This window comes from Rhyacophila brunnea, unplaced genomic scaffold (genome assembly GCF_057557595.1).
Source record: "Rhyacophila brunnea isolate RB1 unplaced genomic scaffold, BYU_Rbru_1.0 scaffold_3, whole genome shotgun sequence".
Lineage (NCBI taxonomy): Eukaryota > Metazoa > Arthropoda > Insecta > Trichoptera > Rhyacophilidae > Rhyacophila > Rhyacophila brunnea.
The window spans coordinates 36,705,049-36,765,996 of NW_028232965.1; the positions used below are offsets into that span (position 1 = coordinate 36,705,049).

The window sequence follows — 60,948 nt, forward strand, 5'->3', positions numbered from 1 at the left end:
TTATTTAATGTTTTATTAAATGACAATAAAAGCAATTTTAAATAGAGTATTTTTTCCAACCTACCTATCTGACGACCCTAACCATAACTTTAAATTATTGTTATTACCGAATTATGATTTTAAATACGCAAAAAATCCTAGGTGAAGGATTGTATCTAACATATACAATTTATTTCACCAAAACCATGACGACGTAAATTATAATAAGTATCACATACAACTAAATGCATGTAAGAGGTTCCGATGTAAACTATTGTATGTGCTTTATACAATATTTCGAACAAATTCTTTTCTGCTCTATAATGTTGTAACTGCATTTTCTGATTAACCACAGAAAATATTAGATATCCTTTAATGCAAAACAAATCTATTGATAATTTACAATTGACATCCTAAATTTGGTGCAAAACTTTCAAAAGGTCGACTTACACCAAGCTTTTGTATCTTTAAACCGCTCTCCTGTAAAGTTGTGATTTTGAAGTTACAATACTCTACGTAGGAGGTGTCGATATATGACAATGGATTTATAGGTTTTAGGAAATAAATATAAAAAAGATTATTTTTTTTACATAAAATTTAATTGAGAAAATGATAAGGAATTGAAGAAAACATAAATAAAAACACATTAAAACATAAAAATTTAAATTTAAAGTGGAGCTTAGTGTGGTATTTTTCAAAACACTCTGGAAGATGGAGAGCTACCTTGCATTTTTTACATTACCAGCGTGTTTTTGAATCTTTCTTCCTTGCACGACAAACGTGGCATTGCCTTGTGGGATACTTTTTTCCCCCAGGGCCAACAGCAATATTTCCTGGAAAATGAGCCCATTGCAATGCCTGAAGCCGCAAAGGACAATCACTAACTGAGGGCCTACCTTTTCTGCCATAGTCAGGGAGAGTAACTCTTTGCAGTATCTGTTCTGCCACGTTGACCCTAAACTCATTGTAGGTCAATCGGGCCGGAGATACTTTTTCAAAAATCTGATATGAATTAAATAAGGCCCCATATCACATAGATAAAAAAATATCTTCTTATACCCCCTTTATATACCTACGCATAATCGGGAAGGAGGCCAGGCATTGATCTTGACGATCTACTCCCCCCATGCCATTATTGTAGTCAATAACGGCCTGGGGTTTGGTAACTGCCTGCTGGCTACGGTGAATCATTTTGCCTGTTGCAGTCATAGAGATGCCCTCATGAATAGTGGATAAGATTGTGACAGGTTTTTTATCAATCCATGACTGAACAGGCACGACGTTTCACCTCTCGCCATTTTCTTCTTTCCTTTCATACTCGTAGGCATATTCTTGCGGTTGGTCCTAACCAGTTACCCAGGAAGAGAGTGTGCCCATCAGTCTCATAGCCTGACAATAGATGATGCACAATCGCTTCACTAGACGGCAAGTCCAGATCTCCCTCCTTCGTCCCAGTATATATACTGAAATCGAAACAATACCCTGACTGAGACTCACAAAGTTTATAAAACCGGGCACGTTTATTCCTATTGAACTGAACATAGCATAAACGTTCCCGGAACTTCATCAAGCTTTCATCGATAGAAAGCTTGTAGTTTGGTTTATAAACATCGCGAAATCTCTTGCGCAGATGAGTTATTATAGGGCGAATCTTTTTGGACCTATCTCCTGGAGAAGCATCTTTGTCGTCCGCAAAGTGCACATTCTTGGAGATAGTTTCAAATCTCACCCGTGGCATAACAGATATGAAAAAAGGTGTCTCAATAACCTGTCTTTTGGACCAGTAACTTTTGATAGTTGACTTTCGCACTGCGCCCATCAGAATGCATAGGCAGAAGTAGGCCTGCAACTCCTCAGAAGTGACGTCTTTCCATTCTTCACTGGGCGTAGACATAGATGATCTCTCCGTGGCGTATCTGAAGATAAAGAATAAAGAAATATTGAGTACCTACAGAACAGTGCCAGATATGGGAAATATTATTTTGCATTGAAATATGATCTGACTAGGTATATTGCAAAAGAAATACCCAAAATTGTATCAACATGTTTCATTTATTTTCAATTGTAAACTACAAATATATAAATTGATAAAACATGTACGTACCGGTTAGTTTCGGAAGGGATTTGAGAAAAAAACAGCTCCGTGAAAAATTCTCAGTATGCCGCATACTCCGACTTGTCGGCCTCAAAGGCATTGATAGTCGTTCGGCATAGTTCTGGCTGCCCCGTGAAAGGAATGCTGCAGACGTCTGCGGTCTCTTCCCAATTCCATGCATCACATGAATTCAACCGCAGGCGTTTGTTGGGGAACATATTTTGATCATCCGATGTAATTACGGACGGCGTGGTTATTTCTTCCTCGGGCCCTTCTTCATCTGACGAAATATGAAGATTTTCATCGCAAATATCAATGTCTGGCTCACTATCACTGTCACAAAGACTGTCATTATCAGATTGGTTCAATATATCGCGGATCTCATCGATAGATAATGATTTACCGCCACTTTTACGCAACAATTTATCGATACCCGAACCACTCGCCATCTTGATTATTTCTAAACATGACGCGATACGAATCGACTTACAAACAATATTATTCCGAAAATATATATCGGTCACTGTATTACCGACAGTCCTTATTTCTGGATACATTATCTATTGAACGATTTTGGTTTAAATCTTTTCGATAGATGGTAGTATATGGTTAAATATTATCATTTCGTCTGTCGCAGCGGGGTCAAATTGGCGCCGCTTGTCCAGAAGTACTTTGTCAACAGCGGCGTCAAATTGACGCCGCTAGGGCGCGATGGGTTAAGATCATTATTCATAATGTCTCTAACTGTTCGCTCTATTATATCTAAAGCAGTTACTGGAGCCATTGGTACTTCATCCCATATAATTAAGTCAGCATCACTAATGATTTTACGATTTTTTGAAGATAGTCTGCATTAACTTGCAAATTAAAAGCGGTATGGCAGGTCACTCCTCCTGGAAGCATAAGAGCTGCTATACCTGTTCAAGCAATAGATAATACATTTTTACCTTTACCCTGCGTGTTTATTAGCACCTTTATTAGGAAAATCTTCTGACATAGAAGACTTAAAATCATTCCATATACTGACTGGGTTAGCAATGAAATAAAATTAATACAAAAACTTTCTGAAGAGCTTTAGGCATCATATAATGTGATCCCTCCTCCATACATTTGTGCCATTCTCTATCATCGTCAATAATCCCTAAAGCGAGTGCTACTTCTCGATAAGAAGTCAACAAATCACCATTGACTGCGCAACGATTCGAAAGATGTAGCGCCTTTAACTTGCAATAAAATTAATCTTAAGTAATACAGTTCAACAATTCTTGGATAAATAGATGGGATGCGCCCAATTACTTAATCACCGCCTCTATGTAATTTTTTCCATTTTCTCTCTGAATAAACATATTTTTTAGGTATACTTTGATAGTAAATTAGACGCGCTTGACTGTCTTCACTATTTAGTTTAAACCAACGTTAACGTAGTGTTAACAGTAGTCACTCGTCTAAGAACTGTTTCCTCCTCACCTTCATTATAATATATAGACTGACCACCTGGTAAATGTACAGAAAGTAAATAAACAGATTGAGAATGGTCAGTGATGGGATTCTCAAGTATTCTCCATGCGGCTTCTGGAGCGCTGAGTTATCGACAATTGATATATTCACTAATTTCATCATACTTCTGATCTTGATTGTTTTCAGATGAATTGACGGTTTCCTGTATTTCAATGCGAGCACAATCAAATCCCTTTGCAATATACTTAATACATTTTATTGATGAACAAATCTCGACATTAATATGCTCGTTAAACTTTTTACTAAGATATGAATTGTAAGGTACAATATATCGATTGTCCACATGTAACCCGCATACACTATGATTTTCTGTAGAGTTATTCCGTCTTCTGTATTGTGGATATGCACTAAAACTGCTATCGGTGTCGTCTCTAAATGATTTACGGAATTTTTTTGAACATTTACCATCTACCATGCATACAGATTTAGGATTATAAATGCCACAGGGTCCGTGTACATTGTGCTTTAAGGCAACTCAGCTGAAACTACATTATCAATATCTGTGGATGTGTGCAATTTATCTTGTTCACTCAAAGTAAACAACCCGTGCAAATGAGGCAATCCTCTTTTCTGTTCTTCGATAACATATACCCATGCAATAATTTTGCCAAAAATATAATTATAAGTTATATCCTTTATCAATTCCTCTACCTTTAATTGAAAAATTTTAACAACTAAATCCGGTCGATCGATAGTAGTTTGAGTAGTCTCCAGTTCATTTTGTATCTCTGGCAACTTAGGATTGCAGGTAAAAGTAATAAATAAATCTGGACGACCGAATTTACGAACCATTGCAGTTGAATCATGATATAGTTTAAGCATATGACGTGGCCTTATGATGAAAGTGGACGGAAGTATAATAATATTGCCGATTCGAGCCTCACCTTCACCGGTACGGTTCCTAGAGGGATCTAATATAATAAGCCTTGGTAACATTCAACCCTAAGTTTTTTTTGGTTCTCAAGGTAATTAATGCGACCAGATTCGCAAACCATATAACCATGAATCAAATATTGCTGGAATAACTTTCCCGAAAATGAAGAAGATTAAATAAATTTCGACGTACAACTATCTTACTGGCATAAAATTGCATAGACGTCACAGTATTACGTTGTTTGGTAGCAAAACCAGAATGATGTTTTAAGCCAGGAGTCCAGCCGAATTCTCCATGGGGAAACAAAAGTGGAAATACCATAGGATCTAAATGTTTAGATAACATGCTTATGCGTTGTGGACCTTGTAAATTTTTGGGATAAACAGCTACATCTATCTTGTGAGATATTGACTTCATTGGTGCTGGTGGGAGCATTATACCTTCTCTGATCATCTATTGTTGACCACGTAAAGAGAAATTGAATATCTCTACACTCTCCACCGTTTGCAGCAATTCGCGTTTATCTTCCTCAAGTTTTTTATGTTGTTTGGCATATGGACTTACCGATCCTATGACTTCATCAACAGTACACATAATATTTGGTTCACAGCTTAAATTAGAAGGGTGACGCATGCGCAGCTTGACTGCTTCGTCTGTATCATACACATGCAGCTGAGCATATTATGGTGTCTCTCCTGTCTGTACATGAAGACTGCTAGATGTCAAATGGTAGACTTCGCCGGACACCCTTAAGCAATATGTACCTTTACCTGGAATACTTTTGAGATTTGCTCCAAACGAAGCAAAGGCATTAGCACTGTTATACTGTCTAATAAATTCCCTAAATTCCCTAGAGTTATTCGAGGTTCCCGTTAAAAGTTCTTTAACTTCAGAAGGATATTGTAAAATATTTTGATGTACAATTTTACCCCTGTGACAACAGCTATGTAATAATTTACCCCATTCACTGGCAAAATGAACTGCTTTACAATGTGGAATATAACAAACTTTATTCAATGATGCTAGGCAACGGCTGGTCGGAGTAATGAAATTGTTAGTACCGTTTATAGCGGATTTATAATGTTTTCTTTGATTAGGTTTTAGAAGTATACTATTTTCAGGATTGAAAACATTCATTCGATCATCAGTCAGAAACACTCATTTGGGAATGCGACACATTCATTATATTACTATTATTAACAGCCATTATTAATCACCATTTTCAAAGTTTGCCAAGTCGCCACGATCATTCAATACATACCATACGTCATTATTCAAAGCAATCATGTCGTTTTCAGTCGAAACTTTCAATGAAGCATTGTCAATACTTGGAACATTTCTGATATTAGCATTTACGTCGACATTCTCATTCACAGTGGCCATGCTGTCATCGTTCAATTCCCCGTGTCCATTCATTTCAAAATCCAGATTTTTGCTCATAGTTGACGTATTCAGAAATCAACAATGTATAGTATTTTAATATAATATCTATTAATTTTATTTAACCTAGAAGATCGCTGAGATAACCTAATGATAAAAAATAGTATTCCTTTAGCATTCAATCAGATTCACTAATAATATTATGTTATTATACTATGATTGTGAAAATAAAATTATTGAACAATATATTATTTCATGGCAATTATGATAAACTAATAACATTCTGTTTATCACGTAATTATGCTAAATTATAGGAAAACTCTATACAACAATGTCTAGGTGGATCCTCAAATAATTGTAATTTTTCTTCCTTAATATACTCGCTGATTTCCTTAAACCGACCTCTAATATATGACTCACCAATCGCTGCATTGGCCCCAGTGACTCCTTCGCCGGTATGTGCCACTATTTTAGGATGACGATTTCAAAATATGTTCATTCGTCCTTGCCGTATTGTTTTTAAATAGATTCGGTCTAGGATTAATTGTCTAAAAGTGTCCTGAATATCGCGTCTCTGTCTAGGAAATCCTTTTGTAGAATGCTGAATTATCCACCGTTCAATTGCATCCTCTTTATTTTCTGTCGGTACCGTTTTTGGACTGGGAGTTTTTTTTGCGAAAGGATTTTTATTTTTGAATTGTAGCATGCTTCTCGGTATTTCAAATCTGGTGTTGCCGAACGCGAAGGTTCTTCACTATGGTCTTTCGCATAATCTAATACCGAGATCAGTACCAGATTTGTCTGCTTCAATAAAACATAGTCAATGGATCTTATCAATTAAGAATATGTCATAGAAGGGGCAAGACTGACTCTGATCATTATTAATGCATAATTATGGAATATGTACTACATATTGTTGACAATTTGTTACTGTTGGTTACTCCGCTGCAGACTTTCCATTTTCATTCTTAGGTTAGGACCATATTCTTCGTATGTTTTATTTCCATCTGAAACAACATAATTTACATATTTATATGATTATTATTTGTCCAGAAATCGCACTTTTCACCGATACGTTTGAAACTGAATTAAGTGAAATGAATTAAATTAAACTGTTCCTGTTGCAGACCTCGTGGTCTAACTTTAACGAGTTTCAATGGCCGGGGTTCATTCTTTTAACTGTGTGGCCCGGGGTCACCATCATTAGGATGCGTGACTCCCATAGCAGTCTCACTGTGCATACACTGTTTACTATATTACACCATATCTGAGAGCGATCCGAGTCTCACGTCAGACAAGGCACATGGGCCTCTCAGCGCTGTCGGATATTGCCCGCTAACAATTTAAACATCATACCATACATTACATGCATTATGCAATTTATCTCTACAGTTACTGCGAAACTGAATTGAATCGGCCATATATCGACTGAAATGTAATTTACTACTAATATTGGATTGTGGACTTTTAAAATTAGATGTCTCCTACAGTAATAACATTAAGGCGGCCACGCTTATTCAGTTTATCGATAGTCATTTCGCAGACGGAAGCTCATCTTACATAACTACATATTATTGTTGCAGTGAATCGAAAATTTGGGAAAATACATTTGACATAATTATTATCAGGGAGAATTGGAATCAGCGTACGCTCGATTTACTTTTCAAAATCTCTGTTAATGCGTCATATTCTTAATGTAAATAAATGTCACAACTGTGTTTGCCAAAAAAGTATCGATATGACATTCCTAGAGCGTAATGCAGAACCTAAAGATAGACACATACTGTTAAGAAATATTATTAGGTATAAGATGTGAACTAATATAATTATTTAATATGTTACAATGTAAGTCAACAACTGACCAGATTCCCACAGTAATGTCATATTGTAGTTAAGATTTATTGAGTGAGATTTTATTGAGTTGGCATATTACCACAGTTTTATTGTAGGAAGTAATAATTGTTATATTATACCTGGGGTCAATATATAGGATGCCTTATGTGAAAATCTATTTCATTAGGGGGATGCTCCCCTAAGCATTGACTGTGTGAATATACCGCAAATAAAATATGTCTATTGTAAAACTTACTATATAATACGGTGTGTCTTGCCATAACATTGTTACAGATTTCATACCGAACATCGTTAAGATAAATTCGTTAACTAATTATAGCAGCCTGGTCAACAATACACTCTCTTCTAACTTAGGATGTCATACACGTGTAATTCAACAGTGTCATCTTCCATGTTATTCATATATGATAATATGATTTACATCCAATATTATCATAAGCACAGCACGCTCATGTATACTCTTGTTATGTTTGCAGTTAGAAGTGAGAAGAAACATAGTCTTTTCTATTTGCACTTCCGAGTCACGGTTATGCATTATGCTTGAGTTGAAATTTTATGTTGTGTTTTAGTTTTGTTTTTTTATAAAATAAATAATTATTATCTCAAAATCTTGTTTTTAATTATTTTTACTGTATGTGACAATTTTATTATTCCTCAGCCCGCAACATGGAATACGTAATGTACTTTTGTAGTATTGCTCTCTCTCAGAGGCCAGAGTTCAGAACGCGTAGATCGCGGGTTCGAATCCCATAATCGATGAAATGAATAATGAACCGATCCTAATGGTACAGTGGACCGATGGATTCTGTGAGGCTGTGGTCGATGGAACGCAATGAGAAAACAGATCCTAGCTCGGCAAAAGCGACCTAGATAAGGAGGAATGGAGAAGGGACACCGATTCCCACCGTGGGATGTGGCGCCGAGAAAGAAAAATATGGGTAAGGACGACGCTTTAAAATAGTCACGGTCCCCCGCCACATTGGCATAAAAAATACTATTAATAGAGTAAGAAAACACGTTAAAAATAATTATACAAAAATACTTTAGACGTGGATTATTATTTAATTACATTATATTTAACACTACAACGGATCAGCGGCCCCGATGACAGCAGTGTATATCGGTAGAAGTAAAACGATGACCTCACCGAGAATTGAATCCTTACGCACTACTACTCTGTCTTCTGTTTCATTGTGAATTAGGCAATCACTGCATTTTACAAAGTTGCTAGTTCTACAATATTTATATGTTTACATTAACAGGCTGTGTTGTGCTATGAACTTGTCCTCTGAATATGAGAAAATATGTTAGTATACATTCATCAATGGGGGACACCACCGACCGATGAAGGTCTCTGCCAGTCCTCAATGCGGTGATTCCCAAACGGGTTTCGTAAACTGTGCCATAGCCTCTTGCCTGAGTCAAACCATAATACTGTGGGGGTAGGCTGTGGAGATTCGACACAAATAGAGCACACTACACTTTTGTCAATCATACTTATTTGTTTTCAACTAAGACGACAAATTGCAGACTGCTGGTTTTTAAATTTTAATTGAACCCTGCTTCAACCAAACCACAATAGATAAAAATATACTTTTATCTACAAAATATCTAAATATACAATTTAAATTTTCATTTATTGCGATAATATTGTCACATTGTTTTCTAAATTACGCAATAACTAACACTACGATCGAAACTCACCATTATGCAGTGGCCTGACTATAGACAGCCTCGGGTGCTGTTGTATAATGATTTACCTATGGAACTATTATTTCACCATTCACTGTAACTCATTAAAATAATTATATAATTTGAATCCAGTCCGAGTACCACTACCACTCTTAAACAATGTATATAGCATGTGATCACGTGGCATTGTGCGGGCAGTTTTAATGTTCTGATGTGTAAATAGTATTATTGAGAACATTGTTTAGCGGTTAAAAGTCGCCATTTTTATTGACGCAAACGCACGTAGTTACACCAGCAGTGGATTTCTGTTCAATACCATATCACTTTTGCCAACTGAATGATTCTGTGAAATATGTATAATAAATAGTAAATTATACAATAATTTTAAGCCAAAAATACAGAGCTTGGAGCGGACCCTTTTTTGAGTTGCTCCGCTCCAGGTAAAAAGTTATAATAAGTATTATATGTATACAAATGTTAAAAAATAAAAATAATAATTAGTTTTAAAATAATCGTCATTTTATCGATTAATCATATATGAGGCGCCGAGCGCCAAAGGAGCTCAAGCGCCATTTAACAAAAGTGCTACAAAATGGCCGACAAGTTTTCAGTGAATTTATTTTTCTAATTTTAAGCTTGAATGTTGAAATGGACAATTATTTTCTAAGCAAAGCAAATTTTAAAAAATCAAAGTATTATTTGCAATAATATTTAATGAAAAATATCTATTGGATTCCAAAAAAAATGGTGTTTGAGTCTCTTTGGCATATAGAAAAATGAAAAAAGGTGGCACTTGATACTTTTTTTTGTTGCATAAGCTTCTGTGGCATTAACATTTTCAAACTCAAATAATGGTATTAATTTAAAAAAATAAATCATTTAAAAAAATTTTTTTAGTGTAATAAGGGTTTGGATACCAATAAAAAAACATTTTGATATAAACAAATTTGACTATGCCAAATAAACACTGAAAAAATGGCCAAATTTGTTATGATTGTTACATAAGTTTGTTTGGCATAAAATTTGCCTTATAATATTAAATACGTTTTTGCCATTACAGCAATGATTTCAAAGCCTTTGGATTGTTTTTTTTGTAATAACCGTCTATATACCCAATATTAATAATAATACTAAATCAAATCGTTACTCCAAACTGGCCAAAATAACAAAATCATTATTCAAATTTAACACCATCATTTTTTCTCAAGGATTCGGGTGAAATTTTAAATACTTTTTTTAGTGTATATCAATCGTAATTGGATATAAAACAAGATGAAATTAGAAATAAGAGTTATTTTTCTTCATGGAAGTAAAAGTTTAGTGGACATAATTACTAAAATGACGTTAATAACCATATTTCAAAAGTAATCTAAAATATTTTAAACAACAGCGTATGTGAAAGAAAAACGGATAAAATATGTTAAACTTACCGCGATTTTCCTCGTTTACAGGTTTAACACACATCGAAACTATTTTTCTAATCCTTCTTGAGCTCATTTTTAGTTTTTTTCACTGTTGAGAACGCATATTCAATAAGACAAATCTGACAGCTGTTTTGGTCTCACGCTCTCCATAGTATAATGGCGGATAAGCTTCTGTGGCGTGCCGACATAACGACCAAAACAATTATGCCACAGAAAATAAATCTCTATTGTAAAATATCTATAAATATTTGAGCGATAAGACTTTGTGGCATGATACATATCGATTTATAGAAAAAATCTACATTCAAATGTCAAAAATCGTAAAATTGGCGCTTGAGCTCCTTTGGCACTCGGCGCCTCATATTAATCATAGATATAATCGACAGCAAATCATCTCTCTCACCTCTTCTGTCAAAAAAGTGAGGATATTTATTACTCGACAGTGTAGCCATATTTCAAATAATTCCAGTGTTGCAAAGTACACTATATACCAGGGGCAGGCAAACTTTTTGGATGGAGGGCCAAATTCAAGAATTCAAAATGAGCGGCGGGCCGCAAGTAAAATACCATTTTCAGATATACACTATTTATTATCACGAAAAATAAACATTACAAAAAAATTAATGAGATGAATGGAACTGTTGTACATTTTTTAACATTTTTTTTAAATTCAGGTGTTAATTTTATAGTTGATATTCTCAAAACTGCTTGTAAATGGGCATCGTAAATATATATATTTCATCGTAAAGAATTTTTATTGAGGTTCATGATCGAAAATGTTTGTTCACATGTATAGGTTGATCCAAAAATAACGAACATTTTTCTTGCATAATCTTTAAGGTCGAATTTGTCTGAATTAAGGGCATTGTAAAATTTGGAGATTTCTTCACGACGATGCAATTCTCTTAAATCAGTGTCACACTGCAGATCAATAATCTCAAATTGTAGCTCTGTTGGTACACTATCAATATCTATTGAAAATGGATCGCGTACTATTGCTAAACAAAATTGAATCTATGTCAATATATTTTTTTTAATTATAAAAAAGTTATTCGTAATCATAAGTACAATTAATGATGGCGGGCCGCAAAAAAATACCTGGCGGGCCACATGCGGCCCGCGGGCCGCAGTTTGCCCCCTCTGCTATATACTAATTCAAAATATACTATTTTCATTGGATTTTAGGACGAAAATTTAATAATAAAAAAAAACATCCGGAGTAGTAGAGCACTACAAATTTTCGGTGCTCCTGCTCCGAACTTCGCTCCAACGCTCTGTAAAAATACTAAAATTTTGAAGGATATACAGCAGTTCTCTGCAACCGGTGTGCCGAGAGACGATTCTAGGTGTGCCGCGGAGCATTGCTTCCAAAAAAACACAAATAATTTTGTACAATACGTACTTAATTGCCAAATTTGCGTGCATGGCTGGTAATACATTTGAGCACCTGCATGAACTTAATAAAACAATGCAAGGTCAGAATGAAAATATGTTGACGTGATCTGATAAATTAGAAGGAGGTGAGACAAGGATCTCTACAATTGTACCAAAGGACGTACCAGACCACCAATAAAAACAAGTGATTAATTTTGGATCCGTTGTTTCAAAAGAAATTGCATCATTACTTTCATACAAGCAATACGACTGGATTCGAAACTCTTTTGCAACCAATACTGAAAAAAATCTATAGAAGCGCTTATGCTATTTTCTGGATTTCGGTTAATAAAGAATATCCTCGTATTTCTGACAAGGCAACCAAACTAAGTAAGTAAGGCTAAAAACTTTTACGTTCATTGAAACAAGCTTAGGTATCATATAGATTAGTTAATTTATTGATAATATGAATACATGGGAATATGTACATTTGGTTATTCGTCGTGCTTTATGTATATTTAATTATTTATCAGATAAGTATGTAATGTAATTTTAGTGCATGTCCCCCACAAGGTGGCTAGTCTGGGATCCCAAGCTCAGGGGGAACGGCGTGTCAGGTCAAGCAGATAAGTGAGATAAACGCAGATTACAAATTTGCTCTAATAGCAAAAAAAGTCTTAAAAAACACATACGATTGTAGGATACAATTTATTATTATTGTATCAATACTCGACAAATAATTATTGTTAACCCGACAATTAACCATAATTCAAGTGGATGTATTAGTTAATACAAAAAATCGCTAAACATAGAATCAATACGGTTAAGTTTACCTCGAACACCATTTGAAAAACGCTATTTTAAAGTATACTGTCGTTAACCTTAGCGATAGGTAGGGGGGTGTGCGCCGAAGATTCTAGCCTGGGGTCTATGTTTTGGTGTGTAAAATGTTTTACGTGTGGTGTGCCGCGGAATTCCTCGAAGACCTTTAGTGTGCTGTGGGTGAGAAAAGCTTGCGGAGCACTGATATACAGGACAAAAAATTGATTTGTGTATGTATAACAAGTATATATGTAAGTGGATGTATTAATAATTACAAAAAATCGCTAAACATACAATCAATACCATTAATTCTACCTTGACCACCATTTGAAAGACTCTCACAGAGTATCACACTGTCTTTAACCTTAGCGATAGGTAGGGGGGCCGCCGAAGATCCTGGCCTGAGATCCCCTTTCAGGATGTGGGCTCCATGTTTTTTTGTGTATGAGTTGTTTTACGTGTGGTGTGCCGCGGAATTCTGGGAAGATCTTTATTGTGCCGTGGGTGAGAAAAGGTTGCATAGCATTGGTCTATGGTCACATAGTGTCAAACCAGTGCTGCCATTTTGTTGTCACCGAAATAGTATTTCGGCAAAAATTATAAATACCTACTTACCTAGTATGCGTTGTCATTTCTGTTGAAAATGTATAAGTTTTTTTAAATACCTAACGGAGAATTTGATCGATCTCAATCTCTTCCGACCAAAAATGCTTACCAGTGAATTTAAGAAATTCCATTTTAAACAAAGTCGAGGGCTATTTTACTTTTTTCAAACAACTTTTTTTCACGGCTCACCTAATTTTCTTCTAGAAATAATAATTATAGTACTTTGCACTCTCTAATTTAATGTCAAAATTAAATCAATAATACAAAAATACATTTTTTCCAAAGAGTGGCACCGCCCAATCTCTTGATTTAATCCGATATTCAAAATTATAGTATTTTGGGCATATTATATCTATTTAACGTACATAGTATGCAAACCAAAGTTATAGTAAAAATACTACAATTACAGTATGGTTGGCAGCAATAATTACATGTACCCTCCAACAAGAAGATTTAGGCAAAAGCCGGAAGGCACTGTTGTCGTGACTAAATGGGAGGAGCTTGTAGTTCACAGTTTTAACACGTAGCCAAGTAGATGTTTGAGTATACAGTCCTACAAACTTATCTAAAGAACGGTCAAGAATGGAACTACGAACTTGAAGACGTCATTCGAATGACAGATTGTGTCCAGTTGCGAGTCTTGAATGGGTAGTTTTCGATAGTGGCTCCCCCATCCATCTTTAGACAAGTTTGTAGGTCTGTAAATATATTTGGTAGGTATGTTCCAGTCAACGTTTTCGAACCATAATTTGGTGCGAAGTACCATAATACTGAGATCCCCGGGGTTCCAGCGGCTAGCTCAGGTGTCCATCGAACCCCGGATTCACAAAAAAAAAATGTTCAAACGGTCGGAGTATAAATAAAACACAGTCCTCTCGTGCTCATAACGTGATATTGTTTATATTTTACATTTTTAGTTTTACAAATTATATTTGGGATTTTTACAGTGGTAGTCGTCAGGTCCGTACCTATCGGAAAGGGGACGCTTACTAACATCCTCTTTTTTCTTTCTTTTTAAATTCCTCGTACCGACGCCATCCAGCAAAAAAAAGGACTCTCGTGATTGGCCAAATTTTATCGCGTGATCTGTGATTCGGCGAATCACGAGCCTGACCCTGGCGCCGGCGCGCGAGGATTTCACGCACAATGCGCGGCAAAATTTATTATATTTAAATCCTTATATTTAGTCTTAAAATTATCGCTTTCATCCATCATCATTTATACTTTTTAAATTAAAAAGAAATACTTACGTGGTTGAGCAAGGAATCAGATTAGATGTTTTATGAAGCCGTTTCTAGAGGTCAGGGTTACGTTTCGACTTAAGCTACTAAATGATTATTTTACACCGGGAGAAGCCCGCCTGTAACAGGGGTGTATCAATACCATAGAAGAAAATTTGGCAAGCCGAGAAATAAAGTTTCTTGAGAGGTAAAACAGATTTTAAATTACATTAAAAAAATGACCGGAAGAGGTAGAAAATACGACTTTCTCAATTTTCCGATTAGTTTTTTGTGACAAACTAAAAACCTATACATTTTCAACCAAAGACAATATGTTCAATAATTTTTGGGACTGCGATTCGGTAACCAAAAGATGGCAACACAGTCCATATTATTAATCTGGCAATTTTTAAATTGACAAAATTATCTATGGACATAAGTAACCTAAAAAATAACTCCATTTAAAATGTCAAAAATATCTTACTTTTTAAATTATGTATCCAAGAGGTCTATCTCTTTTTCTCAGCCTTGCGAAGGTAAAAGAAACTTTAGGAAATTCATGTTAATTAATAAACGCGGTACAAAAATTAATAAAAAGCAGCAGTTGGGCGAGAATCCTGTGCTCCCCGTAGATAAAAGAGGCGTTCGATCAACGGGACTTCACATGGATGGTCGGTTTGTTACCTTCCCTAAAATGATACCTGAACTAATCGTACCAAACTTGGCAGGGTGTGAACTCAAACCGTATGTCTCTTATAAAGCTCCACTAGTTGTCCAGTCAGAATTCACACCGGAACAATTATTTAACGTCATATACAGTGAAAAAATTGTCAGAGATTTCAAGCAAGGACGGTTAGATGAAATGGGGAATTCAATAGAGCCGTCTCCAAATGAAGAACTTACTCCGGAAGAAGCATTTATGAGGGCTAGAAAAACTGGGTCAGATATTGTCCGTGAAATTCCATCCATTGATGTTAAACCGACAGATGTAAAATAGAGGAAATCTGTTATTGTTTGGTAATAAATTATAGAGTTAAACAAATCGCACCGTTTTTTTACTTAAGTTTTCCATTGAATCTAGTATTACAATAATAGGACTAATATTTATTCGGGTTCGCCATCAGGACAATTCGCTATTGGGTGAAGTTCTCCCTGACCCCTTTTCACTCTCTTCAGTCTCTAGTCTTCGCTGCTATGTAACTACACCGAATTTGGTAAGTCCATCGATCCTGCGGGTTTTAGGGCATTCTGTGACAGCTGAAGTCCTTCGTGGGTACCAGTGTATGAATGCAATTGTCTACTTGTCAAGCGACATGTCTAGTACATTACGATTTCTTTGATTTGGCGACCTCTTTTCACATAATGTACTCTTGTCTGCCTCTTTATTCATCAGATCAGATCTATGTACAACATCCATCTTTCCATGATTATTAGGGTCATCTTATCAAAATAAGTACACTACGCAGAGCAGGGATAGTAAACCCTTTTCTACAAGTGTATTAAATTTTATGCAAAAATAATCACATATGAGATGGGTACATATTTTCATATGTGGTTTAGTAGAACCATTATGAATGCAATGTTTTTCTTTCGGTTTGAAATAGTTTATCAACGAAACTAGCTACGTATCTAGCTCTCCGCAGTTGGGTGTTTAGCCAAAGATGGCCAAAATTGCTGTTTGTTAATTTTTTCATTGAATTAAGCGTTAATTACATTGAGCTTCTTTACGAGCTGTTTGTTGGCGAATTTAAAAGCGGGCGATTCAGCTACTGCGATTTGATGATTACACACAAAACTTTCCATTCGCTGAGAAGCCACAAGCCAGTGACTATTTTGACAGAACGTAGTTGGTTTTTTTACCGGGAGGTTGCTACTGCGTAGACGCAGTAGGTCCACACGCCGGCGTGTAGCGCGTAAAGTTGACCGGCTTTCAACTTTTCTCGGTAGAGTGTTTACAACCTGCTTGTTCGATGATTACACTGGGCGACTTTACAGGCAAGTTATAAATTCGCCAACAAACAGCTCTTAAAGAAGCTCAATGTAATTGACGCTTTAAACACATTTGGTAATGAGTTTCATTCACATTGTGCAATAATACATTTTTATTCACATATTGCTGACGACACCTATATCTAAAAAAATTTAGGGATTCAAATTTTCAAGTAATTTGCTATACGTCAATAAAACAAACCAATATTATGCCAGCTGAAGGGAATTTTAAAAATCCAGTGGATTCTAGATAAATCAAGTACATATAAAATTCGAACATGTGTCACACAAAAATGATGAGCACAAGTGAAAAATAAATTGGTGAATCAACCTCACCAACTAGTGCTATTTTAGTCACCAAAGGGTTGAAGAAAAGTTCTCAAAGAAAACCAAACCATCTCTAGTGTACTGTTACCAGTGGCGGCCGGTGGTTACCAAAATTGCTTTCATAGGGGGTGCACTAAAAACTTTCTTACCTTATTTAAAAAGAAGATCAATTCGGCGTTGTTTCTGCTTAGCGAACACCTCAATCACTTTCTCATTAAAGTCTGGAACTGATTGTAAAAGTTTTTTCTCGATGCTTAACACAGATAGACAATTAAGTCTGTCGTGGTTCATGGTATTTCTTAAAAGCGATTTAATTCTTTTAAGGGTTGAAAAACACCTTTCACTTTCCACAGATGTCATCGGAATTGTACAAATGATTTTTAAAAGTTTAGTACATTGGGAAAATGATGTCATTAAATTATTATTATAAAACAATTGTAAAATAGCTATAGCACCATCCGCGTTTCTAAAATCGTCCCTATTGTAAATAACTGATAATTCGTGTTTAAGTTTAAATTTATCCAAAAAGTCATATGATTCCAGGCTCATTTTAAAATCATTCTCAGGAAAATTAACCCCTGTGTACCCTTCAAAATGTTCACAATAAAAAAGTTTTGCTGCTAGCAAATGTTTATTATATTCAAGCCTATCTTTCATTTGGACTAATATTAAATCACAGACATCTTTACACATTTCTATATTGTTAAATTTTATTCTTTTACTGGGAGGCTCGGATAAACTTTCAAGGGAACTTTTAACATTATTAACAGACACTTCAAAATCACAAATAAAATGTTTTATCAATACGGAGTTTTAAATAAAATGTCACAATGAGGCATTATCCGCCGAAAAAATGATAGCCAAAACATGAAATGTTCATCTGTGTGATACCGCAGAAGCATATCTGCTTGATTAATTGTATTGCTATCATTTTCACTGTTTAATATTGCTTCCATACACTCCTTAAGTGGTTCGTAATATATGTAAACGGTGTCAACAGTTTTAATGTTAAAATTCCACTTGTGGGGACTTTAGATCGCGGCAGCAGAAACTAAACTGAACAGTGAACTGCAATAAATTTTCAAGACAATATAAAAAAATATATTTAACAATCGTTTGTTTTGAATACTTACGTATTTTTCGACACAGGATATTGAATTATTGACGACAAGGCGTCGGACCCTTCGTCTACAAAATAAAATAAAGTCTAAAAAATTGCGTCGGCAATAAAACTTAGCGCGAGTCGGGTATTGTTAAACATATGACATCATGTTATAATAATGCACTCACTTGCTAAAAGAACATGATAACTCAGATATTATTTTTTTATAAATTATATTCAAATATTTGCAAATATAGAACGATTTAAGGATCGTAACCATAATATTTATGTTGATAATCAATTTGTATTCAATATCAGCCTATTTCCAATGAATTTATGAGATTTAAATAAAAAAAAACTTATTATCAATCCTGCTAAATCTCTGTTACTACATTTTTCCGCGTATTCCTACTGTTTTTTTTTTCTGTGTCGAAATTTATGATCTGGTCGGCGCCCCAAAAAGCAATTAAATCTTGTGTTTTTATGACATGTTTATGACTTTCACGTATCGGGTAGAACTGTTATTACACAATGCAATATGAATGGCAAACTAAGATCGATATTAGTGCGTTCACCACGAGCGCACGATTTCGATGACTATTCAGTGAGTACATCCTTTTGGTATAAATTTACATGGATTAAATTGCGATAAACGAGTGATGACTTATGAATAGCATTGTTGCACATTGAGTGATGTTTAGGAAAAAGCAGTGCAGCGCACATGCATAGTGTTAGAGGAGCCGCCGCTGACTGTTGCGTACGTACGTAATAACTGTATTAATGAATAGATCAAAATGCTGGGCACGCAGAATACATGAGAGAAAGGTGAATATATTTGAGAGGATTGTTCTGAATACCTTAAGGTTCGTAGTGACCATTTCATGGGAAAAATACATTTCTGATATTTCTATTATTGTACATAACATACCTCTAATTTTTTTTTTATTTGATACTGAATATGCACAAGATTTAAGAATGTTAGATTCTTATTATTAAAAATACATAGCTTTTGTAAAACTTCAGAAAGAATAAAAAAAAATTAATAGTTATTCAATAAGTATGAAAGGCTAGCGCCTGGCGCCATCTATATGTCGCGTTACTAATATTATTGCCTCAATCCAATCATAAAGTTCATGGCTTAACATACTTTATATATAAGAATACTTCTGATGACATGGATTTAGATTTAATTTGCAAGAGTGGCCCTTAGCACAATTAGGTGAGCACTCACCTGGACAGGGAAAAGATGTGAGGTTGGAGACCCATTTTCTTATGTGTGTTTTCTGAGTTTTTTTTAAAAGATTAGTACATATTTTCAATAACATACTACATTTAATTATTATGTAATTTACATGGTTATTAAACATTTCTTTTTTGAAATTTAATACACTAAAACACAATCTGTTATTTTTTTGAGTTCAATAAAACAAAATTTTTAGAAATGAATAACCCAATAGGTACTTGATATTTAAAAATCATTTAACATTATTTTTTGGGTAATATTATAATATCTACTTATTTATATAATTACCATCATCAGCCTGGATCAATACACTGCTGGATGGAGACCTCTCTAAGCTGATTACATTCCTCTTAGTCCTATAAATTGTGTTGCCACATTGAACAATGGTCAGCTGGCTGGATAATCGATGTCCAGATAACCGAGGTTCTACTGTAATAATAATATAATTTTTTTTTTTCGTTTAATGAATAATTATTTGGTAAATTAGTACAGATTCTTGCCTATGCGGATGACATTGACCATTACTTGATTCAGATATTATGCTCTAATAGAAGCATTTACTGCTCTGGAAGTGTAGCGTCTGCAAAAAATGCCTTTGAAGATCAATGAGACAAAAACGACGTATATGGTCATTTTCGCCAAAGTTTGTACATGTTTGAAATTTGGGTAATATTATTTTTTCACTCAAATTAACCATTTTTATATAGCTAGCAGATTCCTTGTTCTATTGCTGAATTGGTGATAGCAATTTTTCAGCAAAATATTGATTAATATAATATTTATATCATTTTTTTTATGACATTGGGCATAATAAGTTTCCATTCCGTGATTACGAAACTAAGCTTATAAAACATGAATGAGACACTTTTTATCACTTAAAAGAGCTCTATTAGATTAAAAAAACCATACACTTAAAAATAAAAGTACAAATAGTCAAAAAATATTATTGAATTTTAATTCTTGGGCACATTTCATTCCACTCCGTTACCCTATGTCTATAATGGCAGAGCATTTTTCCTTTAGTATTTGAAAAAACCAATCAATGTTCGTTCTTCTATTTTTTTAAAGACAGTAATCACTTTTACTAAATTTTATTGGAAAAATATATATGTTTCGTTATTTAATAATCAAATGAAAAATAGTTAACGTTCAACTTTTTTGGGGACATTTTCGGAATGGAACGAAATGGTAACGGAGTGTAATTTGTAAAGCTAAAGTTACATGTTACCATAAAAACAAATTTTTGTTTTATGAAATTTATTTGAATTTTTTGATAGTCAGATATATATTCAACGTGCGTCACAATAACAAAACAAATCAAACTTAATCACTAAAATAGACATATTTTATAATAATTTTCACAATACTAGTAAAATAAGGTAGGTAATAATTTTGACACACTATACATTACCATAACTTTTATTTGGCATTTATATTATTTGTAACTCAGAAAAAAAATATTTTAAAGCAAATTAACAATATATGAAAAAAATTAAATCAGCAAGGGATTCGGACGCGAGTTTCTAGCGCGGCACGGAGTATATAACTTTTACGAAAATAATTACAGTCGAACTCGGTTATTACGATCTTGGACATAACGAGATCTCGGATGTAATAAGGAAACATTTGTTGAAATTTGGTTTATGATTTTCGCCATACATTTAATTTATTCACTGTTATAACGAGCACCTTATCGGATATACCGAGCTAAAATACTGTTAATGTGTCGATCGTTTTAAAACATTTCGACCCTAAGCAATAAAATCCGATTGGACAGGATGCCGCCGGGGTCGGATTACGCTTATGACACTAGTAAAGTGTCTAAGTACCTACCTTATTGGTGTTTCGCCGAGAATAATAAAAAAAGTATCCACGCATATGGTTGAAAAATCGAAGGTTTGTGAAGTTCGTAGGTACCTACCAGAGTTCATTACAATAAACAACTTCTTTTGTAGTTTATGAATGCCATGCTCGTTTCGGGGATTTTTACGATGGTTTCCAAATTTTTTATTTTCGACTTTTTGTGTAATGTGACATGCTCATTTAAAAATACCTATTCTCTGATATAACGAGTAACGCTTATAACAAGCAAATTCAGTCGGTCCCATCTTCCTCGTAATAACCAAGTTCGACTGTATGTTGTCTTGAAATTTACTTGTATTCATCAACATAAAATGTAGCTATACAGGTTGATTGTAATCAAGACGTACTTTTCTGACATTTCGCGAATACCTACAGTTCCAGGTATTAAATCTAATAGGGTACACATTTCTGTTAAACGTGACAAAAAAATACTTTTTCATACATTTTTATAAATTTCTATGCCTAAAATGTATGGAGAAGTTTTAAAATTTTGGTGGCGTATAACAGAAAGAGTATGACAGAGCCAGTGCTTGTCTCGCAATTATTTCAGTCTGGTGTTTTTTCTTTTCCTTCTGTTGTTTTTGTATCTCTCCATACTTTTATCTGCGCTAGTTTTGCGTATTCAGACATATCACATACTTTTTAAATCTTTTTTAATCTTTATTATATAGTCAGGTTATTTTCTATATTTTTTAATGAAAATATTTTTGTTTTACATACGAACAGACAAAATAAAACTTTTTATAATCTATGAAGAACTAAACACACAATGTAAACCCAACTTTATGCATTGCATTTCGTTACTTTTACATTCCACATATACGTTACCACCAATATAGTTTCGGAGTGGAAGTAACGGATTCTGTTTTACAAGTGGTTGAAGCCAAAATTTAGCTTAGTTTTATTGTTAAACCTGCGATATGTTTTATTATATCTGTAGTATGAAAGATAAGCTCTATATGTATAGTATGTGAAATAGAAATATGTGATTTCTTACCTTACAAATCGTGGTAACAGTAGTGGAACTTCTTAAATGACCAACCCAGAAAGCAACCTGTTCTGATAGCGATAGCGACACACACCAACAATTTAAATTGTAAATGGCGATCAGTGTTATACAAAAGTGTTGCTACATTAAAAAAATACATATTTATAGTGGAAATTTTTCGCCTTCATGCTAAAATCATGGTAACGGAATGTGGAATTCCACTTTTTCAAATATCCTGGGACACACTTTAAACGTGATTTTTTTCAATATTGGTCAAAATTTACGAAAAAACTGTATATTTTCCAAAAATATATAATGTAAGCTGTTGAAGACACTACGAATTTAATTTTACACACTCAAAATTAATGACGAAATCAGACTTTGTTTATTTGAATTTAGGAGTGGGACATGGTAAAAACACACTACCTTTCGATCTAAATAATCAATTAAAAATATATACAGGTCAGACAGTTGTATTTAACTGATCGAATAAAGTAAATTAATAAATTTGCATGTTAAAAATACATAACTTTCCAATATTCTATAATATAATAACTATGAAAAAATCAATCAAAGTCATGGGACATGCCAAAAATGCAATATACAAACTTTGGCGAAAATGCCCATATGCTCGTTCTGATCAACCAAGCACATAATTCCCCAGATCTTCAAAATAAAGATTACTTCTTCGAGCGTATTGATATCTTTGTGTCTTGGTTCCTTGGTAACCAACAAAAATGTCATTGTGAATAAAATAGAGAATCATAGCAACTTTGGTCTATAAAATCAACTAAAACCTAGTATCCTCTTCCGTCATACAAAAATTATAATGTTCAAGATGTTGATCCGCCACAGACTTACCTACGGGTCGGTGTGTTAGACTTTCACCAAGGTGCTGTATGGCTATATGGGCTCACACTAGAAGGAGAAGAATGGTATATATTATGTAACTTGGAGTTCAACGACCCCTTCCAAGAAGAATGTATCTCCACGTTTGCTAAACTTGATGGACACTGATGGGTAGGCTAAGTTGTAAGAATGGACAGTGCCCAACCACCAGGGGTCAACTAAAAGTCAGTTAAATAAATAGGTACCAATAATGAAGTCTAAAAGCTATGCATGTTTCATCAGTATTGATCAAGTAAATTTTGAGTTTAAACCAAATAAACTGACTGTGTGCAGAGAGATCCGCAGATTGGTGTCAAGATGTCCACAGCCATGGTACGATTGTATAGATTGTTTTCGCATGTCCTTGGATGGGTTGTCCACCTATACTAGTTGTCACCTCCGAAAGGGGGGGGGGGTGTAGGTAAATGCGCTGGACCCCCCTGATGATGAATGTCAATCGTCAAGTCACGGTGGTATCGTCTGCTTCTTTCGGGGACATGTTTGTGTTGATTGACAACGCGGAAGTACAGGCGAAAACAGGGCGTTTATTGTTCGGAATATGAATACAATAAAGTACAGCGTACAAAATATTTAACAAAAAAATATTTAAAAAAAAAAAAAAAATTAAATTTAAAATGGCAGTGACGCCGGGAGCGCGGCGCCACAGCCGACGTCACGCTCCTCGAGAGTTCGAAAACCGAATGACCCCAATAGGGGCTGGTAGGGCAGAGTAGGTAGTAATAAATACCCAACAAACAATTCACAAATATTCTATCTCTGACAAATGACAAAAACAGCCTCTGGCATATGTACCTGGCTTGTAAGTAGGTACCTCAGGTCTCATATTTCAGACCTTTTCTAGGTACATGCTTTGGAAAGGGGCTGTGAATTTCTTGGAATTATTACTACCTTCTGCATTTCTTTGCTTGTTAGCTACATATTTTGAAATATTTGAACTAGGTACAAATACATATTTTTTTCAAAGTAATCTCAAATCAGATATTCTAGGTGCTAGGTACATTGTATGGCTGGGAACTTTGCTTCCAATATTGGTCAAAATTGGATGAAATGTAGGTAATAATATTAAAAAAATGATATTAATAATTACTATTTGCTTACGGGCTAGAAATTTGCCTCGCAGTCGATCTGTTCATGTTTGCATGAATCAGCCCAATGATGATTCAGGCCTCGTGGCCTTGGATCCTCTGAGGATGCCATGGTTTAGGCGGTATCATAGTGCACTCACTAACTAAAGACATGCAATGTATTCTAGTGTGCAGCAGTTAGGTAGGCCAAATGCGATTACTGTTATGGTTGCAATCGTGGACTATATTATTTACATCAATAATATTGCATCGCAATCTCTTACACGATGACCCTATGACTGATGTATAGTTTTCTATCAAACTCACGCTAAGTGCCGCTATGTTTATAGTTTTATATTATTATTAATAAAATTACTTATAATAATTAATATTATTTGAATCAATTTTTCATTTCGATAAATTTATTATTAACAAAAAATTCCCTAAAATAATATTGATTGTTAACAATAATAATAAAATTGATAAATTAATTGATGGGTAGGTAGTTTATTTAATAAACCATTTTTTTATTCATATTGGAGAGATTTTGACGCCGTCAAGGTAATTACCTGCCTATTTTTGGATTATTGGTAAGTACCTTGATTAAAACCACAAAAGTATTGCCTATAATTACGCAATTCGTGAAGCGCTTCAGTTGTACTAATATTAGTTAATTTCGTCGTAATTAGGTAGGGCACAGGTGGGTCAATATTCGTAAAGCACATTGAACGGAATCTGATGGAACGAGTTCCGCCCGGCATCATAGGTATATATTTTTTCCCTAGTAGGTATGTTTCTGATGTGTTTTCAAATTATGTAAATAGATAGGTATGTTCAATATAATGGTTTTGTATTAAGTAAAAGGGATACTTCTAGAATATGTGTTCGTTCAATGCCGCCCTCGTTCCTCGTCCCTAGTTCGATTCTCGGTAAGGTCACAATATTTATGTATGTGATTTTATCAAAGCCTGGGTGTTTGCGATTGTTTCTTTGCTACAATTCGAGTGCTTAAAGTCAGACAACGTTATCTACAAAAAGTGTTTTTTTTTTTTTTTTGAGATAACGTTATTTTACATTTACGGCTACATGATAGTCAATCAACGTTATGTCAATCTTTTCTAATTTCTTATTAAATCGTCAGTAAAGTTTAACGCTAATTACATAAGTTACCCTTGTTTTCATATTTTTTTAAAACTATCCCTATAAATTTTAACATCATCATAAGCAAGATAAATGTACAATACACAATAAATTATAAAATATTAACATTAGGTTTTAAATAAACATTTCCCTTGTTAAGTTACAAGAATCTAAAATAACGATTTTTGGCTCTCCTGTAAAGTTGCACTTTTGTAGATAGTGTTGTTTGACACTAAGCCCTCGAATTACTAAATACATTACAGTTGCACTACACTACTATCATTGGGCGTTATGGCCGTCTGCAGTGTGTAAAAGAAACAAAACATGCTACCTAGGTAGGTAGGTACTTTTTCTGTGAATTACAGCCAATTTGTAAACTCGATAGTAGGTAACTGGTAAGTATTTAAATACCTAATAATTATTAACTTTATTAGTGATGAGACGACTATTTATAAGGTTTCTTTTATTGATAATAATTATCAAAATCGATATTATTTTGAATTCTAATTATAGGTACTTATTAATACAATCAATCGAATTTACAGACACCTTCGTATCTGTAACAATCGTTGACATGTTTCATTCCATTTTCATTCACTGCCGTTAGTATCAAGCTAATTCATAATATTATTACGAAATTTATTGCTGACTTTTTGAATAGGTATTATGATAGTGATATTTTTATCCATTTTATCGTATTCTTGACCTGAGATATCAAAAAGCCGTAGGTATTATAAGATCGAGCACAGTATTTTTATCATCTTTCTATAATAATACCGAATCAAGTTTTGCTTCACGCAGGCCGCGTAGCGCAAGGCGCGAATCAGAAAAGACATTTATTGAAGTGCCGCGGAAGTTTGCGGCCGTGTTTTGTGTTTTACCAACATTATTTGAAGTCGTGTAACAAAATGGGCGGAAAATATTCTTCAATGGATCCAATGGACGTAGAAGTGCCAGATTTGGAAAATTTATTGAACCGTGATCCGTATTTAAAGCCATATGAACGAGAACTACGTCGAAGGTAAGCATTTAGGTTATGTTATGGTTTTATTTGCTCTTCACAATGTCACTATGAAGGTCATTTGGCGGTATTTACTTCCAATTTGAATATTTTTCGAATTTATTACATTGTTGCTGTTTTTAAATTCACAACAACGTTGCATAACAAGATATTACGTTATTAATAAGACTTACAATATGATAAGTGATTTCTTATTGATTGGTTGTAAAAGTTAATTCATTTGATGTATTTATTAGATTATAAGTATGCAGTCTATATAAATATTCTAAATACTGACATAATAACATTAGACTAAAATGTAATCCCAAATTAACTTGTTGGCACCTACGACTACCCACATTTCATGTCAAGTTGCTATAGTATTATAACTACAAAAGTAATTTTTGTTAAACATTTTTTGGTAAATGTGCCGCAGAGATAGCCATTACAACATTCTTTTTAGACCAAACCAAACCTAACCTAACCTACCCCAACTTAATATTACCTCATATAATCTTAGTTTGTGATAATGTTGCATCAAATGTATGAAAATTTCAAATTTTCAATTAACGATTATTAGATCGAAAAGCCGATGCGCCGACAGAAAAAGGTATTTATTAATTGTCTACATGGAATAAATTGTTTTCGTAAAAACAAATTATAAAAGCTCATGGCTACCTCTGCGGCACAATTACCCATTTTTTAAATAAGTAGGTATGAACTTACCTACATAAAATATCTATAGACTGATATAGGACTATTTTTTCTCAACATACAAAAATATGCAGTTATACCCATTTGATTGCAGAATTATGTAAATATAAGATACCTACATGCAATTAGAATATCATAAGATTCTAATTAGATTTCAAATTTCGGAACTACTTAGGTACGCGATTATGCACTAACAAGTTAACAGTCGTATAGGTACCAATAATCTTTGAATATGAGTAGGTACTTTCTTATTTATTAAACATAACTACTTACTGATCGAATATTACATTACTTGATTACCATTTGTAAAGATAAATGGTATAGGTATTTATGTATTCGTTTGTCAACAACTTCTTTATAGAATTAGGTATATAGGTATTTTTAAATCACTTTTCTTACATGATCGCAAGCTCGAAAAATATTGTTAGGAGCTAGGGGTAACGATAAAAAGGCCTTTAATTATGTAAGTAGATCTACTTATGTTAAGTTAAGAATTAAATAGATAATATTATGTTGAAAAAAAAATGTCAATTGGAAGAGAGTTGTTAAATGCCTATTACGTAGCCAACTACTTCTTAACCACATAAGTAATCTGAGAAACCATGACTTCAATTCAAAATAATTGTATAGCTTGGCGTCCTCCTGTTATTCGATCTCCATGCAAAAAGGGAAATGTGTAATATAACTAGGTACCTAGTCCCATTTACTTGGTAGGTATGTTTGATTTAAATTATAATGGGTGCCTATACAATTCACTCGCGGCGCAATTTTTTCCATCTCATTAAGTAAATATTTATTTTATAAATATTATGTTTCCATACTACATCCAAGATATTTTGATCGTTTTAATTAGCTTCATTCAGAGAACTGTGTATTTAAATGGCAAAACATGTCATTTGTTATAATATGAATATGTTGATGGCGATAAAATAATTATTTCATTTTATTTATCTTCTTTGTTCCACTAAAAAATATAAATATTTGGGGGCAGCTATTTTGGTCTGGCATCCGGGCAGCAGTCACCCTTGGCGCGGCCCTGTATTAAAGTATCTACCTACTTATAATTCTTATGCAGGAACTACTTACTTATATAGTAATTATTCTCTAAATTAGTCTAAATAAATGATACTTAAATTAATGAATTTACAGTAATCACTGCTCTCCCTGTTTAATTTACTCTTCTCGATCCTGCGCCACTATCATTCATGTGAACCATATCCCCGAAAATTGTTTTGATGTGCACGCACCCAAATACGGTCCCCCCTTTAGCTACGCCACTGCCTCTCCATCATCCTTCTGATTGTAAATTAAATTTATTGATTGTTAATATGCCTCTTAGAATTAATAATGTTGCATACAAAAACAACCATTTTTGTAGTCTATTATCAAAGTCAGTTTTGAAATCTGATATTCTTAAAATCCTATGTTACTTAATTTTATAATGTAGGTATCTTTTATCTTTGTTGTTAGATGTTATTTGAAACTTCTTTGTTATAGATATGCCTGTTTCAAGGACATTTGGGAAAAAATCGGCAACTTTGAAGGAGGGATTAATTCTTTTAGTTCAGGCTACAAGAAATTTGGTGTTCAAATAAATCCAGACAATTCGATCAGCTGGAGAGAATGGGCACCCGGTGCTCACTCTGTTCATTTGCAAGGAGAATTCAGTAAGAATATGTACTACATTTTTCAGATAATATTTTGGGATTATATCAATATACCTATATACAAACATAATTATACCAGTGGGTCTATTCTATACTTATCGACTGCTAAAATGATAAATATTATCAAACTTAAGGTAGGTTTGTATCAAAGTATTAGTACTTATTGTTACAATTACAATAAGTTGGTTATAATTGTTGCAATAAGTGCTATATTTTAACAGCACCTCTCTTGCTGCTGTTGAAATATAGCACTCATTGCAACAATTATAACCAACTTATTGTAATTGTTACAATAAGTACTAATACATTGATACAAACCTACCCTAAGTTTGATAATATTTATCATTTTAGCAGTCGATAAGTATAGAATAGATCCACTGGATCACATTTTATTTTATAGAACTTCTTTTTGCTTTTCCAATAAAATGTACACACACACTTTTATATATAATATATGTCCAAGTGTGTGTGTGTACATTATATTAGCAAAGAAATTTGAAAACTAAAGTTAAAGAAAATGTATTTCTAGTATGTACAATCTCTTTGATAATTATGATGTTTGATTATTTAAGTGTGATACGAAAAATGAAAGGTTTAATGTAAGATATTAATTTCTTTTGAGAGAAAACATGTCATTTATATAATAATGCAAGGCATCCATTACAGTAGGAGTAGGGAACCTGTGGCCCTTTGCGGCTTATTAATAAAAAAAATTCAAAATAAATGCTTTTATTTTTATTAGTACCTACCCAATATGTTTTTGTAAGTCTAAAATGGAGAAAATATTCAAGGTTGTCTCTGCCACAAAAAGCAATCACAACATTCCTTTAAGTTAAAGGTTAGTCAACTCTAAAATTGACAAAAATAAAAATCCATTAGGTACCTATATTATTATCTATTTTCGTTAATTCAGATTAAGAAAATAAATTACCGATACGTAGTGTGTATTTATTGGTCCTGCACATCTATTCTATACACAAGACTGCTTTTGACCGCTACGGCAGCTATCTAGGGTAGGTCTGTATCGAAGTATTAGCACTTATTGTAGCAATTACAATAAGATAGTTGTAATTGTTACAATAAGTGCTATGTTTTAACAGCACCTCTTTTGGCTGTGGTAAATTTTAGAGTGAGATAAACAGTTTTGACTGTTTAGACTACAATAAGTGCTAATACTTCGATTCAAACCGACTATAAGTAGCTGCCATAGCGGCCGAAAGCATTCTTGTGTATAGAATAGATGCGCTGAACTCATTAATATTACATTTAATATTTTTTTCATTTTTTTGAAGCTAGTACCTACGCTAGGCTAGATTTTTACAAAATAATTTATATCTTGAAGTGAATCTCATGAAAGATTCAAAGGTTACAGCTTACTTAATGTGGCCTTCCAACATGAAAAGGTTCCCCACCACTGTATTAAGGTGAGAATATATTATAATGTGTCAACGCTTTAAAATTGCATTGAAGAAAAAATAATATCTGATTTTTCATATTTGTTTTTTACAGATAATTGGAATAGAAGCAGTCACCCTTTCCATAAGGTAGAGCATGGAAAATGGGAGTTAAGCATTCCTGCAAACGCTGATGGCTCGTGTCCGCTGCAGCATCTGTCAAGAGTTGAATTAATAATAAACGGACACATTGCCAGAATATCACCATGGGCGCAATACGTAAAACCACACGATGGAGGATATGTTTTCCAGCAAAACATTTACAATCCACCAGAGGTTATTTTTTATTAATCGTTTTGTTTTAATTTGATTTCAATATTGCAACATAAAATTATTTATGAGAAGGAATCATACATTAGCTCATTCCGTTCCAGCTGGAAATTCAAATTAAACCAAATTTCAGAAGTCTTTAACAACTGTTAAGTACATCCAATTTGTAGACTTATTATCAGTAAATTATAGCTAAACCTTACTGGTTTCAATAAGTAATATGCTTGTTTCAGCCATATGTTATGAAGTACAAAAAAGTGCCCCGACCAAAAAGTTTACGCATATATGAATGCCACGTCGGAATTGCCACATCAGAACTGAGGGTCGGAACCTACAATGAATTCACAGAAAATATCTTACGTCGTATAAAAAATCAAGGTAATTAATGCAATATTGAAGATCTCTCTTTACCTTTGACTTCTTAACCTTTTCTTGTCATTATCAGTTAGATTAAATCATATTTCTCTGTGCGTAAAATATGCAGCATATCTTTAAGTCCTCTTGGCTTTATTGGCGTCCAATAAATCCTCTAAGTATACCGATACAGCCACATATAGAAAGCCTTCTGATTTCCGATGTTCTGATCATTTAATGTCCAGATTTCGACTCTATACATCAATTAATACAGACATAATCTAGCATCTAATCACTCTCCATCGGCTATACGGGCTGATGTCTCAATGGCAGAAGGCATGTTTTTTGTGCAATTAAATAATGTGATAATCTTTGTCAGTACAGAAGGCACTAAATTTATGAACAAAATTTTGTATGTTTGTATACTTGTTTCAGGATATAATACAATCCAATTGATGGCCATAATGGAGCACGCTTATTATGCGTCATTTGGATATCAAGTAACAAGCTTTTTTGCCGCAAGCAGGTGATTATTACCTAATATCATCATTTTCATATTTATTTAGATTTCATATCTGTCACACTCCAGCATCGAAGCATAGGGAAGCACAAGGTCATGCATTTTTCTCAGTACAATACAAACACCCCTCAAAACCAACCCGCCCTGCCCCGGATCTTAATTGTGTGTATCACGAGGTTGCACATTTGAATGTGAAGTATTACCAATTGTCTATGCCGGGGAATATCACAGAAACAGTTACCCAAGACTTAAACGCGTGCTTTGAATGAGTTTACATTTAGCTTTAAATTAAAAGTGTTCATGGGATAGGGAACTGACAAAAATTAAATAATAATATACAATTTTCCTTGGTTTAGTGCCACGTTCTGCACCCTTTGCCATGTTAGATCTGCAGAGTACATATCACTCTTGTAGTATCGCTAAAGGGTGAGGAACGGTATCCCACGGTGACAGAATCCATTTGGCTCTGAAGAGTATCACACTCCCAGCCACGTGAAGTACCTCTTTGTGATCATATCCATTATTAAGAACGGAGTTATGTGGTCATGAATAATATGTCTTTCTGAAATAGTTGAACCAGTGTGGCCCGATCTAGCAGAAACATCGATTTTCAAAACTAGTTGAGAAGATTGAGCTTTCGTCATATGTCTTGTCTTACAGTTATAATAAACCAAAATTTAAAATTAAATTTTATATAAACTGGTGTTTTTTGTTCTTGATACATAGAAGTATTTGAACAAGGTGGTTTTCTTTGCGATCCCATTACACTAAAAGTCTTGCAATGTTGTGAGAATCACACCAAATAATTGATGATGGATACCTATTTGTTTAGCCGTTACGGTACTCCATGCGAACTGAAGAGACTGATTGACGAAGCTCACAATATGGGACTGTTTGTTCTCCTGGATGTTGTCCATTCGCACGCCTCCAAGAATACTCTTGACGGACTGAATGAGTTTGATGGTACTACTGCCTGTTATTTCCACGATGGGCCTAAAGGAACACATCCAATGTGGGACTCAAGACTTTTCAATTATTCAGAGTAAGTCATGTCTTATAACATAACATTAATTATAGTATTATAAAAAAAATATATATAATCACATAAACACTTAGGCTTTGTATTCTTCACCAGTGGTGAAGACTTGATAACAAGCGACTATTTAACATTTACCTTGACTAGAATATAATTTGAATACCTGAATTTTCTAACGTAATACCTAAGTACAAGGCAATTGGCACAGATAACGTGAATGGATTTATTATTTTATCCATAAGTTTTACAACTTGAGAAACTAGCAACAACTTTTAATTCTTTGAAATTATTGGGTCTGTAATCATAAATAAAATGTGTATGAACAAAGGTGCTGGACTTTAAAGAAATATGTAGGATCAGTTTCTATACATATTCATATACTTATAATAATATATCATTCAGTATAGTATTTTCGAATCAAAGTCAAGTACGATGAGAACAAATTTGTTTTTGCAAACTACTTGGCGTTACTATTATAGTACACTGCATATGAACCCACGAGGGCCGCGCGGCTTAAGCGTTGGCCTATTGCGTCGTGGATCCCAGGTTCGAATCCTGGGTCTGACAAGTACACATATTGTTTTTCAATTTATGTATGAGTCAGAGTATGGACCTAATAGGTAGAGCAAGTGGCTGACATCCATTTCTCGTAAAAACAAAATCTGTCAATACAAACCTCCACTCTGTGGAAGCCCATATGATCCTATTAGGATCGGACATGGTCGAAAGAAAAGAACACTGCTTATTATTACCTATATTATAAATTATGACACATTAATCATTGAAGCGTGTATTTAGCGTTTTCTACAATTATTGTTTATATCGTCTGGGGGACAGGCAGCTTTACTCCTGTACATACTTGGATAATTCTATGTTTTAGGTACTTTGGGTATATTACATGAGTTATTAACATTAGGTAAACAGATTTTAATGATAACGTATGTTCATCAAATATGGTTGATATATATGTTTGCCTAGTAAGTTGTCAATACCTAAGATACAAGGACATAGTAATAATAACAAGGATAGGGTTGAGGCCAAGGTTTACTGATTTGTTTGAATTAATATTTATTTTATGAATAAGTTTCTTTCAATCTGGAAATCGATAATAATCAACAACAATATTATTTATTATGAATATTATTATTTATAATAATTATTATAATCTGATGAATTCTTTATCAACAAAATGTCAGTAGGTACTTAGTATAATGTCTTTTATATTTATTATTTCTTTTCAGGTTTGAAGTGCTCAGATTTCTATTATCAAACTTACGATGGTATCAAGAAGAATATGGTTTTGATGGCTTCAGGTGAGTTAACTCATTTAGACTGTCATTACGTTGTATTATATTTAAATTCATTACTTTATTTATCGAGACAATGCGTGTGAAAAGACCATGACACTTTTGAAATAGACAATTTTATTAGCAACTTACGGCTCTTGGTTTTTTCAAAAATAAAAAACCTATTGTTAGTCCTTCATTTTTTTGTCTGATATTTGAACCATGGGATTCCTTGGGATTTATTGGATAAAACTAAAAAGCAGTTACTATGTATTACATATTATATGATTAAATAATAATCATGTATCATTGATTATAGGTTTGATGGAGTGACTTCAATGTTGTATCATAGCCGAGGTGCTCAAGGCTTTTCGGGACATTACGATGAATATTTTGGATTGAATGTCGATACTGAAGCACTTATATATCTTATGATTGCCAATGAAATGGTGCACCACAATAGCAAGGAATGTGTTACAATCGCAGAGGTATTATATATATAGAATCCTTTCTGTGTTTAGTATAAACAAGATTACTGTGTAATAATTTAGTTAGATATAATTTTATTATGATGGCTTTCCTGCAAACAAAACTGGTTACTTAAAATGAACAACACTTCATAAATAAAGATATACTTCCTAATAACTATTAATAAATATTTTGAAGACCACAAAATGCAGATTTATAATAATATTCACCTTACAAAAACCATATTGTTCATGAAACATAAAATTATATCAAATTAACTACAATGCATAAAAGAGATCGCCAATATTTAGTGAAATTCACAAATCTTCTTTTGAAATTTAGAATTCTATCCATTTTATTTCATACAAACATAATATCTATGTAATGTTTTTTTAAAGAAATATTTAAATATGATAAGAAATATGAGAATGACATTTTTAGAGAATTCTTTTCCGCATTTAAAATATGTTTATCGTTTGGTAGGATGTATCAGGCATGCCTGCGTCGTGCAGACCTGTTGCGGAGGGCGGCACAGGTTTTGATTTCCGTCTCGCAATGGCTATTCCAGATAAGTGGATCAAATTATTGAAGGAATCGAAAGATGAAGACTGGGTCATGGGAGACATTGTGCATACATTGACAAATAGACGGTGGATGGAGGGCACTGTTGCATACGCTGAAAGTCACGATCAGGTAAAATTAAGAACCAAATACAACAGATTTTAGTCACTTTTAAAAAGTATCACCATATTTCAGTGATTCCCAACTAGATCTATGTTCAATTTACGAAAGCAGTACAACTTGACACCTTTTTGGTTATAGGTTATGTAATTAAGGGGGGACATGCTCGTCGAAGGTCAAAATTGAGTTTTTATTGTATTTTCAAACCATGATCCTGGACACTCCTTAAACGTTGTAGATAATCTATTTATATAATTTTTAAGCCTTATTATCCTTTATAGTTATTTTAAACATTTGATGACTGCATGAAGTATTTTTGTTACATAAAATAGTATTCTTTTAAACCTCTCGCTCTAATGTTTTAGAATATAGTCATATTTTGGTACATAACTGTGCAGTGGTGTTAAGATTTTTTACATTTATTAATTTTTAAACGCATTTATAAAACCATTAGCATAATTTATTACGAGATAATTTTTGTAAAATATTCACGATAAAAAATTATATTGATAATCTCTGTGATCCCAAATTTGACAAGAATTAGGCATTTTATTATTCAAAAAATCGGCAATATTAACACATTTGAAGATGATTCTAAAGATACTTATTATAAGCTATGTCTTTGACCATTCAAGTGTGATAATCATTTTATGAATAATGATTGCTTTATAATAATTATTGACCTAAGAATAAGGTAGTGTTTTTTTGAAATACGCCATTTCTTTTGGCATTCCCCAGTGGTTTTACTACAACATACGGCCGTAGCCATAAATTGACAAACTATAATTGAAGTAAGGAGTAAAATGATATTGACGCGCGTGTTTTAACATGTACCGTTTAAAAAAAAAAATTAAAAAAAAATCAGTTAGGTACATGTTCAAACACGCGCGTTAACATAATTTTACTCCCTACTTTAATTAGAGTTTGTCAATTTATGGCTACGGCCGTATGTTGTAGCTTAACTACTAGGGAATGACAAAAGAAATGGCGTATTTCAAAAAAACACTACCTTATTCTTAGGTCAATAATTATTATTATAAATCAATCATTATTCATAAGATGTTTATCACACTTGAATGGTCAAAGACATAGCTTATAATAAGTATCTTTAGAATCATCTTCAAATGTGTTAATATTGCCGATTTTTTGAATAATAAAATGTCTAATTCTTGTCAAATTTGGGATCACAGAGATTATCAATATAATTTTTTATCGTGAATATTTTACAAAAATTATCTCGTAATAAATTATGCTAATAGTTTTATAAATGCGTTTAAAAATTAATAAACGTAAAAAATCTTAACACCACTGCACAGTTATGTACCGAAATATGACTATATTCTAAAACATTAGAGCGAGAGGTTTAAAAGAATACTATTTTATGTAACAAAAATACTTCTTACAGTCATCAAATGTTTAAAATAACTATAAAGGATAATAAGGCTTCAAAATTATATAAATAGATTATCTACAACGTTTAAGGAGTGTCCAGGATCATGGTTTGAAAATACAATAAAAACTCAATTTTGACCTTCGACGAGCATGTCCCCCCTTAAGCATTTTGAAAGTTTAAGTGGGTTTGAGATTTGAGAATGGAACATTCTATATATTGAACTTACATAATTTACCACTAGAAAAATTCTTTCTAGAAAAAAATGTGACACCCGGCGGGACTTGAACCTATAACTGCTGGATTCGCGCCAATGTGTTTTTCCAATTAAGCAACAGGCATCCTACTTAATTATGACAATTTTAACTAGTAGTTGTTATAATATAATAGAATGTTATATTTTCAAATCTTGTGTCTTATTGTTTGAATGAAAGAAATAGTTTATTATAAGTCTAAGTACATTGTAAAAACTAAATAATGGAGTAATCGGTTACTCGTGTTAGTCGGTTAGTAATTTGATACCTACCTTAATTTAATATACTAAAACCGATAGCCAACATTAATTTGATAAGCATTTCAAAAAAAAAATGGCTAATTATTATTTACTATCTCTACCAGAAGTGATGTCGCATTCAGGCCGGTAAATTAAGGAATGAATGCAAATAAATAACTTTTGAGAGTAGTTTCCATGGAGATGACATTTAACATGCACATTGAAAAACTAGATGTTTGTCGATCTGCATGTGAGAATTATAAAGTTTTTTTTACATGACATATTTGTTTAAAAGATCGATGTGAAATAGTAAAATGGGCTATATCGTCACCGTTCAGGCAAAAGTCACCAACCCTAAAAACATTGTTTTGAGATATCGCAATTTGAAAGTTTGAAAATGCAGGAAAAATCAGATTTTAATGTTTTTAAGGTTTTATCTACATCACAATATTTTCTCATGTCTTCTTAATAATTTATTTAAGGTACTTTTACTTTTTGATGCTAATTAAAACATCTGGAAGGTTTTGAAGGAGGCAAGGTAGCTCAATTATGGTTTGGTGACTTTTGCTTGTTTATTTCGTCATCACTGTACTGCATTTACGAGCAGACAAAAGTGACCATTGCGCTATGGTGAGTTCTGTTTGATTTAATTTAGACCAAAGCGATCTTATTATAACAAGCTAAGGTAAACTATTCCTGTTTGGTTATTTTTGTGTATTTAAGACAAGTGTTAGAAGTTTTCAAATGACAAATCAGTAAAACTCACCATCCATAGTATAGTGACTTTTTTGTATATTTATAACGAAGGATTTTTTTTTATAGAGTCAATAATGTCTATTCATCTATAATGACTTTTGCTTGTTAAGATTTTATCTAAAGTCATTTAGTGGAAAACAAATAATTCGGATTTAAGCAACATTTTACTAACTAATGTACCGTGGTGACTTTTGCATCTTAAAGAACATAATTTTACGCTTCGGGTGACATACTCAACTCAAAACTGCCATTTTCAGGGTTGGTGACTTTTGCCTGAACGGTGACGATATGTAGCTAAAGAATTTTCATAAAATTTGAGACCAAAAATGTTGAAGGGTGCCATTTTGAGTGCTTAAGAGCGGCATGTGTACATATCTACTAATTACATGTCCAGTTTGCAGTTTAACCCTCTGAACCTTATTATGTCAGTCAAGTAGGGATGGGTTCTATGAGATTTTATAATACGTTTGAAGTGTACTGTTAAGCAAAAAAAGGTTGGCAATCACTATAATTATACAATATAGTACTTAAAATTCCCTGCTCATTTCCCCTGGAATTCCACTTAAGGAAGAACGTTGATTGCAACTTAACTTTCGGATCTTGTTTTATTTTAGGCTTTGGTGGGTGACAAAACGATAGCTTTTTGGCTGATGGATGCAGAGATGTACACAAATATGAGTTTGGTCAGTAATCCAAGTCTTGTTGTGTCAAGAGGTATGGCACTGCATTGCATGATACGATTGATCACGCATGCTCTAGGTGGGGAAGCGTACCTCAACTTCATAGGTAAGGAAATGTTATCAAAAACCTTGCCAAATTATTTTGTTTTCATGTGCAATCGATAGTATAATACCGATTATAATAATTTCAGGAAATGAGTTTGGCCATCCCGAATGGTTAGATTTTCCGAGGGTGGGTAACAATTCCTCTTATCACTATGCTCGGAGACAGTGGCAACTTGTTGATGATGAGCTACTGAGATATAAACAACTCAATAATTTCGATAGAGATATGAATGTCCTGGAAGAGAAATATGGATGGCTTCATGCCAACCCGGTAAATAAAATATTTCGAGTAATGACTAAAACCGATATTTCAATATTGCACTTTAGCTAGGGGTTCGCAATACTAGTTCCTAATAATTCGATTATGAAATGCATGGCAATCATTGAAATTTTATGTTGCAGACGCTGTCTTAAGCCTCAATTACATTGAGCTTCTTTACGAGCTGTTTATTGGCGAATTTACAATCTGCCTGTAAAGTCGCCCAGTGTAATCATCGAATAAGCTAATAAGCAGGTTGTAAACACTCTACGGAGAAAAGTTGAAAGCTGGTCAACTTTACACGCTACACGCCGGTGTGTGTACTGCGTCTGCGCAGTAGAGCGCAGTACCATCCTCCCGGTAAAAAAACGAACTACGTTCTATCAAAATAGTCACTGGCTTGTGGCTTCTCAGCGAATGGAAAGTTTTGTGTGTAATCATCAAATCGCAGTAGCTGAATCGCCCGCTTTTAAATTCGCCAATAAACAGCTCGTAAAGAAGCTCAATGTAATTTGAGGCTTTAGTGATGTCAAAAATAATTCAAATCTTTTCTCTTACTCTTATTGCAATATTTTGCCATTGTATTAAATTGTATTTACTTCAATGGAAATTTTTTTACACTTTAATATTACTATTCAAAAACTATCACTTTTAAGTTTAACCGTGAAACCCTGGGATTTCAGAATTAAGAACTTGACAACTTTAATTGAAACAATTTTAACATCGCCGTAACAGTTGATTGTGGATCTGGAATAAAATTAATAGGGAAGCTAGATTATTATATTATTACAAGGTTCATATTGTGTATGTATAGTCATTTTAATAGTAATGTTTAACAATTTTGAAACTGAAAACAATCAATAAATGTAATAATGAATATTATTACAGGCGTATGTTTCATTGAAACATGAAGGGGATAAGGTGATATCGGCTGAGCGTGCTGGATTACTTTTCGTATTCAACTTCCACCCTGATAAAAGTTTCACCGATTATAGGCTGGGCGTGGATGCACCGGGAGATTACAAGGTATTTTAGACCAAAATTATCATGAAACCGGTATCTTTTTTGTTTATTTACAATTTTAGTTTTTTCAAGAGAGTCCATGTTTACTCTCTGCTAGATGTTTTACATGTGTATTTGGACCCGGAGTATGGATCTAATAAGTTGAACGAGTGGCTAACATCCATTTCTCGTAAAAACAAAAATCTATTAATACTGCCTGGCCCTGTGGAGGCCCATATTATCCAAATATCTTAGGATCGAACATGGTAAAAAAATAAATTATGATAATTTCTCTTAGAGGTTGTGATTGAGAATTCTTAAGAAATAATGAGAAATTTTAAGTGATAGATTCTTAAAAGCATACTTCAGTGAAACGGCAAATAATTTTCAACAGTAGGTGCGATGAAATTTCTCACTAGTCGCCAATCGGAGACCGACAGTCGAGGTGTCTGCACGTCGATTTGTTTTGTCATGGTATCGGATGAAAATATTCTTAAATCGTATAAAGACGACTAAAAAATTTTACGTATGTACTTAAAAAAGAAAACATTGCAATGAATATACTGTTATTATTAATAATATAACAATAAACATAATATTAAATGGACGCATGTTGGATTTTTATGACAAATTATATTTCGTTTGGCACGCGTCATTTGCACAATCCGCGCATCGCCTAGCCACGATCTTTTTAGACCATGCCTCAACTGAAGTATAACCTTAATAATTCCTTTTTGAATATTCAATCTATGAGACCTACAAAATATGAATACAAAAAAGCTCTTAGAAGGGAAACATTAAAAAAGGCATGTACAATAATTGAAGATAGAAAAAAATTAAATTAATGAACAATTTAAGTAGGTACTTATACTATTTGTGTAAATCACATGTTGTGAATACCAAATTTAACATGATTAATATGAAATTACAATATTGAGAGTATTTAACAACCATGGAGTGTGAATATTAAGAAATAATAATACACCATATTTGTAATAATTATAGTCCCTATGTATTGTCCGCAAAAATAAAATCAAAAATTATTATTGATCAGAATGTGATTTAATTAAACTAATTACTTTTACAGGTTGTTCTATCCTCGGATAGTTCTGCGTTTGGAGGGCACGATCGTGTCAAAATTGACGGCATTGCACATTCTTCCCTCGGGATCGCGTGGGCGGATAGAAAAGATTCCATTCAGGTATGTATATTTGCTAAACAGTGAAGGACTATATAATAATAATTATTCATTTGTTTAAAACCTCATTCTGTATTTTGAACAATGCATTATATCCCGTTTACACGTGCATGTATTTACTCTTGACAGTAAGTATTATCGCGGCCATAACAAGAAAATGTATGGGTAAACATGTATTATCCTGCAGTTGACAAGATTGCATGCATGAATCGAAAGCTTCGACAGTAGGATTTTTTCGATACCTTCTGGCAAAAAAACAAAACGAACGAATTTTTAGGTTGACCGATTTTCACTACCTGTCAAATAATACCATAAAATGACAACATCACGTCTGGCTCACTCTTAAAGAATGAATTGGAGAGATAGTCAGCACTTTTACGTGTAAACAGTTATTGTCATGATAGTTTAAAATACGCACTATTGCTGCCAGTAAATCCATGCACGTGTACAGGCGCTATTATATTACATTCTATTTGATCGGAGTTTTGTACTATTTTATCTACTGCATTCGAGCCTGAAGATGTCAAAAGTCAAATCCTGACTCTAAAAATGATACCTATATAATAGTATAATAAAACTCTTATCATTTAGAATTTAAATTCCATCCAAGTCCATAGATGATGTCTCACAGTTTTGGGTATTTTTTAGAAACCCCCTCCTCCCATTGTTACGAATCTTTTACTCCTCTATCTAAATTACTTCACTTTTTTTAATAATAACATTGAAAATAATCGATTACTGTATGTTTCATTCTCAGAAAAAATGAGTTATGTTTGTAACATCACATCATCTACCACCCCCTCCCCTATCACTTTTGCTACATAATATCAGACCCCTTCCTCTGTCATATATGGACGAGAGTACCCAGTCCATAGTATTCATTTTAAAACCCACAAACAAATTGATGCTTTTTACTTTTGAATCGTTTTTGATTGATTGATTGATGAATGAATAATATATATTGAGGTGTTTATGTTCGGAGAGATTAGCAAAATTGCATTTTGAGAAAAATATCTGAAACAAAATCTTGATTACTTATTTAAAATGACATTATTAGAGAATTATGTAAGTAATATGATTTGTCATTTTAATTCTCCCTTTTCTTTTTCCAGGCTTATCTACCATGCCGTACCGCTCTCGTGTTTGCCAATTATTGATCAACAAACAGCTGATTTTATAATTAATTTTATCTAAACCGCCTCATTATTTTGTTATTCTTTAAATTTTTGAATATTCACGAAGACAACCCTGGAAATTTTCATTCGCCATTGGCTATTAACAAAAAAGCCTCGACGATTGAATTACTCCTGTGTTGTATTATCATTAAATCTTTGGTAAATGTGTAAACTTAAATGTCTCATATTTCGGCTGCTATCCGCTCACTGAACCGACATGGAAAATGTGTTACACCTTTGTTGGTCTACATAATTACTCTGCATTTTCATGGGGTGGTGATCGACTTACAGGGTAGGGGGCAATTAATGTAAATTGGCATTTATTTCACTCTTGTTTATAGCACTGAAACATCGCATTAAAATGCATTTTGGGCTGTTAAACTTGATGTGCATCCAAAATAAATATGCATCGGCAAATTGGCGTCGAACAGACTTTTTCCCTATCCAACATGGCGAGTGCACTCTATAGTGATTTTTCCAGGGTCGTGTGAAGCATACAGAAACCTAATACAACCGATCACTAACAAGAGGGTTTGATGAATTTTATTATAATATCATAGAAAGTAGGTTAAGATTAAGGGTAGTTTTATTATAGTGTACGAGTACGAGTACGAGTAAGTGATTATTTCTGCAGCTGTTGTGTTCACCGTCGATAATTAATTATTGTTGAGTAATATGTAAGTATGGATTTTCGAATGCATCAAGTATATTTTTATGATTTCAATGAAGTACCTACGAAAGTTCAATGAATTTTATTAATGTGATTGCATCATATTAAGTGATAGTACCTGTATAGTCACAAAGACTGTGATGATAGCTAGGCTATCATTTTGCCTTGGAATAATATATGCCATAGTAATCATTATTTGATTACATAACTCAAAACAAAGCCATAATATATTAAGTTTATAAAATGAGAACATTTAATAAAGAATATTTTTTTTATAATATCGAGTTGTTTATTTATCAGTTGAGAGTAAGGACCACAAGGTGATTTTTTTTATTCAGATTACAACAGTGAAATATTGCAAATTGTATAATTAACATAATATCCTCCAAAGTCAAATTTAGTGCAATGTAGATTTTGGTAACAATGAAATTGTTAAAATCACCCTTTGCTTTCATGTTTCCTTCATTAGAGTGGTGTTTGCCAAACTGTGTGCTGAGAGATTTCAGGTGTACCGCAAAAATTCTTCATTAGTGCAGAAGACAGTACTGCATAATTTTCAATATTTTCTATCCACTTGATTATCAAAATATGTACAAGTGGGTCATCAATCCTTATGCAAGATATGATGGTACAAACCTGACATTATATTGGAAGAAAATTTAATAGACTTGAAAAATGATTCTGTGCACAAAGCCCTATTTTCTGAGCTAGAATAGTCGGCATTTTGGATTTCAGTTTGAAGTAAATATAATATTAGTTACTATTAGCCACAGTTATTTAAGCTCTGTTGCTGTTTCGATTATCGTAGCATGTTTTGAGATGATTCTTTCTCAAAATCAATTATTTTTAGCTCACTAATATGTTGATAAAGCAGTATTATTTTATTGTTACTTATACTAAGATTTTTTTTTACATATTAATAAAGTGCCAATGTATATTTTTTTTAGGGGATTTTTATTTGGTGTGCCACAAAATAAATTGCCCATCCCCAGTGTGTTGTCAGGTAAAAAAGTTTAAGTAATCATCTGAAAGAAGACATACTAAAAGCTTTATCTATAAGTGAATTTATATGTCCACATTTGTGCGATTTCAACTTCAACTGCCACCGAGTAGTCTAGTGTATGCCTTTGATTGAATGCATTAGATGCATACCTCCAACTATCCACATCCGTGCGTCAATTAGTTTTGAATTTTTCACCAGTGTAGATGTGAAGTTGTAAATGGCCTTGGGTTTATTTGTCCTATTTTAGTGAAAAATACCAGCGATCAACTTCGATGAAATATTATTTAAAAAACATGGAATTTTGGAATAATAACAGAATTTAAAGTAAATGAAAATGTTATTTTTAAGAACCTTATGAATGGCTAGAACAAACTTCTACATGCTTTTGGAAATGGTAGAGTCGAAGATAAAAAAAAATCACTCGTTTCAGAGAAGTAATACAAGTTGCTGAAATGTTGAACAGAAATCCGCTGTTGCCGAAGCGAAAACAGGGCTGTTTAATTAAGTTTGATGTACGCCTTCTGCAAGTAGTACACGAGTGTGGAACAATGTTCCCTGTAAGGTGTGTGCGCGTACACCTACCAAAATGTGTCCGCACACATGTTTTCATCCCCCGCACAGTCCTCACACAAAAATATTGTAAAAGAAAGTTTCCTTTGCCAGATTTTAGTTTTGCTCAATCACATGCATAAATCTTTGACTCATTTCTGGGAAGATAAAGATCAAGTGCGACTAATGCGAGCACGCAGGAGAAATTTTACGTCGAGTGGGATCACTATATCCGTCCCGTTATATCGCGTGCCAAAGTATACGAAAAGAAGATACTTATTTTAGTGTTTATCAATGACCACCTATGTGCCTGGTCCTCTACATTTCCTAGTCTTTGACGTTTGTCAGTACAGTCTCATAGTAGTCTTAGTTCTTCAAAAATTATCGTTATTAGTGATATTATTATATAAAACCACTGAAATTAATAAATACCTTAAAATATAAGTTTTAATGAAAAATTGTATGTGTGTGAGGGTGACGGCCTGTCACTGACGGGTGACACCAACCCTAGTTACGCCACTGCTCAGATGAATAGAAATATTAGAGGGAACGTTGGTGTGGACGTAATTTGTGAGAGACATTAAAATAATGTAGAAGTAGACATTACACTGCTAGTTTTTAGCTATTAATGGAAACTAGCGTTGAGCACTTTGCAAGCAAGTGTAAAGAAATAGAAGAATATTGTTTTGCAAGGATCTTAAATTGGACATTCACATATATTTTTCCATCTGAAAAGATAGGTAGGCACTCAGTTAGTTTTCAATGTAAGAAAACAAAATATAATATTTCTCTTCTGTTAAGAAAATTAAATTGGCAGTAACTTGACTTAGCCTCTTAACTCAGGCGTTGCTTGGTGTCAGCTGGAGGTTCCACAAGTCAACACTATTGCTTAAAAAAGATAACATTATCATAAAATTCTCAATAAGAAAAAAATATTTTTAGTTACACCAACACACACAAGATTTGAACCAGTTTTAAAAATTATTATGTGTAATCAGCAGTTATGTATTACGGATGTTTATTCAAATAAATATTATTGTGTAGTATGATACAAAATAACACATTACATAATTTCAAATCTATTTTTTGTTTGTGTTAAGTGTGATAGAAATACACAGATGTTTGAGTTGTCTTCAAGTCATGTCTATTTTTAAACTATTCAAAGTGTCAAGTAGAAAACGAGTGACTTTTCCATTCAATTAAAATAATTCGCAATTTTCACTCAGGTATTTTTTACTGATTGTTAAAAATGTGGTCTACATTGGACAAAGAGCTCTCCTCGATTCGAGACAATCTTGATATGTCTAAAAAAGTGCCTACATTCAATGATATCATGTCAGGATACCGAAAACTTTATTTTATTCGAGGGCCAGGATTGCTGATCGATATTAATCAGAGAACTAAAGATATATATCCGACATGTTTCGGAGGTGTAAGTTTGATGGTAAACAAAGCAATAAACGATGAGATGTCATACAATATTAACTTGAATCTCGACAAAGGTGAATTGAAGTATTATAAACCGTACTGCGCATACATTGGAAGAGAATCAAAGAAGTATGATTACGAGCTGAATCGTGTAGGTTTTAGCAATTTTGTATTGCAGCATGACTTTTCGAAAGAGATGAAGTGTACCATTCTAGGACACGTTCAACACATGGGCGCCGGGTCAGTGGAAGGTATAATGGATTATTACGGTCACAACTATACGGGATCCGTATCTTTGTCTAATGTAGATCTCTCCAGCGGGGAATTGTCAGCACATTTCTTGCGCGAAGTCGATTTGAAAACTGCAATCGGTACAGAATTGGCAGTTAAAATTGGAAGTTCGAAACAACCCGAACTTAGTAGATTGAATTTAGTAGGGAGATATCGCGATGTCGTTAAAAGAAGCATCGCATCTGGCTCTGTAGGTTTGCAGGGAGTACAAGTTTGCTTTTACAAACAGTACAATATGAAGTTTTGCTTCGGATCCATTGTGGACTATTGTTTTGAAACAAAAAAACCGACAGTATCAGTTGCTTGTCAATTAACTGAAAAAGAAATGACACTTCGAACTTGCGTAGACACCAATGGTATGGCCGGTGTTAATGTATCAAGAAACATATTTAAGGATAACACAGCAAACATTAATATAACTTTAAGCGGGTTAACTAACTTTTCAAATATATTTAAATTTGGAATAGGACTAGATTTAACTATGTAAACATTGTAAATACTACACAATAGCTACAATTTTAATTGTTTTAAATCATTTTTAATCATAATAATATGTTATTTATATCTTTTGTGAATATTTTATCGAATCACAGTGTGATGAACTACAATATATTAGATGTGTGATAGGTGAAATGTTATAAATAAAAGAAGTTAATATCTTTCATGGTTACATATTTATTTACACCACACCTGCCAAAATATACAATAATCAAAGGCACACAATGTTAGAAATGAATTTCATTTAGTACATAATATTATGATTAGGGTGCTGAGGATTGAATATTCACAAGTGCACTGGTGACCGAGTCAAGTAAACCAGCTTCAAAATTAATGTAAACTATACTATGTAATTATTGTTTTCAACATTCTGTAAATGAAGTTTTGTTCTCAAAATGATCCTTTATTACCATGATAAAATATTGATACATATTTCTTTATGTTTACTAATATTTTTAGTGTTTGAAAGAGAAAAGTCAAGCCAAAATATCAAATTATATACAGTTGCTATAATAATGATATTTTATATAAGTATCATGTACATTGGATCTCTAATGTTGGGGATAAGCTGTTTGAATCATATTTCATGCATAATTAGGGATGTGATGATGTGAAAATTCATTTTTTAATTATATATCACTTAATGTTACTTAACTCGTTTAATGCTCGGCACCTTAATTCTTTATACTCCAATAACAGTGAAAATATCGATGGTTGTTGATGCGAAATGTCAATGATGTTGTATGTCCAGTTTTGTATGTTTTGAGAAAATCGAATTTTAAGATTTGAGATGCATGAGAAATGGACATATGTATTGGAATGATATTCTCAAATATCCTATTTGGACGTACAATATTTTTACATCATGAATATATGATGCAGACAAACGTTTTGTGTATGTTAACTCAATTTCAACAAAAACTGGACATACAATATCTTTGTATGAAGCCATCGATATTTTTGAAAATTAATTTGAACTATTTGCTTGCAATACCAATAATTAACATATTTTTAGGAGTGCAACTCAAAGGTACAAGTCTAGTTAAAGAAACAGAATAGCCATTATTGATAGCGTGTCTCGCTCTGTCAGAGTCGATGATCGACATACATCTAGCGCCTCTTTTTTCCATCGGATGGTCAACGTGCGTCTGATCTGCGGCGTGTCCAATGCACATGTATTGTGCGACAGGTATAATCTCCGAAAAAACCTTACTTTTGGGGTAATTTAATCTGTCGGTCGAATGAAGTGAGCCATAGCAACACGGGCAGACAACAAATGTTGCGTTTTTACTAATACAGTTCTCTAAAACTAAATCTGTTGCAATACCACAAGCGTGCAAAGCCACTCCTATGTCGAAATCGCCTTTAAAAAAGTCCAAATTACATTGAAAAAAGTAGATATTAGTCAACCCTAAGCTGACTACTCTTGACTGAGCGCGATTAAGCGACTGTTCTTTATTTTCAAGCAGAATAATCGTGCATTTTGGCAAAAGGTATGCTAGTAAAATACCTAAATGTCCACTGCCACTGCAGAAGTCAATGATTCTATCACCGTTCTTGGCAAGTTGTATGGTAGCCAACGCCAAATTCTCAAGTTGCTGCGTTTTTCTCTCCATTCTCTTGTCTGGAAGATGACCACCGTAAGGATTGGCATCTGGAGGAATAGTAGTCCAATCAATTTTGGATTTGACATCAGAAATTATGTTACTTTCCAGTTTTAGTTCCAAGCCGTCAGTAATTATACTTAATGCAGCTTCCACGTCGGCTTCTTTTGTAAAAAGTCTTTTCTTGGGATTGCTTCTTTTCGGATCAGTTTTGTAAAGACTAACCTCTTTGATAATTGGCATCGTATAATGCGGTTTTGTTCCTGAAATAGTCAGTTTATTTATGGAGAGTTTTGACAATATGTTGTTCACTTCTTGGATCGATGCGAGCGACTCTACAGTTGTGAACCATTTTACAGTTTTAGGTATGTAATTAAGTAAATCTGTTAAATCCAGAATGGAAAATAATAGATAGTAGTAAGGGAATAATATAACGTCAGCCAAAGTGAGGTAAGGTCCTTCAGCAAATTTATGTTCAAGCTCCAATTCCGCAATCGGAGTGGAGCTTGTAATGTGCTTATATTTAGTGTTTGATTTCCAATTTCTTTGTTTAACTTGTGATCTACTACGTTTCAATTCTATAGTATCCGTTTCAGGTTTTGATTCATCGGTATCTCCATTGCTTAATATTTTCACTTCCACCTTATCTACAGATAAATTGGCCATATCACGGGCTAATTTATAAACATTGTGTATTCTGAGCGGTTGTCCGAGATGCTGTTCAAATCTTGCAATATTATCAGGAATTTCAAAAGACTCTTCGCATCTATTGGTATTTAAAAGAAGTTCAACAGTATCCAAAATTTCCACCTCGCAAAACTTTGTCCAGACGGATACTTCATTCGGTGCTTGTAAGCAACTACTTCGGAATCCGAGAATACCTTCCGGGTGCTCATCGTTCGGGTTGGCCGTTTTATTAAGTTTACATACATGTCTGACGACGGCACACAGTCCAGTAATCACAGTAAAATCAGATGTAATCACTGGAAGTTTGCACGATGAGACTTGCCATGGAATATCTTGCGACTTTACAAGCGGAAAAAGATTGTCTTTTAATGAGAATGATACTTGCGGTAACGTTAAGTTATTTTCCAAAATGATTTTAATACTGATGTCAGGGTGCTGACAATATTCATAAACGCACAGGACTACCAATGTTTCTAAAGGGCACTGAACCAAAATGTATCCATCCGCAATAGTACACACATCGTACACCTTTAAATAAACGATTGTCCCTGTATTCATTGTTTATTTTCTAAAAACGAGATAAATAATTACGTTCACAGAATATTAGGTTAAATTTGTTGTTGAATTGTACCATAGATAATAGTCATAGAACTGTCAAAACACGAATACACGAGTTTGAAGCGTTGCCAGTGTTGCCATTATTTGAAAGTGGAATTATAGTACAGTGCCATCAAAATTATAGTACTTCGGCAAAAAATATAGTACGCGTTGTTGAGTGACCAATAATTTTCTGCATTTTCAAAAAATTAAACGTGGGGTAATTAATGTCTTATTTTTTTTAAACAAAATATCCTTCTTCTTCTTCCACGGCGCTACATCCCGGGGTGGGATTTGGCCTCCTCCACAACCGCTCTCCACTCACTCCGGTCTCTCGCCACACTTCTCCAGTTACCGGGTCTTCCTATATGAAGCCAGTCCACTTCTACGGCGTCAGCCCATCTCCTTCTTGGACGGCCTCTGGGTCTCTTCCGTTGGGGTAGCCACTTCGTCATGATCCTAGGCGCTCTAACTTCAGGCATTCTCTCCACATGTCCCGCCCATCGTAGTCCTTAGGACTTACAGTATCTTATGATTGTTTGCTGTTCAATCAGCTCTTCCAACTCGTGGTTCTTTTTTATTCTGTAGTTCCCATTTTCCAACGTGGGTTCGAAGATTTTGCGGAGTATTTTGCGCTCGAAGACAGCTAATTTGTTTTCCTCGTTTTGAGTTAAGCACCAAGTCTCACAGCCATAAGTGACCACTGGCCTTATAATAATTGTTTTATAAATTAGAAGTTTACTTCTTCGGCCTAGAATTTTCGACCCCACCAGTCGCTTGCAGGCATGCCAGCATTTATTTCCGGAGATAAGGCGGATTTTTATCTCCTCTGCTGTCTTATTTTGGGTATTTAGGCTGGATCCGAGATACGTGAACTTGTCCACCCCTTCATATGCATGCTGTCCTATGTCTTTATTCTGCAGCGGTACCTGATCGCGTGTGTTGACCATATACTTAGTTTTTGACTGGTTTATATGCAGCCCAGCGTTTTCTGCTTTTATTTTCTTAGTAGCACCATGATCGATCATCCTCTATTTGGATCTGCTTGTAATTACTATGTCGTCAGCATAAGCGCACATCTGCGTTGTACTGTTATCTACCCATCCTCTTATGTTGGTTTCACGATCTATGGATTCCACCACAAGGTTAAACCATAGTGGATAGCGCATCCCCTTGTCTCACACCTGATTCGATTTTGAAGCTTTCAGTTTGCTCATTTTGCACAGTGACAACTGCTTGAGTATTCGTCAGTGTGGTCTTTATTAGCCTTACTAGTTTTAAGGGAATTCCCAGTATTTTTAGGCTTTGCAGCATCTTATCCCTATTCACACTGTCGAAAGCTTGTTTAAAATCAATAAACAGGTGGTGGAGTGTAAGGTTGTATTCGTGCGCTTTCTCCATAGTTTGCCTCGTGAGATGGATGTGATCTATGGTGGATCTATTTGGTCGGAAGCCGCATTGGTATTCTCCCAGGATTTACTCACCATAGATCATTAACCTGCTATACAATACAAATGAGAAAACTTTATAAGCTGTGTTTAGAATTGTGATCCCTCCGTAGTTATCGCACATTGTTTTGTCTCCCTTTTTCAGAATAGGCACGATTATACCCATCTTCCATTCCTCAGGTAGAATTTCTTTTTCCCAAATATTGAGAATTATCTTGTGGATATTTGCTTCCAGTGTTGGGCCACCACTCTTTATCAGCTCGGCTGTTATCCTGTCGGTTCCAGGTGCTTTATTGTTTTTCAGCGTTCTTAATGCTCTCCTTTCTTCAGGCAGAGTAGGCTCATTTATAAATTCCTCAGCAGTGTGGTACAATACTGCTTCCGTTTCCTCATGACCATTACTATAAGCCCGATTTAAAAGTGTTGTGAAATAGCCTTTCCATCTTTCCATAATGTCCTCTTTTTCGATCAGCATTTGTCCTTCACTATCCTTACAGGAGTTTAATCTGGGTTGATAGGATTTCGTTAGATTCCGAAGAGTCTTGTAAAATTTTCTGGGATCATTGTTTCTTCTTTGACATTCCATGTCTTGGAGTATTCTCTTGAGCATCATTCGCTTTTTATCTCGACAGAGCTTTGTTGCAGTTTGTCTCTTTTCTTTATAAGTTTCGTAATTTTGGCGCGTTTCCCATTGTAGGCATTTCTTCCTTGCTTCATTTTTTTTCAAACAGTGCTTGCCTGCAATCATCATCAAACCATCCTGCATCTATTTTTGCTTTGTTTTCCCCCATAATTTCTGTGGCACTCTTGATAATACAGTTTTTGTATTTTCCCAGTCCACATTCACATTATCGGCTATTAACGTCATTTTTAAGTTTGTTTCTATAGATTCCTGGTATTTATCCAAAATTCCTTCATCCCTCAATTTTTCAGCTTTCCATTTAGTTCTTCGCTGGCCTTCTTTTTTCAGTATTAAGGAGATTTTTTGTTTTAATTTTGCTCTCACCAGGAAGTGATCAGAATCGCAATTGGCTCATCTGCAGACGCGCACATCCTCCACTGTTATCGTTCTTCTTTTCGATATAAGAATGTGATCTATTTGGTTGCATGTATTACTTCCAGGTATTTTCCAGGTCCCTTTGTGGATATTTTTATGTTTAAACCATGTACTACTAATTATTAAATTATTTGCAGCCGCTAAAAAGCATAGACGTTCACCATTATCGCTTGTCGTTTAATGCAAACTGTGCTGCCCAGCTATTTCTTTAAATGCTTCCTCTTTTCCAATTTTTGCATTGAATGAAGTCTCCCAAGATAATTAGAGCATTATGTGGGGAGACTTTTTCGCAGGCTATCTGCAGATCTTCATAGAATCTATCCTTAATTTCCTCGGTCGCATCGTCAGTTGGGGCATAAACGTTGATGAACGTAATATTGAAAAGTGTACCTTTCAGTTTAAGTTTACGTCATAATCTCTCACTAATTGGCTCAAACCCTAGTACTGCCCTGCGGATATCAAAGCTGATTAAGAACCCAGTTCCATAGCGACCCTGCGTACCTGCAGATCCACTGTAATACAAAGTGTAGTTTATCTTGTTTATGAAACCTGCGCCCTCCCATCTTATTTCCTGCAATGCAGTCACGCTCATTTTATACTTATGCAATTCAATTGCAACCTCCTCCATCTTGCCCGGCTGCAACATAGTGCGTACGTTCCATGTGCCACATTGTATATATAATCGTTTGTCCTTAATAATTCTTTGCTTGGGTCGTTGGTTTATGGAGAGACCGGGGTCCAAGGCAGTTGTTTTGGTGTTGGGTGATTAGCCCTACGACGAACCCTCCTCCTTTATCCGGGCTTGGGACTGGCCATAGCGTAGGTAGAGTCGTTCCGTATTACTATAGGCTGAGTTAAACAAAATATCCATGAAGAGTAATTAACGTCTTGTTTTTTTAGACAAAATTCAAATGTTAAGTCAGTGGTTTCCAAACTTTATGTTAATACGCCTCCCTTTTAAAAAAATCTAATCTAAGCGCCTCCCCCCCCTTATTTCATTAAATAATACAAACACCTTTTTAAATAGTCAACAATGTACCTACCTACTTACGAATACAAAAATGAAAAAAAAAACAAGGTTTTATTACTTATATTACATTAATTTTTGACGAATGTGCTTGTTTATTAGCACATTCAATTTCAATAGTTAGTAGTCAATCCAAATTCATCTTCGTTCATTGACAAAAAAATGGATTCTATCATGGACCCCACACCCTGAAGCGGACCCACTGGGTCAGGATTTAAAATTACTCAATAGGTTAGATACAAAGCAGCCCGCAGGTGACTTTTTTTTGGTATTAATAAAATAATGTGAAAAGTGCATTAGCAAACTAACCAAGAACTCAGTAAATAGATTTTTGTTTGCTTCAATATATTTGGCGTAGAAATCATTTAAAAGTGGAAACGTAGCGGACATTTTTTTTTGTCATTTTGATTTCCTAAGCTCCAATTTTTATGAATGCCTTCACTTTGTCGTTTTAAATCAGTAAATGCATTAGTGTAGTCCAGTCAAATAGACCGGAAAAATACGTTATGGTTGCAAAAGGTCGGGTAGAAGATTTTTTTTAAATTTGTATATATGGTAATGAGTGAAAAGAAAACGAGTTTTGCCAATTCGGATGACTTCGGCGCAACTTTTGGCGGGCAAAAACCGCAAAATTTTGGTTGTTTTTTGGTTTTTCGGTTATATCTCAAAAACGGTTGGTCGTAGCAAAAATATTGTTATATACAAAATTAGAGCTTATTAGATTTCATAAAATGTTTAAATAATACGTTTTTTCTATCTCTGACCGTTTATGAGATACTTGCTGTTGAACATAGTATATCGTCGCTCTAGGATTATATTGTCCAAAGCGACAATATCTGAAATGTTCAGGAGACGAAAAACAAAGTTCATTACCTTATATTTCAATATTATTATTTTATTTTTAAATTTAATAAATACGTTGGGTAGGTAATGGTGGGTTTATTACATTCATGGAATGTGGGCCGCAGGTAATGGAGTGACTAGTTAGATAAAGTCCACTAATTTCGCTGGGTTTTTTCAGTTAATATGCTATTGATATTAAATATTTTGTTATTGTTATTTCAAATTATCCTATAATTACCTTTTATTGGTTTAATAATATCTTTCTGATTTAAAATATGGTCAGTAATATTAAAATTATTAAGAATTGAAATTATTAGGGTACCTACTTTTATAATAATAAAAGATTAGTTACCTATTAAAAAAATATTTGGGGTTTATTAATTAGTTAATTAGTTTAGGTTTACAAACTAGTCTTTATTGTCAATGGGCGCAATGTTCCAGATGGTGCGTGGGGGTGGGGGGAGGGTTAGTGGGAGTGGTAGAAAGGGCCACATTCTAATTTCTACTTTCACCAGCATTGAGACTCACAGCACCAACATTAACAATCAGTTTATTGTGGTTGACGGAGGACATCTCCTACATAAAGTAGTTTGGCCCCGAAATTCATGATTTGATGACATTGCGAAGATGTATTCGGATTATTTGACAAAACATTATAAGTTACAAATTGAAGTTGTATTTGACGGATATCCATCCAATGCTGCATCCAGTGGGACAAAGTTTGTAGAAAGATTACGCCGTATAAATTTAAAACCATGCCCTGAAATTATGTTTCAAGGAAACACTGTCAATCAGATGGACCAGGAACTTTTTTTGAGCAACGGAAGTAATAAAAATCGCTTGATAACACTACTTAAAACACATTTCTCACGGGTTGGCATAAAAGTGAACCAGACAGAAGAGGATGCCGATGTTTTAATTGTAACTACTGCCATTTCAAAAGCAAATGAATTTAAAAGCGTAGTAATAATAGGTGAAGATATTGACCTTCTTGTACTGATGTCGGCAAAAGGACAATTCTTGGACAACTTATTCTTTCGAAAACCTGGAAAGGGAAGTAAACCAGATGTGTTGTTCTCGACAAAATCGTTTAAATATGACGCACGTACCATTCTTTTCACACACGCGTTCAGTGGGTGTGATACAACATCTTCTCGTTTTGGCCATGGAAAGGTTAAATTGTGTGGTATTTTGGAGAAGAATATTCAGTTGAAGGAAGTGGTCACAGTATTCAACAATCCAGATGCCAGCACTGATGAAATAGCTGTAGCAGGAGAACAGGTACTTATGAGGTTGTACAGTGATGCCTGTAGACCTGAGGAAACACTGGACACTGCGTTATCGGCTATTCATGAAATCGGCCAAATAGATTAAATTTAATATATCAAGACTACCACCAACTCGAGACGCAGCGCGACACCATTCGCTGAGATCCTACTACCAAATACAAACTTGGCTTGGCAATGTTAAAAAAACAGAAGATTGGGGTGGCAGCGAACCAGCACTGGCCTAATACCCGTGGAGATCATTTAAGATCCAGCGCCTGAAAAAATACTGAAAGTACTTTCTTGTGCATGCAAGAAGGGGTGCAGTAAAGCATGTACCTGTGGAAAATCAGGGATGAACTGTTCGTCAATTTGCAAGAACTGCAGTGGAGTAAATTGTGAAATTGTAGCAGATATTTCTGGATTGGAGGAAGAGGACGCTGAAGAAGATAACTTTTATACTCAAGCAGAACTTCCCAATAATGAACAGGTAATGGATGATATGAAATTAATATATATATATATATATAATATCTCTCCATTCTTTTCAAATTAATGGAATATAATATATTATATAGTTTTGTAGGATAATGATTCCGACGTGGGAGCTACATTGCAAGACTTTGACGACGTAAAACCTTTGCCTACTCCACCTCACCAAAGCGGCAGAAACGGTTGAAAAATTAAGATGTTTGGTGAATATTATTATTCTGTACATATTAACATTTGTTTTGCAATCATTTCTAAAACTATGAATATACATACTTTATTTGTAAGATCTTAAGTTTAGATTAGTATTTCTTCTCATTAAAGTTTGATTTTTACTAAAACGCGTGTTTTCAACAGCAAATATCTCATAAACGGTTAAAGATAGAAAAAAACGTGTTATATAAATATTTTTATGAAATTTAATAAGCTTTAATTCTGTTTCAAACCATATTTTTCTACGACGAACCGTTTTTGAGATATAAGCGAAAAGCCAAAAAAAAACACCCAAAATTTTGCGGTTTCTTGCCCGCCAAAAAAGTTGTGCCGAAGTCATCCGAATTGGCAAAATTCGTTTTCTTGTCACTCATTACCATATATACAAATTAAAAAAAATCTTCTACCCGACCTTTTGCAACCATAAAGTACAGATTGACTGGACTAGTGGTCCTTGAATTGATTTATTCACTCAATTTTTTTTAAATTTCAACCATATAGACAACTTTAACAACAAAATTATCGTTCCTAAACCAATTTGCCTCAAATTTCAACATTATGATTAATTTATTATTTGACCCTTTTTTACGAGATAGCCATTGCGCTTCACAATAGTATAGAAGTGAGGGATGATAAAATTAGTCTCCATATTTGCAGAAAGGTTTGCAAACAACCTTTTATATGACTGTTTTTTTGTGTATTTTACAACTAGCGGCCGTTTTCTAAACTATGCATTTGCAAACTGCAAATCTATGGCCACATTAATTGTGTTAAGCTTTTCGCGCCTCCCTTTGCAACAATCCGCGCCCCCAATTTGGAAATCGCTGTGTTAAGTAATTAACGTCACCTTTTTTTTTTAGACATGGTGATTTTTTTTTGCTTCTTACGGATTATTTTGGCGTTGTTTTTCTTCTATTGGCAACTTTTTTCCGATTTCTCAAAATTATAGTATTTTGGGCTTACTAGGCGAAAATTATAGTATGAATACAATAATATAGTACGGTTAGCAACACTTTGCTTACTTTCAATATCAAGTTTACTTGCTGCTAAATTATTAAATTGGTTGATAGCTCATCTATAAAAATTTATTTTTTCTTATATTAAAACAAATACATAATCTAATATTTACAAAAACCATGATTATAATAACTTGCTATATCATGGGGGGAACGAATTGGGCATACACATATTTTTTAAATCTTGCAGTCAGTGTTGTCAATCGTACCATAATTATTATAATATTTGTACTATAATTTTCGTCTGCGTACTATGTACGATATAAAACAGGTATATATAGTACGCCCAAAATACTATAATTTTGAAAAATTCGAAAAAAATTGTCAATAGATGAAAAATATCACTAAAGTAATCTGCGATAACTTAAAAAAGCCCCTTTGCCTAAAAAAAGGTGACGTGAATAACTTTCAATTTTGAAATTTGTTTAAAAAAAATGAAACGTTAAAAATTACCTAACCATTTTTTCCATGTTAACTAAGTAGATCTACTAATATTTTCTGGTAATATACTTACTATATTTATGATTTTTTATGAAACCTATTGAAATTTCTGCGTTCCTTAAAATTTGTAAGTAAAGTGAAGTATATGAAGTCCTTGTTAATTATTTTTGAACACAATAATTAGTGTAAATAAACGAAACGTTAATAATTACCCTCCGCGGAATTTTTGGCTTAAAAAAACGAGCCGTCTCTGAAAAAATATCCCGACTGCGACACACCGTGGAATTCGTCCTTAAAAAAACGAGCCGACTGTGAAAATACGAGCAGTTTGCGGCTACTGCGGAATTCTAGCCTAAAAAACGAGCTGTCTGTGAAAAAATTTGCTGACTGTGACCGATCGCGGCAATCTCGTCAAAAAAATGAGACATTAATTACTTCTTTACGCCGATTTTTTTAGAAAACGCACAAAAGTATTGGGCATTCAACGTGTACTATATTTTTGGCCAAAATACTATAATTTTGAGGCTCTGTACTATAATTCCACTTTGAAAATGTGGCAACACTGCTTGTAGTACTAACCCGAATAAACGTCAGATAAATCTGACATCAGATGATATGTTCATAACCTAAAATTTCGCGTTCATCAAAAATAACATTACTTATTCCGAAAATGTTGGTTGGTATTGAGTTAGTTTTATTAGTATACTTTACTCTTCTGAGTTTCATCAGCGCCATATTACCAGCTGTTTTAAAACCAGTAAGTATTTCCAATAAGATTACCCAAAAAGCACCAACTGATTTGACTATAACAATATAATAGAAAATATAAATATTAAGTACTGTTGCAATTAAATTCACAAATAATATTTCTAGAAAAGACATTAGAAGGACAATCCAAGCAAACACAATATAATTAACTTACGGTCGAACACCATTTATTATTAAACTTGTTGATATCATACAAGTACCTAGTAGTGTAATGAGAGAACAGACATTGTGTGTCCTATAAATACAAAATCGAAACCGCATACGTCGTACCGTGGTTATGTGGAGGCTTATTTTGCACAAATATTATAGAAAGACCTCCAAGTGTGCTCTTGAAATAGGAGATAAAGCACAATTCTCAGCTTTGATATCATGATTCATTTTGACATCACTGACAATATATTTTTCACATACAATATTTGGACACAGAAAAGACACGGACTAAATATACACATTTGCATTATTAATTCAATATTGAAATATATTGCCTGTGCATTAAACTATCGATATAGTAACCGGGGCCCGTCTCTAAAACTTTGAGACTTAACAGCCATATCTAAATCTGCTCTCAATTTTGCCTCAAACGCCTTCAACTTCATAGGCTGATTTTCCAGTCACGCTGACCGTCGGCGCTGATGCTGCACAGCGCCAAACAATCAGTTTTATTAGGAAACGCTACATTGTAATCGCCGATCAGCGTGACTGGAAAATCAGCCTTACACATCTCTATTATTGACAGACATGTGTTATATACTGCATGAAATTATTGAATACATCTTAATAATTTTCAGCTCTGGATTTGCATTGGTGGACCGACTTCCGAAGAGAAAAATGTTGTAAGTGAAATAAGTGATTTAAAAACCCAGCAACAAGGTATATCCATGAAAGACAATTTCTCGGCATACAGCAAACTTCAACGGAAGATCAACTCATTAGAGGAGCTCCAGAAACAATTGGCACAGTCGAGGATCAACGGCAACCTCAAATTGAAACTCTTCATAACGTACGGTCTGCAGTCTGCGGTCGGAGCAGTCATGTTGATCTCGTCGATATGGTACCGAAATGTACCCTTGGTAGTTTTGGATCAGAGTTTGTTCCCATACCAAAGCTTCTTTAGCTACCCGAGTAATATTCCCAGTGCCATTACTCCACACGCGTGGGTTATCATTTCAAGAATATCGATGCGAACTATATGTAGTTCTTAAGACATTGTACTATATTATATTTTACAAACTAAATGCAATTATTTTAAGCATATACTTTCCTTTGCTTTGCACATATAATTAAAATTGCTAACTGTGGCCGATTCTCCAATATTTTTATCCAACTATCAAAAAAATCATATTTATAAATTTATCTGCGTTTTCCGAAATTTTGTTTTTCTGAAACACCTGTGGCCATTTGTTCTTTAGTTGTTGATCGATAGATAAAAATAGTAAAATTATGCAGTTGGTGATTGATGTTTTGCTTCAGAAAGTATGGGCAAACATTTTTTTAAAATTAGTTACACGATTATTGTAGGATGTGACATCTCATTTTATTTTCTAAAATAATAATATTGTTTTGGATGGAGATATCAAAGCTTAGGCCAGAGGATAGCAAAATCGTACAACAGTCGTAGTCTTTGGCCCAAAAAGTCAGTTTGCAACCCAGTTGCTAAATTCGTTACAATTCTCTTATGGTGCTAAATATTTACGTCCGTTCCGTCGTGGAGCTGAAAATCAAAACCAATTGTGTCTACCGAACTTTGTTAGAGAAATCAACAATTTCGGTAGATTAGAAGCAAAATTGTCGGTAATGTTCAATTTAGATGTTGTCGAAGAAAATACATTATTGTACTCTTATGAATATGCCAAATAACATTATGATACATAGTTAAAATACTACAGAATTTATTTTTAATTTTTCATGGTGATTTGAATATTTTTTTTAAGTATGTTTATTTATTTAGATGATTAATATTATGGCGATTAACAACCGCACTTTTGCAACTTGCAGCTTTTCTAATGAATTTTACTGATACCTAAAATTATAAAATAAATTTTGGTTTATTAAGCAACACAGAGAGTGCATATAATCAATAAAGAGGAATGTGCTTAGTAAAACTGATTGTATTATCTTGTGAAGTATCAATTATGAAGAATCAGTATAAATTTGTTAATAATACATACCTTCAGCCACTCATTGATTCACTTAAGAAATATTACTTCACCAATGTACTCATAATACTTTAATAAATTATTAGGAAAATTATCATAAACAAAATTTGTAATCATATCTGTACAGTTAATAATAATGTATCAATTTCTTGTTATGAAAGAATTGTGAATTTTAGTAATTTTTCTTCTGGTGATTGTCATTAGTCATAAATAGGATTATTATGCATATTATGTATTTATTATGTTAAACATATTTTCTGTCAATTCTTTGATTTGCCACCCTTTGACAGTATGCAACACACATAGGTACTTCATATATTTCAACATTAGATTCAGTTTATGCAACTGAATTAAATATATTATAGTTTTAATAGTAAAAATTAGGTATTATGTATTTTCCCACCCCTTGAATCCTGCCACCCAGGTAGGTGCTGTGCCGTGCACCCCCAATACCCCCTTTTGGCGCGTTCCTGTGTCTGGTGCATGTCTATGGCTGCGGTTATACAGTGTAATTGGAAACTGCGCTACAGCTTCTTTAAAGAACATGAATATATTACATATTACAACAGTTTCCTTTCTTTTAATTTGACATTTCAATAAATATGATATTATTACTGCGCGTATTTTAATTGCATTATTATGATTGTGAAAGGGTTTGATGAAACTTATGATTAAGATAAATAAAACGAATTTTCTAAAAATTTCATTTTTTATTCTTTAGCATTTGGATAACACTTAATTTCTAACCGAAACATAATATTATATAAATATATTTACATTGAGCTTTTGACGCAAAATAATCTAAGTGGGAGTGAAAAAGGCATATCAAATATTTAGTAAGTGAGAAAATTGCTAAACTACATAAAAAGTCAATTTTGTTTCTTAATAATTATTTGAATTGATGTAAAATGTTTCGTTGTAGATTTT

The 60,948-nt window shown here is 33.8% G+C and overlaps 5 protein-coding genes and 2 long non-coding RNA genes across 7 annotated transcripts in view; 4 read left to right on the forward strand and 3 right to left on the reverse strand.

The window, feature by feature from the left end:
• The window catches only part of LOC147068302 (uncharacterized), a 4,317-nt gene extending 1,426 nt beyond the window's left edge, over positions 1-2,891 (reverse strand). The window contains exons 1-3 of the long non-coding RNA XR_015071397.1: positions 2,084-2,891; positions 1,748-1,895; positions 1,183-1,442 (exon numbers count right to left, since the gene is read on the reverse strand). This is a non-coding gene — a long non-coding RNA (uncharacterized LOC147068302). The remainder of the gene's footprint in view (positions 1-1,182; positions 1,443-1,747; positions 1,896-2,083) is intronic.
• A 12,316-nt stretch (positions 2,892-15,207) lies between these two features.
• On the forward strand, positions 15,208-15,880 carry mRpL41 (mitochondrial ribosomal protein L41). The gene has a single exon (XM_085953286.1). The coding sequence runs from the start codon at positions 15,305-15,307 to the stop codon at positions 15,833-15,835; it is 531 nt and encodes a 176-aa protein (XP_085809412.1). The 5' UTR covers positions 15,208-15,304; the 3' UTR covers positions 15,836-15,880.
• Positions 15,881-19,204: 3,324 nt separating this feature from the next.
• On the reverse strand, positions 19,205-26,477 carry LOC147068304 (uncharacterized). The gene is made up of 3 exons (XR_015071398.1): positions 26,349-26,477; positions 23,212-23,268; positions 19,205-19,928 (listed from the first exon to the last, which is right to left on the reverse strand). It is a non-coding gene; the product is annotated as an uncharacterized LOC147068304 (long non-coding RNA).
• AGBE (1,4-alpha-glucan-branching enzyme) lies at positions 26,069-42,921 on the forward strand. The gene is made up of 14 exons (XM_085953285.1): positions 26,069-26,484; positions 28,675-28,844; positions 30,354-30,574; positions 30,802-30,946; positions 31,358-31,448; positions 32,275-32,484; positions 33,720-33,791; positions 34,084-34,252; positions 34,716-34,925; positions 38,167-38,338; positions 38,424-38,608; positions 39,485-39,622; positions 40,686-40,799; positions 41,909-42,921. The coding sequence occupies exons 1-14, from the start codon at positions 26,372-26,374 to the stop codon at positions 41,951-41,953; spliced, it is 2,055 nt and encodes a 684-aa protein (XP_085809411.1). The 5' UTR covers positions 26,069-26,371; the 3' UTR covers positions 41,954-42,921.
• Positions 42,922-45,126: 2,205 nt separating this feature from the next.
• On the forward strand, positions 45,127-46,559 carry LOC147068306 (mitochondrial import receptor subunit TOM40 homolog 1-like). Its single transcript, XM_085953289.1, has one exon. The coding sequence runs from the start codon at positions 45,443-45,445 to the stop codon at positions 46,397-46,399; it is 957 nt and encodes a 318-aa protein (XP_085809415.1). The 5' UTR covers positions 45,127-45,442; the 3' UTR covers positions 46,400-46,559.
• A 464-nt stretch (positions 46,560-47,023) lies between these two features.
• On the reverse strand, positions 47,024-49,348 carry LOC147068307 (glutathione S-transferase C-terminal domain-containing protein homolog). The gene has a single exon (XM_085953287.1). It carries the CDS (start codon positions 49,257-49,259, stop codon positions 47,388-47,390), a length of 1,872 nt encoding a protein of 623 aa, XP_085809413.1. The 5' UTR covers positions 49,260-49,348; the 3' UTR covers positions 47,024-47,387.
• An 8,341-nt stretch (positions 49,349-57,689) lies between these two features.
• Positions 57,690-60,717, forward strand: LOC147068308 (guided entry of tail-anchored proteins factor 1). Its single transcript, XM_085952889.1, has 2 exons — positions 57,690-57,854; positions 58,654-60,717. The coding sequence occupies exons 1-2, from the start codon at positions 57,768-57,770 to the stop codon at positions 59,065-59,067; spliced, it is 501 nt and encodes a 166-aa protein (XP_085809015.1). The 5' UTR covers positions 57,690-57,767; the 3' UTR covers positions 59,068-60,717.
• The last annotated feature ends 231 nt before the right edge of the window (positions 60,718-60,948 follow it).

Bases quoted from the DNA above. Each gene is read 5' to 3' on its own strand.
- mRpL41 (XM_085953286.1), top strand. From the start codon at position 15,305: ATGTCAAAAATATCTTACTTTTTAAATTATGTATCCAAGAGGTCTATC.
- AGBE (XM_085953285.1), top strand. From the start codon at position 26,372: ATGGGCGGAAAATATTCTTCAATGGATCCAATGGACGTAGAAGTGCCA. The intron at 33,792-34,083 runs GTGAGTTAACTC...CATTGATTATAG, and splicing joins TATGGTTTTGATGGCTTCAG to GTTTGATGGAGTGACTTCAA. The intron at 34,926-38,166 runs GTAAAATTAAGA...GTTTTATTTTAG, and splicing joins ACGCTGAAAGTCACGATCAG to GCTTTGGTGGGTGACAAAAC.
- LOC147068306 (XM_085953289.1), top strand. From the start codon at position 45,443: ATGTGGTCTACATTGGACAAAGAGCTCTCCTCGATTCGAGACAATCTT.
- LOC147068307 (XM_085953287.1), bottom strand. From the start codon at position 49,259: ATGAATACAGGGACAATCGTTTATTTAAAGGTGTACGATGTGTGTACT.
- LOC147068308 (XM_085952889.1), top strand. From the start codon at position 57,768: ATGTTGGTTGGTATTGAGTTAGTTTTATTAGTATACTTTACTCTTCTG. The intron at 57,855-58,653 runs GTAAGTATTTCC...AATAATTTTCAG, and splicing joins TACCAGCTGTTTTAAAACCA to CTCTGGATTTGCATTGGTGG.